Raw genomic sequence first — 70,743 nt, forward strand, 5'->3', positions numbered from 1 at the left:
TAGTATTAGTTCTAAGGCAAAAGGTGAGAGTTTTATTAAAAAAGAAGAAAGAAAGAATTATAGGATTAGGGACATGTCATGCCTTCTTGATAAGCCAGAACCACTGACCAGGTCTTTGTGAGACTGTGTCCATTTTATCATCATTTCCTTTTGTTAAATACTATGAAAGCATACCTGAAAACTGAAAACCTTACTCTTTTCTCTGGCTGTATTTCTTTTGTCTTTTGTTTTACTGTCAATTACTTTAAGCAGAGCCCACCTGACTGACAGAGGAAACTGTTGGTCTCTCTCCCGGCAATTGCTTGTGACCTGAATAAAGTGTCTTTGACTTTAGCCAAAATGCAGTGGAGATTGTTTCTTCCTTGTTTGGGAGCTTGGAAAATCCCATGTAAGAAAGGCAGATGTAAGAGCTATTCCAGTTCATGTTATCTAAAGCTCAGCCTCCTTTCTTCCACTCCTCCCAAAAAACCTCTCTACTTTCTTCCCTCTGGGTGTGCCTTTGTATGTGTGTGTCTGTAAGACAGTTAACACCCTAGTGACAGTTTGGGATGGGTTGTGTTACAGGACTGTGGGTCCCCGAGGAGCGACGGACACCCAGAACCTAGGAGGTCGGGGTCTGAGCCAGCCACTGGGAGCCAAGAAAAGCTGGATTTCAACAGGAATTTGAAAGAAGGTAAGGTCCTCGTCAAGGTCAGAGGTGGGTTTCTCAGGGTTCCCAGAGATAGTGATGGGAGATATCGGCCAAGACTATTTCTCATCTATTCATATCTTTTCAGTTATGCCCACCATTGAGAAGCTTCTGTCCAGTGACTGGAGAGAGAGGCTTCTGGGAAGAAGCACTGTGGAAACCAAAGATGTTAAAGGTGAGAATCTCTGCTTCAGCAGAGAGGACTTGGTAGGCATAGAGATGGTTTTTATGGAAATCAAGCTGAGTGTCGGTGCCATCTTCTTGAGTTTGTTGGCCAGGGAAATGGAAGCAAAATAGTGGGAGGACCTAAATATTTTTGACCCAGCAATAGGAGGAATAATGAGACCTGGGGGAATGTCCAGAGTCATTCAGTCAAATGTTAAAGTGCCTATGATGTCCTAGGCACTGGGGAATACAAAGAAGGATAAAAAATAATTTCTTTTTTTTTTTTAAAAAGGAGCTCACACTCTTAATGGGGGAGACAATTTGCAAATAACTGTATGAACTATATACAGGATATATTAGAAATAACCCACAGAGGGAAGGCTCTAGAATACAGGAGGGTTGGGAAAGATTTTCTGTAGAAGGTGGAATTGGAGCTGGGACTTCATGGGGAAGTCACGAAGGTAGGAGGTAGAGCTGAGGAGTACTAGGATTCTAGGCTTAGCGGGAAGGGGGGAAATTACCAGTGAAATGCCTAGAACTGGGAGATAGAGTGTCTTTTTTGAGGTATAATAAGGAGGGCAGAGTACATGGTTGGCAGAGTACATTTATCACAGTATATAGCAGAAGACGTAAGGTATAAGAAGACTGGAAAGAAGGGTAGATTCTGAAGGGCTTTGAATGCCAAATAGATGATCTTATATTTGCTCTTAGAGGCAATAGGGAGCCACTGGAGTTTATTGTATGGTGGATGACAATCAAATTTGAACTTTAGAAAGATCACTTTGAGAGCTGATGGACGAGAATGAGGAGAGACTCGAGACAAGCAGGGCAATTGGCAGCCTATTGTAATGGCTCAGGCATGAAGTCATAAAGATAATGGTGGTCGTATCAGACGAGAGAAGGAGGCATATGCAAGAGACAAAAGATATTGATAGGCCTTGGCAATAGTTGGGTATTGATGGTGACAGTGAGGATTAGAGGGTGGCACTTAGTTTACTTGTCAAGGTGAATGGGAGGAAGGTGGTACTTTCTATAGTAATTGGGAAATTCAAGAGAGGGGAAGATTTGAGGGAAAAGATAACCGAGTTCAGTTTTTTTTTTTTTTTTAAATTTTAAATCCTTAACTTCTGTGTATTGACTTATAGGTGGAAGAGTGGTAAGGGTAGGCAATGGGGGTCAAGTGACTTGCCCAGGGTCACACAGCTGGGAAGTGTCTGAGGCCGGATTTGAACCTAGGACCTCCTGTCTCTAGGCCTGGCTCTCAATCCACTGAGCTACTCAGCTGCCCCTCCGAGTTCAGTTTTGAACAGGTTAAGTTTAAGATGTCTACAAAAATTCAGGTCAAGATATACAATAGGCAGTTGGAGATGTGAGGCTGACTATTAGCAGATGCAATATGACTAATATGGACATTTGTTTTGCATGGTTTCACATGTATAATTGATGATATTGCTTGCCTTTTTAGTAGATGGGGCCAGGAAAGAACTCGGAGTTCAAAGTTTAAGAGGAAAAGAATGTCAATTGTAATTAAATAATAAATTAAAAAATGTATACACAGAAAGAATGTTAGCAAAGAGGTCAGGATTAGAAAGGTGGATCTGAGCGTCATTAGCAGAGAGGTGCAAAGTGAATCCATGGGAGCTGATGAATCTATCAAAGGAAATAATATAGAGGGGGATGCATATACGGCTAGCTGGCTCAGTGGATTGAGAACTGGGACTAGAAAAGGGAGATCCAGGGTTCAAATCTAGCCTAAGACACTTTTTAGCTGTGTGACCCTGGGTAAGTCACTTAACCCTCATGGCTTAGGCCTTACCACCTTGGAACCAACACTCAGTATTGATTCTAAGACAGAAAGTAAAAGCTTAAAAAATAAATAAAAAAATAAGGGAGGGGGGACAGATGGTTGGCAAGGTGGATAGAGCACTAGATTTGGGAGGCAAATCTGGTTTCGGATACTTCCTAGCTGCGCGCCCTCAGACAAATCACTTAACTATTGGCCTAGACCTTGCAAGTCCTTCTGTCTTACACAAGACAGAAAGTAAGGATTTAAAAAAAAAAAAAGAAGAAAAGTACATAGAAGGAGAAGAGAAGAAGGCCCAGGGCAGAGCGCTGTGGGAACACCGATGGCCAGCAGTCACGACTTGGATGAAGATCTAGTCAAGGAGACCCGAGGAATGGCCAAATAGCTGGGAGGAGAATCGGGAGAGAGCAGTGTTCCAAAAACTTAAGAGAAAAGAAGTTTCAAAAAAAAAAAAAAAAGAATGATGTAGAGCATTAAAGGCTGCATAAAGGTCAAAAAATATGAAGACTGAGTAAAAGTCATTATACTGAGGGATTAAGAAATAATCACTGGTAACTTGGGAGGGAGCAATTTCAGTAGAATGAAGAGGATGGAAGCCAGACTGGAGAGAGTAAGGGAGAGAGCGAGAGCAAAGGAAGTGAAGGTATTTGTTGTTGGGGGGCTTTTGTTGAGGGCTTTCTCAAGGAGTTTAGCTACAAAAGGGAGGATAGATATGCAACAATAGTTAGTGGGGATGGGGCAGCGAGGTAGCACAATAGATAGAGTACCAGGCATCTAGTGGGGAGGATGTGGGTTCAAGTCTGCCCTCAGACACTTCCTAGCTGTATGACCCTGGGCCAGTCACTTAATCCCCATTGCCTAGCCCTTACCTCTCTTCTTCTGCCTTGGAACCAATACACAATATTGCTTCTAAGACAGAAGGTAAGAGTTTAAAACCAACCACAAAAACAATTGCATTATTTATACTAGTCTTCTCACCAATTACAACCCCTTTGGATACAGATGGGCTTAAATCTTTTGAGTTATCTTGCTCTCATGGGGATAAGGCCTGGCAGAGGATTTGCTTGGAGTGTGCTACAGGGAAAGGAGCAATGGATTCTGAGTTTGGAGACCCGAGTTCAAATTCTGAGAACTAACACTCATTACCTTGTATCTTGAACAAGCCATGCAACCTCTATGGGCCACAGTTTCCTCATCTGTAAAACGAGGAGTTGGATTATATGATCTCTATATGGTTCCTTTCAACTGTGGATCTAGGATCCCATTGACTTGTCTTTTGTTTGTTTTTTAATCCTTACCTTCTGTGTCCAGAAGAGTGATAAGGACTAGGCAATGGGGATTAAGTGACTTGCCCAGGGCCACATAGCTAAGAAGTGTCTGAGGCCATATTTGAACCCAGAACTTCCTCTCTTTAGGCCTGGCTCCCTATCCATTGAGCTGCCCTTGTCTCTTGTGTTCTTTATTCCTTTGCCCAGTTCCTGGCACATAGTATGTGCTCAATAACTATTTATTGACCTACTAAAGTAATTCTTTTAACAGATGGGCACAGAACTGTGGAGTCCAAAAAACTGAGTTCTAATGCATCCTTAGTCACTGATTTGCTATGTGATTGCCTCTTCTTTGATTCGGTTTAGTCAACACTTATTAAGTAGTTACCATTTGCAAAGAACTTTGCTATGGACTCAGGATACAAGGTTAGATATAACTTAAGATCCTGGATTTGAAGATGGACTGGACCTTCAAGGTCATCTGGGCTATCCCATTTATTTTACAGATGAAGAAATTAAGGTTTCGAGAAATTAAGTGACTTGTCCAAAGTCACATAAATAATAAGTAGAAGACTTATATGATTTGTTCAAAGTCATATAAATAATAAGAAGAATTGGAGCAAATTCAGCACTCTTCCACCAATTTCTTAAACTCTTGTTTTCAAGGACCTTAACCCTAAAAGGAGGAAAGACAAGAAAACAGTTGGTATATTGTAAGGGAAAGAGAACTAGAGGACGAGGTAAAACAGTGTGCTGCTCATCTTTTTAAATGACTGGGGCTATTGGGCAGTGAAGCTGGGGGGCCTATTTGCCCTGCCTTCCCTGTGGTATTATATTCCATCATAGCTCTCTGATTGCATGTCTTGGGAATGGACCCAAAGAGGCTGAACATGTAGGTCTGGGATGCTGTATTAGGCAAGAGATCCCAAGTACCGAAGGGTTTGCTTTGAAAAGGAGCACAGATCCAAGTCTGGCTTACCATCTGTTTGACTGATGAGGGGTATCTATTGTTTGAGCAGGGACCCAAGAAAGCCTGGCAGAAAAGGAACTTCAACTCCTGGTTATGATCCATCAACTGTCCACTCTGCGGGACCAGCTCCTGACAGCCCACTCGGAGCAGAAGAATATGGCGGCCATGCTGTTTGAGAAGCAGCAGCAACAGATGGAACTAGCCAGGCAGCAGCAAGAGCAGGTAAGACTTATCTCTCCCTCGTCTCTTTGAGGTGTGGGAATTTAGTCTTTGCTAGGTGGGGTGTATTCAGGGGAAGGGATAGAAGCTTGAGGATAAGACCCAGACAACCCAAACCATGAAGGACTTTGCTTAGAGAATGGGGAAAAGTAATTTTAGTATTCTAGATTTCATGTATTGACTTGACTTGTGGGGCAATCATTTGGAGGGAGGTATGTGTGTATGTCAGGGAGGGGATATCCACTCTTTAAGCATATTTTCAAGAACCAGGAATTTCCAGTTAGACCAAGATGAACGCAAATGGATAATGCACAGTAAAATCAAGGGGATAGGTAGGGAGATAGTAAGAGATCTCTTGGTTGGCCCTGAGTTTAAGTTACTACATGACTATACATTGCTGATTTTAGAGAAAAGGAGAGACACTAGAGGTGGGAAGTTGGGCACATAAAAACCTGCTTTTGGAGAGAGACAGACAGATAGTCAGACAAGACAAAAGAAGAGAAGAAAGTAGTGCTTTTGACTTTGATTCATTGAAAAATTCCAGAGCATATTATTAAAAAGATGGTTATTGAATTATCTAGAAGAGGAAATTCTGATCATAGAAAACTTTTTGAAATCAGGCCATGCCAGACCATTTTCATGTTCATACTTGATAGATTTTCTAGTTAAATCAGGCATTGTCATAGATTTAGTTTACCTAAATTTTATTTTTAAATTATATTTAATTTTCTACAATCATCAAAAATCTATCCTTTCTCCCTCCCACCCCAACATACACCCATATGTATGTCTCATTTATCATCAAGTCCTTCGTTTCTATTTCAAGAGTTGGGTCTCATGTCTCATTACTAAGTCATCTAGAATCATGATCAGAATTCCTAAGTCTTTCAAAATTCTTTGTATTTGCAATTTTGCTATAATTGTATAAATTCTTTTCCTGATTCTGCTTACTTCATTCTACATTAGTGTTCCTGGGTTTCTCTAAAATCATTTCTCTTTTTCATTTTTTTATAACATTGTAGTATCCCATCCCATCTATATACCATAACTTGTTTAGCCATTCCCCAAATGAGAGGCCCCATCAGATTTCATTTCTTTGCCACTTCAAAAAGAGCTATAAATATTTTTGTACATCTTTTAGTTAAAGTTTGTTTTGCTCAGGACTAAATTCTCTCTTATTCTATCTTTTTTCCGTCTAATTCCTCCTCCCTTTCTCTTTTCCTTCCTATTTCCTTGTTGAGTGAATTATAATTCTGTACTCAACGAGAGAGAGAGAGAGAGAGAGAGAGAGAGAGAGAGAGAGAGAGAGAGAGAGAGAGAAATGTTTTCTATTGTGACCAGTTTAGATGAAAGTTAGATTGAAGTGACAAGTCTCTCTGGTCCTCGTTTGTATAAAGGCACAGATTATGTGGGATAATTTCCCCATTCCTCCTTTTTTCTTTCCTACCTCAATGCATTCCTCTTTTCTTTTTTCATTCTTCTAAGATTATCAAGGCCTAATAGAACTAATCTAAGGTCTTCTATCTAATTAGACACCCTATGACCCTTGATGATGATTGAGGTCAGAGGGGACACATATATTATCTCTACACATTTCAATTTAAGTGGTTTATCCTTTTTTTTTGTCCCATTCTTTCTGTTTACTTTTTTTAATGTTTGTCTTTTCTCCTGTGATTGAACTAATGAATTTCTTTATAACTGGTCTTTTCAACAGGAATGCATAGAGGTTCTACATTTCATTAAAAATCCCGCCCCCCCCCCCCCAGCATTAAACTCATATTTGCTGAGTCAGTAAGATATCCTTGGCTATAAATCTTTTGCCTCCTAAAATATCATATTCCAAGCTCTCTGCTCTTTAATGGTGCTGGCTGCTAACTCATATATGATCCTGACTATAGCTCCTCAGTTCTTGAATTCTTTTTGTTCTAGCTATTTGCTGCCTTTTTTCTTTGTTCTTAAAACTCAATTTTGGCTATAATATTCATTTTGGGACTTATTTTTAGAGGTAACCAATGGATTTTTTTACTTTACATTTCCTCTTCTAAGAGATTTTGATAGTTGTTTGTTTTTAAATTTTTCTTAATTATGTCTAAGTTCTTTTTTTGTTCATAGTTTTTAAGTAGTTTGAGATTTTTTTCTTCTCAATCTATTTTCTTTGTTGCTTGTTTTTGTTATGAGATATCTTACATTTGCTCCCATTTTTTAAAAAAAGTCTTTTGACTTTCATTGTTCTCTCATGGAGTCTTGTGTTCTATTTTAGCCATTCCTAATTTTAGAGATTTTATTGCTTAGGCAAGATTTTGTACTCTTGTGCCAAGCTATTAATTGCCTTTCTGTTTTTTTTATCTTCTATAGCTCTTAATTCTTTTTCAGCTCTTTCTTCTAGTGCTTTCAGTTCAGTGGCAAAAGCATTTTAAAACTATTTCAAATTATTGCTTCATATCTTCTTAGTTGGATCTTTGTCCAAGTTGTGTTTTTCTTTTGAGTCTGCTTATAGATGTTTTGGAATCATTCTCTTCTTCTGGGTTTTGTTTTTCATATCCCTGTCACCATAATGGCTTTGTATGTGTGCTTTTTATTTTTATTTTTTTGATTGCTCATTCTTCTAGTATGCTTCTTGTTATTAGGGCCCAGCTCTGTGCTGTTCTGGAGGAAAAGTCTGGACTGGTTCTGTTTCTAGTTTCTTGATCAAGAGTGTTGTGTTATTCTAGGATTTCAAGCTGGAGACCTGTAAGCTTTCAACTCTCCAAAAGTAGTCTCATCTAGGGAAAAGTCTTAATTTTTGTTCCTTTGGTCTAAGCTCTCTCTCTATAAGTTTCTGACCTGGGCTTCAGTTTGAGGAACTATTAAATGTTGCTGGACTCAACCACCATCAGCCTACTGGGAAACTGCTGGTTCTGAGTTATAAAGTTTCAGGATATCTTTTCGTTAGGGATTTACCCTGGGTATTCCTTTGAGGGTTTCTTTGAGGACTGAGACTAGAAGCTGAACTGAGATCCAGCTCTTTTTGGTTTGGAACATGGTCCTCTTTCAGTATACTTCCCGGGCCTGCAACTGATCCTAACCTTAGCCTGGAAAGTCATACTTGGTGGCAGTTCCCCTTTTTGGTCTGCCCTGGATCTGTGATCCAGAATTGTGTAGTAGACAGCAAAGAATCTTGGCACTTTTTCCCATACCTTACATGAATTCGGTCCCAGTATGGGCCAGGGACTTCCTCTTGCTCTGGTTCACAACCTCTCCTTGGGCACTAGGTGGTCCTCTCCTGTCAGAACTTGTCCCCCATATCCATAGACCTACACTGGCCTAGGGACTAGTAAAATAGTCTAGAGGTTGGTAGACTAGCTGAAGGGCTGATGGAATAGCCCTGGAATTGATGGAGTAGCCCCAGCTGTGGATCAGGGTTTGTGCATTTATTGAGGAATCTGGGGCTTATCACCTTCCTTTCCAGGGAATTTCCCAGAATAGCCCACTCCTGGGCATTATGGGGTGTTACAAGGAGAAAATATTGGAAAATGTGCTTTGAGAAGGTGGGTAGTCGTGTGGTTTGGGGTCTTGACACCTCAGAGGTGATCTTGAGGATAGCAGAAAGGGAATAAGGAGCCTGTACAGGTTTGGGGGATTCCCCTGGACTGCCAGAGCCCTTAGTGCACATGTCCCAGGTTTCCCCCCATTGTCCCACTTGCCATCATTTATCAATGTAGGAGAGGTCTTGCTACTCTTCTGGAATGCCTTCATCAAAGACGTAGGAACATTGGGAGAATATAGTACAGTAGACAACCACTATAGGCAATTAATAATGCCCAACAGTTCAGAACTAAGGTAAATACAGGACAATACAAGTGATTAATAATACAGAACAGCACAAAGCTGATGTACAGAACAGAAAAGTACAGAACCGGTACAGCTAATTAATAATAAAGAATGGTTAACTGATTAATAATACAGATTTTGCAATTTATGCTTGACTAATGCTGAAGCTAGTGAGAAATACAGGATTTAAGAACATGAGGGTCCCACTTCTATCACTGCCCATTGCCCATCACAATGGAGTCAAGAAGTCAGTCCTGAGTTCAAATCTGGCCTCAGCTACTTATTAGTTGTATGACCTTGGGCAAGTCACTTAAACCTGTTTGCCTCAGTTTTCTCATCTGTAAAATGAACTGGAGAAGGAAATGGCAGGTCATTCCAGTATCTTTACCCAGAAAACCCCCAATGGGGTCAGAAAGAGTCAGATATAATTGAACAATAACACTTTGCTTCTTTCTGCTACTCTTGATTCCTTACCTAGATTTTAATAAATTATTTTTTTATATAATTATTATATTTATATAATTTAATAAATTATATCTCTCATTCTTTTCTTGTGGAAAATATGGCAAGAAGTGGGCTAGTTGATCGTATAGATTCAGAATTTATTGAATAGTAGGATCAAAAAGAATACTCTCTAACAGTTTGGCCTCATGTTGGCCTGAGGTTGCTAGTGAAGGACTTCAGGAGTCCTTGTGCCATTTTAATATTTTTATCATTGCTTTGGATAAAGCCATAGATGGCACACATATCCAATTTGGATGGGATATATTGCTGAGAAGGATAGCTAACACACTGGATGACCAGGTCAGGAGACAAAAAGATTAGACAAGCTAGAATATTGGACTGAATCTAATAAGAAGACATTTAATTGGGTTATACTTGGGTTCAAAAAAAACATTTTCACAGGCACAAGATAGGGAATACGTGGCTAGGTGGCAATGGGGAGGTTAGTGAATGATGGGCTCAACGTGAGTCAGCTAGGTCAAGTGCCAGCCAAAGAAAGTTAATGCAATCTTGGGCAGCCATAAAAAAGGTGTCGTGTCCCAAACTAGGGCATTAATAGTCCTGCTGTATCCTGCTCTGGTCTGACCCCATCTACAATACTATGTCCAGTTTTTGCTGCCACATTTTCAGCTGGCCATTGAAGACTGGCCAAAGCAGGAACATCAAATTGGTCAAGGGACCAGAAATCATTGCTCTGTGAGACTCAGAGATGTTCATTTACCCCTGAGAAGAGATCACTTGAAGGTGGTGGGAATATGATAGTTGCCTTCAAGTATCTGAAGGGCTGCTGTGTAGTAAAGAGTTTAGACTTAGTCTGCTCATCCCCAGAGAGCAGAACCAGATAAATAAAGTGAACAGAAGTGGCAAAAAAAGAAGATTTAGCCTTGGTAGAAGAAAAAAAAATCTCCCTAACCATTAAAAGCTATCTAAAATTGGAATGGGCTGCTTGGGAAAGTAGTGTGTTTCCCCATTTAGCGATCTGGTACATTGCTTAGTTGATTTTTGTTCAGGAGCTGGTAGGAGTAGGGGACCTCTGAGGGCCCTTCCAGGTCTGAGATTCTCTGAGATTCTGTGACCACTTCCAAGCCAACATGTTCCACTTTTTTCATTGCTTCCTCTTTTTCATTTTTCTGGGTGACTCTATCCTTTCAAGGAGAGAGTCAATCCCGAAATTTCGACGACTGCCTCTATTTGCCTCCCTTTTGAAGAGGTTCTACGTGGGATGAGGTTGGCTTGCAGGTTCTGTGGTTTTGCCCCAGCATCAAGGATAGGGCCGGGGTTCAGGGTGGCCATTCTGAAGGGCTGGGACATTCCCACTGGAGAGAGATGTTGGCATGCGAGAGTTAATCGGGCACGGCCCTCTCTTTCCTCCCCACCCCTTCCTGTGACCAGATAGCAAAGCAGCAGCAGCAGCTCATCCAGCAACAGCACAAGATTAACCTCCTACAGCAGCAGATACAGGTAAAGAGAACCAGAGTTGTCAGAGGAGGGGTGGGTTGGGAGTAAGGGAGGCATGGCAGCATGGAATCATGGCCAGCGTCAGGAAGACCAAGGTTCAAACGCTGCCTCTTAAAGGGGCAGCTGGGTGGCACAAGGCTTAGAGCACCAAACTTGGAGTTGGGAGGTACCTGGGTTCAATTTTGGTCTCAGATACTTCTTTTTTTTTTTTTAATTTATCTTTATTCTATTGATTAATTATGAAAATTTTCTCATGGTTACGTGATTCATGTTCTTTCCTTCCCCTTCTCCCACCCCTCTCCCATAGCCAATGTGCAATTCCTTTGGGTTTTACATGTGTTATTGATCAAGACCTATTTCCATATTATTGATATTTACACTAGGGTGATTCAGATACTTCTTAACTTTTGGTCCTGGGCAAGTCACTTACCCCCCATTGACTAGCCCTTACTACTCTTCAGCCTTGGAACAATACACAATATTGATTCTAGGATAGAAGGTAAGGGTTAAAAAATAAAATTCTGCCTCTTACCATAAGGGGGTGATCATGAACAAGGCACACCCTTTCAAGACCTCAGTTTCTTCTTCTGTAAAATGAAAGGATTGTCTTCCAAGGTCTGTAAGATCCCTTCCAGCTCTAAGTCTAAGATCCTCTACATTCATTGTCTATCTCTAGAGACTCTTCCACAGCAAGCTGCTCTGTTAGCCATCTCTCTTCTCCACCTCACTGGGTGGAGAGGAAGCTTCTGAGAGAACCTCTCTCTTAGGGAATGGAACTGGAACAAAGAAGGTGAAATAAGTGAAGTTGGGGTGGTCTGCAGTCAGGATAATAATCAGGGTTGCTAGTGTCCCTGTGTAGTATAATGGAAAGATTAGGTTTGTCCTAAAAACAAATCAAAAAACCTCAGGCCAAATCCCAATTCTGCTCTATAGAAGTCATGTAACCTTTTTGCAAATCACCTAAACTTTTGGACAGGACTTCCTCATCTATGTAACGAGGTGATTGGATTAGGTGATTTCTAAAGTGCCTTTTAGTTCTTAATAATCTCAGATTCGCTTCATCTTCCCTCATTTTCTTCTTTTTCTCTTTCCCTGAGGAGAGGCTTAGAGTAAATGCTTCCCTAAGGCAAGTTGGTACAGTGGGAAAAGCAATGGATTTAGGAGTCAGAGTTTCCCACTTTTGCCAATTCTTGTCTGTTTGACCTTGGAGAAGTAATTTCATCTCTCTAAGCCTCCAGTGGCTTCATCTGTAAAATGGGGGTGGACCAAACGGGGTCTAAGCTTCCTTCTGTCTCTAAATATATGGTCTATAATTTGAATTCCCTAATAAGAGTTAGGTATTCATAGAACTCTAGATATGGAGAAAGTAGCCGTTCCCTTGACCAACTAGAAGTAAAAGCATCACACGCTTTGTCCTCACACCATAGGTAGAGAAGCTTCTTACATGTGTCCTGGAATTGTCACATCTAGGAAACTCACATGGGGGGGTCTCTTTCCCTTCAGCAGGTCAACATGCCTTATGTCATGATCCCTGCGTTCCCTCCCAGCCACCAGCCCATGCCTGTCACCCCTGACTCCCAGCTGGCACTACCTATTCAGCCCATTCCTTGTAAACCAGGTAAGTGAGGGATTCTAACAGGAAGGTTGGGAGTCTCAGAACCAGCCCCGATTCTCTGATCTCTGGAGGGAACACTGGAAATCTGGAGATGTTGGTTCTATTCCTGGAACTACCATGGACTTATGCAGCACTGAACATTCCTTAGCTTCCTGGGTTCTCAGTTTTTTCATCTGTCCAATAAGCAGGAGAAGCATTTCCCTGTGTATTTATTTCACAGTGGGATGGAGCGAACCAAATGAAATCATTCATTCATCCAATGAATATTACTGAGTACCTGCCATGTGATCACTGTCCTAAAGGAGTTGATGGTCTATAATAATATCTACCCAATTTCAATTTAGGTCAGACATTATCCCCATTTTACAAATGAATAAGCAGAGACTGAGACAGGAAGTGACTTGCCCAGGGCTGCATAACCGATGAATAGAAGATCTGGGATTAACATCCCCACTTCTTCTGACTCCAACACTAGTGCCCTTTTGGAAAATGCTGCAGAAAATATATAGGAAGGGTAGCTAGGATAGAGTATCCCGCCTAGAGTTGGGAGAACCTCAGATACTTCCTAGCTGTGTGACTTTGGGCAAGTCACTTAACCTCAGTTTCCTAGCCCTTGCAACTCTTCTGTCTTAGAACTGATATTAAGACAGAAAGTAAGGGTTTTTAAGGAAGGGAGGGAGAGAGGGAAGGAGGAAAGAAGGGAGGAAAAGAGGGATGAAGGAAAAGGAGAGGTGGAAGGAAGGAAGGGAGGGAGGAAGGAAAAGGAGAGGTGGAAGGAAGGAAAAAAGGAGAGAAGGAAGAGGAAAGATGGAAGGAAAGAAAGGGAGGGAGGGAAGGAAAGAAGAAGGAAGAGTGGAAGTGAGGGAGGGAAGAAGGAGAAGGAGAAGTGGAAGGAAGAGATGAAGGAAAGGAAGGAGGAAGGAAAAGAGATGGAAGGAAGGAAGAGGAGAGATAGAAGGAAGGGAAGAAAGAAAAGGAAGGAAGGAAGGAGGGAAGGTAAGGAGAAAGGAAGGGGAAAGAAAACATATAGGAAAGAGTTGGATAAGAAGATTAAGAAGCAGCATAACATAGTGGAAAGAATGTCAGCTCTGTAGTTAAAGGACTTCAGTTCAAATCCTACCTCTGGCACTTCTCTATATGACTATGAGTGAATCATTTAACTTCCCCTAGAGCTCAGATCCATCAGTAAAATGAGGTCCCTTCTATCTTTGGACCTATGGTCTGTTGTCATCATTTGGTTTACATATATAAGGAGCTATTTCTCCCCTGGCTTCTGGGGCCATTAGGGACAACATGAGGATTTGATCCAGTCTGAAATTCTGTCTCTATCTCCAAGCATATCATTTCCTCCTTCTTTCTTGGTTTTAGCTGCTCCACGAGTCATGCCAATCCCTACAACTGCCCCCTGAAGGTCTCTACAGGAATAATACATAAACTTGGTTCCCCAGATCTGCCTTATCCCCTGCCTGCCCCACCTATTATTTTATATTTACATATATATCCCCATCATGGAGATAAAGGAGGAAAGGGAAAGGGAGACAGAGAGAGGGTGGAGAGGAGCTCCTGGTGGAAGGAGAGTGATTTGAGTTCCTGATGGCTCACTGGCTAGTTTCCTTTCAGCCTTGATTGTGGGTCAGCTGGTCAGTGACTGAGGGGAAGCCTTTGCCTCGCCGCCCATGCCTGGCACTTGGGAATGACCTACGGGGAAGGATAGGCTCTGCTTTTTTTTGTTTTAAAAGAAAATTGTTTTGTTATAAAGCTGGCATTGAAATACAACCAGTCAAACCTGCATAGCAACTTTTTACATTGAAATGAATTCATCTCGTCGGAATAAAGCATGGTGGAATGTTTGCCTCCCCTCACTCATAACATCGGGATTCTTTGTCCAGTCATTCCCATTTACTGGACTTCCTGGGGCAGGGAGTGAATGTGTACTACTACCTGTTCTTTTCATTTAGTGCTATTTCATACAACTCTTTCTAGATCTTTGGGTATCCCTCATTCTTGTTGGCCTTAATTGTATTATTCCATTACGTGAAAGTACCACAATTTCTTGAATCAAAGCTCCATTGTTGGACATTTAGGTTGCTTTCAGAGCTTTTGATATTTTGCAATTATGTATATTGCGACTATAAAAATATTTGTAAAGAGCTCTTTAAAAAAAAAAAAACCTTTACCTTCTGCTTTAGAATCAGTACTGTGTATTGATTCCAAGACAGAAGAGCATTAAGGGCTAGACAGTGGGGGTTAAGTGACTTGCCCAGGGTCACACAGCTAGGAAGTATCTGAGGCCATGATTTATCCCAGGACCTCCCATCTCCATACTTGGTGCTCTATCCATTGAGCCACCTACTTGGCCCCCAGACTTTTCAATTTTTAATAAGTTGGGTGTGGTGGCTCGTGCCTATAAGCCTCACCACTGAGCAGCCTTAGGCTGATGGATCATTGAGTTTTGCAGGGGGTCCAGAGCCCGATCTGAGGTTCTTGTGAGTCAGCATGGTGGAAGAGCCATGGCAGCAGAGACTACGAAGCCAATGAAGAAAGGGCAAACCAGCCAGCAGTGGGAGATAGCCCAGGAATGGCTGCCCTCCTTCCAGCCTGGGCAGGACTGGGAGACCTAGTCTCAAAATAAACAAACAAGTACACCTATTTTTTTTTTTCTTTTGGAGGCAAAAAAGGTTAATTGACTTGCTCAGGATCACACAGCTACTAAGTGGCTGAGGCTGAATTTGAACTCATATCTTCCTAACTCTTAAACCCAGAATTCTATCCAGTGTGCCATCTAGCTGCTTTTACCCAAAAAAAAAAAAAATTTTTAAGAGTTATAAAAGAGGGCAGCTAGGTGGCTCAGTGGATAGAAAGCCAGGCCTGGAAGAAGGTCCTGAGTTCAACTGTGGTCTCAGACATTTCTTACCTGTGTGACCCTAGACAAGTCACTTCACCTAAATTGGCTAACCCTTATTGTTCTTCTGCCTTGGAACTGATACTTAGAATTGATTCTAAGATAGAAGGTAAGGGTTTAAAAAAAAAAGAGCTATGAAAGCACCAGCTGTTATTATAGTACTCCTACATATAGCACCCACCCATGAAATATCCCCCCTCCAAGAAAAGAAATAGATTTTTACATGGAGGTTCTCTTGGCAAAGGTGACCAATTATGATATAAGTAACATAATCACCAAGTACTGGGAGTTCACCCCATAAAGGTGAACCTAGCTGGATTAGTCAAAGAAGGATTTCTGGAAGAGGCATGCTTTAAGCTGTTTTAAATGACTATTATAAATTAATATAAAATTAATTATATTTCTATATAATGCATAATTATAAAATTAAATTATAAATTAAGGTTACAATATACAACATAAATACATTTATATTGAATCAATATAATAAAAATATAGAATATTATGTTATATAATGATATATGATATAGTAATATAATTCTATAATAAAAAATTGTTTTACATAAAAGGGACACAGGTTTGCTTGTTGGGATGATTCCACAAGTTTTTCTAGATTCCTAAGTAAAAGAGGGCCCTTAAGCCCCTATTAAATAAACTAATTAATAAATTATTAATAAATCTTTCTTAAAAGTGCAGCACTTATCCTGTCACTCCATGACTCAAAAGTTGACAGTGTCGACTTGTAAAAAATAAATTTTATTTTATTTATTAATTTAATTCATTTATTTATAAAATAAAACCCAAACTCTTTAACTGGATCATTCAATTTAAGGCCCAGAGCTCTTTGCCTCATCCTACCCACCTAGAAACAGAAGTGTTTTGATAAAATATCATCTCTCCAACTCCCTTGTTTTGTAGGGGAAGAAACTGAGGCCAAGGGTGGTAAAGTGACTTTTTTAATTTTAAGGGTGGAAAGTCAGGATTTGAACTCAGATTCTCTGACTCCAGATACCCTGCTTTTTCTACTCAAAACTATCTTTGCCTTTCCTTTACCCCTCTGAATGTATTCCTGCCCTTTTGCTCATGTTGAAGGAAATGTTGGCTGACCCTCATGTCCTACTGTGAGAACTCTATGCATCCTTCAAGGCCCAGCCTAGATGATCCTGTTGTCTTTGCAGCCATCTCAGATCTTCTCAAGCAGCAGTCACAGCCCTGGGATTGAGGACCAGAAGGGACCTTAGAGTTGTCTTTTGTAATTTCAATCCTGGCTGTTCAACCGCTCTGAGTTTTCATCTCTTTTTGGCACCCGCTGTTTGCTGCTTTGTGTTATTGTTTAGGTCTTGTCTGTCTCTCCAAGTAGACTGTAAGCTCCTTGAGGGCAGGGACTGGGTCTTATTTTCTCTTTGTATCCCTTTCGATGCCGTGTACACTCAAAAAGTGTTTGTTGTAATGAATGAATGAATGTATCAGCTCTGATGAGGCTTAGATGTTTCGAACGTTGCCTAGAGCTCTTGGGTGTTTGTCGTGACTGTGTGTGTGTGTGTGTGTGTGTCCTGGTCCTGATCCTGATCAGGGGCCCTGGTCGGTCAGTGGGTAGCCCTGGCTTACTTCTCAGCCCCTGGGTGGGAGAACTGCTCAAGGCCAACTGGAGACAAGAGCCCGGACCCTCCGTCTGTCCATCTGTGTTGGCCACTGATAGTCCTCGTCAAGCAGGGTCTCTGCTGTTCTATGCTCATCCAGGACTTTTCTCCTTGCTGCCTTTTCCACAGTGGAGTACCCGCTGCAGCTGCTGCACAGCCCCCCTACCCCTGCTGTGAAGAGGCCTGGGGCTGTCTCTGCCCACCACCCGCTCCAGGTACTATGGACCTTCCCCCCAAAAAACCACCAACAAAAAACCCCTGGGATTGGGGAAGGGACAAGCTGGGAGAGAGGTTCAGTCTGCCTACTCCAGCCACCACCCTCCATGACTGGTGGGTCCAGAGAGAGTGACCATGGCCAGGGAGGGAAGCTGGCCTGGATCCTGGGCATTTTCTGGTGCTCCCTGGGAAGGAACCAGGGATGGAGACATCTACTCATCTCATCTCCTGCTCCTGGTTGTTCTTGCTCTCTCTTTGGGTGGGTGGGTGTGTAGGAGGTAATGCAAAGTGCTAAGAGAGAGAAATAACAAAATTGGGAAGACTCAGTTATATTCATTTACTTAGGCTCAAATCTTTTTATTTTATTTTATTTTATTCCTCCCCTCAATTATATGTAAAACCAATTCCTAACATTTTAAAAAAATGTTGAATCCTGAATTCTTTCCTTCTTTCCCTTTCCTCTCTCCTCTCCCAAATCTCTTATCCTTATTGTCTATACTCTTCGGACATCCCACCATTAGGCACATTCCCTTTCTCTCCCGTGTGCTGTCCATCTGTGGTTCTGTGTAATTTGATGCCCATCTCACTTACTGTCTTTCTGTCTAGGTATTTGAATCTGTCCTTCTACTGATCCCTGGGTATTTCCTTCTAGACAGATCTCTGTCTCCAGTTCATTCACCCCCTTCCTCTCTGTTTCTGTCTTGGTTTCCCCCAGGAGTCTTCACAGCCTCTGAACTTGACAGCCAAGCCCAAAGGTCCGGAGCTGCCCAACACTTCCAGCTCCCCCAACCTGAAGATAAGCACCTGTGGTCCCCTCCCCTCCAATCATGGGGCTCCTACCCGGGACCTCCAAGCCAGCCCGCCCAGCCTGCCTCTAGGTATGCCTTCTGCCTACACACCTCTTCATTCATCCCACTTGTCCTCCCACCTTCTCCACCCTCCATTTTCCAGGGGAGCACAATAGGATCAAATGTAAGATGAGGCATGAGAGGAAGTACACTGGCTTGGCAGGCTTGACTGCTAGGACTGATGTCTAGCTCCAAAGCTGCCAATTATTACGAGGATTAAATGATAATAAACATGTGTAAAATGATTTGCAATCTTAAAACCACTATATAAATGTTAGCTATTATTGGCTATCAGTATCTATTATATATGTAATATATTTTATATGTAATCAATTATATATCCACATATCTAGTTTATTTTTATTAGATATTTAATAATATTTATTGTTTATATTTAATGATTAATGATTGTAATTTTGTAATCTTGACCAAATAATTTCCTTTTTCTGGATCTCAATTTTTTCACCTGCAAAATTGGCTCGATATTGAATAAGTCCATGTCTCTTCAAGATCACCCTCTCCATAGGATACCCCTTCCCCATGCTGGAAGTCCCTGATGCCCCTATAACCCATGGAAAAGGCCATGGGGAGAATGTGGTAAAAGCAGAAGAAGGAGGCTTATTTTTTCTCTGAGGGAAGGATTCTATGTTTGCTGATTTTGGCTTTGCTCTCCCTTCTCTTCTCCCATACTCAAGGCTTCCTGGGTGAGGGGGATGCCATCACCAAAGCTATCCAGGATGCCCGGCAGCTGCTGCATGGCCACAGTGGACCCATTGAGAGTTCTCCTAATGCCTCTTACAGGAAGGTAAGGATGGGAAGGTGGGTAAGGACTTCTGGCCCCCAAGGTGCATAGAATAGGGCAGGGATCAATCGGTCACAGGTACTTGACTATTCTGATTTGAGGATTAAAGGATAATCAGGAGGAAAAACAGTGTGATGTAGTGGGTATAGAGTGGGGAAGTCCTGAGTTCAAGTTCTACTTATTACATTTGTTGGAGGTGTGACCTTGGATGAGTTATAATAATTTCTCTTTGCCTCAGGCATTCTCTTAGCCATTTTAGTTGCAGAGAGATTGCCAACTAAGGTCAAAGTAGTTTGGTTTCCTCTTCTGGGAGTGCTCTATACCAAGATGGTCACCAGTCTAGTCCCTATTATTCATAGGAGGAAGTGAGAAGAAAATAAAGGTTAGGGAATGAATGAGACTATTTTAAGGTTTGGAAGAAGTGGGTGGTTGCTAAAGCAACGGACATTATCCCTAGTGTTCCCTCTCCGTCTTCCTAGGACCTCATCAACCTGGAGTCATCCCCAGCCAAGGATCGGCTGGAAGAGAGCTGTGGGCACCAGCTAGATGAGACCATGCTGAGCTGTGACATGGATGGTACGGTCCCCCAGGTTACCAGGGGATCAGGGAGTTCTCATTCCCAGTCATTTCCTAGTGGAGTCCCCACATGAGACCTGGGATGGAAAGGCAGCAGAGGGTGGGTTTGGGATTGGACCCGTCTCTGTATCTCTGCTGTCTCTGTTGCCTCTGTCCATCTGCGGCCAGTTTCTTTGTTTTTCTCCTTTTCTGTGGTTTCAGTGTGTTCCCCTCTGGCTCTGCTGTCTGTAGGTCTTAACAATATCTGTGTGTGCGTCCTCCTCATCCCTATCACTTTTCATTCACTCATTCTCCTTCTCTTCACCCTCTCCTTTCTATACTGCCAGGCTCAGGACTCTTACAGACCCAAATCTCAAGAGTCCTTTGAGTTCTGATGGATCTTGCCTATGGCCAGAGAACTGGTCCTGGGGGAAATGGAGCAAAGGGGGGTGCCTGATTCCCTCAGATCGCTTAGTGAAAAGGAAGGGGTGAGGTACCACTTTAGAAATAGGCACTTTCAGGGTCGGAAGAGACCTCAGGGGTTGGATCAACCTCTCCTGAATGGGAATATGCCCTCTACGATATCTGTGACAAGTCATCCTCTCATCTCTAAGCTAATATCCTCCATTGCCTCCTCAAGCAACCCATTGCCCTTCCTCCCACCCACCCCTCTCTCTCCACTCCCTTTCTGGGTGTATGAAGGTAGACCAACTCTTGTTTCTCTCCCACCCCACCCCTACCAGGCTCCCGACACTTCCCCGAGTCCCGGAACAACAATCACATTAAGAGACCCATGAATGCCTTCATGGTGTGGGCCAAGGATGAACGGCGGAAGATCCTCCAGGCCTGTCCCGACATGCATAACTCCAGTATCAGCAAGATTCTTGGTGAGCGATCCCCAAGGGGTCAATGTCAGTGAGGGGATGAGGAGCGCCTGGTAGAGGGGGGTTGGCTTCCTTTGGCTTCTTGTCTGATCGACCTTCCTATGCATTGTTTTGTTTGCTCGGTGCACCTCGTACAGACACACCTCCTATTACCTCTACTCAGGTGCCCATAGAGATGCCAGTCTGACCCGGGGAAGTCCACCCCTGGGCTAGACCCAACCTGCAGGGTGTGGGGGTAGGGAGGGCAGAGCCAGGGTTGGGCTTGGACCGGGCCGATGGGAGCTGGGCACTGACACCGGGATCTGGCTGCTAGGCTCCCGCTGGAAGTCCATGACAAACCAGGAGAAGCAACCCTACTACGAGGAACAGGCACGGCTGAGCCGGCAGCACCTGGAGAAGTATCCCGACTACAAATATAAGCCTCGGCCCAAACGCACGTGCATCGTGGAGGGCAAGCGACTACGAGTGGGAGAGTACAAGGCCCTGATGAGAAACCGGCGCCAGGATGCGAGGCAGAATTACGTGATCCCGTGAGCCTCCTGTCCCTCTTCCCCCTGCCTCCTTCCCTACTTGGGCCAGTTGAGCCACCCAGGAAAGAGGAGAATGGAATTCTCAGTTCTACCATGTTTGAGCGGGCGTAAAGGGGATGGGGAGGTTGAGAAATTCTCTTGTTGCACCCAAGACTTTGAGCTAGAAGGATCACCCATCATTGGCACCCTCAGTGAAAGGAAACTGCAATTATCTAAGCCCATTACCCTAATTTGGCAGTTGTGTAAACTGAGACACAAAAGGGGTCTCAAGATCACACAAGTTATAAGTGGAAGAATCAAGATTCAAATCCAGGCCCTCTTACTCCAGAGCCAGGAAACTGGGTTTCTGTTTCTTCCCTTGTAAAATGAGGGAATTGGACTAGGTCCCTTTCCACCTCTTTTGCCACTGTGTCATGCTATGTGTGATTATGTCCAGTGGTATGTTGGCAAATGTTTAATAATACCAGACTCTCCCAACAAAAAGTATACATGATTTAAAGTTTCATCTATGTGAATAATTTCTCCATGACTTCCATGCCCCGATTAGCAGAGTTTGCTGATTTCTGAGGTGTAAATGATCATGCTGAAAATTTAACAATCAGGACATCAAGGTGGCTCAGTGGAATAGAGATCCAGGCCTCCTGGCTTCAAGTCTGACTTTAGATACTTCCTACCTTTGTGACCCTGGACAAGTCACTTAACCCCCATTTCCTTGCCTTTTCTGCTCTTCTGCCTTGGAACCAATACATGGTATTAATTCTAAGATGAAAGCAAAGAATTTTATTTAAAAAAAAAAAAAAAAAAGAAAGATCACTGCTTTTGAAGTTAGAGAACCTGGCTTTCAATCCTGCCTTTAATGCTTCCTACCCATATAACTTTGGGCAAGTTATTGAGTTTCCTTGGACTCAGTTTCCTCATTGGAACTGAAGAGGTTGGACTAGATAACCTCCAAGGGCCATTTCAGACCTAGATTTCTGATACTCTGGAGTATGTGTATGTGTGTGGTTGGGAGTGGGGAATGGAGGGAGAACTCAAAATATGTACATTCACATCTACCTTTGCCTAGGTCCCATTTCCCCCATCTCAATGAGCAACATGGAATATTGGAGGGATGCATTGCTCCAGTATTCCTGGCTCTCTCAGATTGATAGGATCTGAGAATGACTTACTGTAGGATTGGGCCTGGGATTGAGGTTAGGGAGACCAGTGGGTACCTCTCCAGTTTGGGAGAACCAACCACTAATACCTCAACTTTTCCTCCTGCTCCCCAGCCCACCAGGCAATCAGATGCAGATGAGTTCCCCCGATGTCCTGTACCCCAGGGCACCCGGAATGCCCCTGGCACAGCCCCTTCTGGAGCACTATGTGCCCCGGAGCCTGGACCCCAGCATGCCTATCATTGTCAACACCCGAAGCCTTAAGGAGGAGAATGAGGGAGCTGAGGATGGGCACTCCGTAGCTGACGGGGAGATGTTCCGGTACAGCGAAGAAGAAGATTCAGAAGTCGAGGAGAAGAGTGATGGAGAGTTGGTAGTGCTCACAGACTGAGCTAGGCTCAGGGGCTCATGCCCTCTGGCTTCCCCCAGGCAGATTTTGAAAGGGGGAGAGAGAAGCCTAATGAGGGCTTGTCCCCTGACCCTATCAGGCACTCCCAGCTGACCTGGACTGTGTAGGTACCTTGACGGGGATGTGTCCGGGAGATGGGCACAGCTGTGCATATGTACATACATCTATGCAGGGGAAGTGGGATCAGGAAAGGTTGTTTCCTACCCTAGGTTGTTTGGCCTCAAAGAAGGCATCCTGTCTGGGGGGGGCTTCAGAGCCACGGGGTTCATGCGGACTTTAGGAAAACACGGGGGGCACCTGAGTTCCTGTAAAAGGGGAGCTTTGTAGACGGGCCCAGCTTCCCATCATTGACCAAGTAATGCCACAAGTCCCCTGATCTTCACACCTAGGAAGTTATTGTATGACTAGCACCCTCTACTCCCTCCCTGTTTGGGATCCTGGTCACTTGAGCCCCCTCCCCATCCCCTCTTTTCTCATCTCCCTTGCTCTGCTGAAAGGGTGGGGTCTCCTCTGAGTGACCATTTTATCCATCGCTCCCCACCCTCCACTCTCTCCGTGCCCCATGTCTGGGATGGCGTACCTCCTATCATTCTGCGTCCACTTCCCACAGGGCTTTCCCTCCCCTCATAGGTCTTTTTCCAGGGTCTGTATTTGCTTGATGTGAGTGAGCCCAAGGCTGTGTGTGTGTGTGTGTGTGTGTGTGTGTGTGTGTGTGTGTGTGTGTGTGTGTCTCCCCCGGATTTCCTCATTCTCTCATTCCTTTCTACTGGACCGGCTCGGTCTTGGTGTGTCCAGCCTCTGTGTGTATCTGTGGGCCTGTTGGGTGTGTGTGCGTGTGAATGTGTGTGAGTGTGCACGCACATGCGTGTGTGCACTTGTGGCCCATGTGTCCCCATTCTGGGGGATTCCTGTGTGTCTCAGGATTCCTGGGGGGAGGTTTCTTTCTGGGCCTCCCCAGCTTCTCTAAATCTCTGGATATCTCTGCCAGTGAGCATCATCAGCCTCTTTGCCTTTTTGTAGCTCTCTGTGGGTCTCAGGTTCTCTTCCTTTTTTTGTGTTGGGTTTCTGTTTCCTTATCGATTTGCTTCTCCCTGGCAGGATGCCCCCACCCTTCTGGAGCCACCCTCTATGTCTGGACATCTCTGTGTGTCTTTGGGTCTCGGTGTTTGGAACTGTCGGCCACCCTGACCTCCTCTCTCTCCTGTTCACTGACTGCCAGTCAATTCCCACGGAGCCATTTTTAGCTCTGAGACGCATGAGAATGAGCTGCAGCCTCTCCAAGGGGCTACCCAGCCCCCCAGCCGGAGGCTGCCCAACTCAGGCCCTGGTTCCCAGCCAGGGGGGAAGGGAAACGGGACCTTCTCCAGTGTCCTGGAAGCTGGGATCTGGGGAGACTGGCTGAGGCCAGAAAGGCAGGTGATAGGAGACCCTGGCTACCTGCGTCATCTGCTCCTGGCCCTGCCTGATAGACAAGGTCAGTTTGAACAAGGCTGGAATGATGGGCATCAAAGATTGCCCGAGGTGGCCGAGGCTGCTTCCAGAACTGGCCGGCCCTGCTGGCCTGGGAAGGGAAGGCTATGTATGTGTGAGTCACTTTGTTTATTTGGGGGGGGAGATGAGGAGCCTCAGTTGCCCTTTCCCTCCCCTTCTTTCCCTTGGCTACAGTCCTTCCCTATTCCTTTCTCCACACTCACCCTCCACCCCCTTGCCGTTGACCCCACCCCTTGGCTGGGGGACTTGACTTTGCCCATGATCAGTCTCTCATTTTATTTATTTATTTCCACCCCCAAGAAAGTCACATCCCATTGGAGAGGAATGCTGAGGGGGCAGGGAGAACTCTGGGGGCCGGAGGAGGGGACTCAATCCAGCTGGGACAGATGTGGAAACCAAGCCTACCCTTTGTCCCACCCACCCTCCCCTTCCCCACCTCAGCCCCATTCCTTAGCCCCCATCTCTCTCCAGGGTTATTCCTTTTTTATGACTGTAAACATAGATAGGGCTTTATTTTGTTAATAAGATGATGATGAGTAATTTAACCTGTATATTTCTCCTGACCTGTTTACAATCTGGGGATTTTTTTTTCCGGTTGGCACAATAAAGAGAGAACATTTTGGATCCTTGCCCTGGCACAGAGATGGAATGGGAGGAATGAGGGTCACCCCTATGTTTCTCAGCTAACCACCCATAGCAAAAACCAAACCCAGGCACCACGGGTCACCTGTTGACATCTAACCAGAATCTGAAGATTTAACCAGGGGAAGAGAGCCTTCAGAGTATTAGCATAGCAAAACCAATTCCTGTAAAGAAAAAGCAAATATTCCCACCCTGGAAAAACTACCACCACCAGAGTTCACTCTGGGAGTCTTGCTGACCAGGAGCAAGTTGTATGTAAATAGAAAAGCTGAGAGTTAGGACACCTGGGTTCTGTTCCTTGCCTTGCCACTCCTACTCACTAGTTGTATGACCGTGGCCAAGTCAATGATCTGAATCTCGGGTTCCTAATCTGTAAAATGAATTGAGGGTCCACCATCTATCTATGAAATCTTTCTCAAGCCTAAAGTTGAAGACCCTAGGAGTTTGAAGGTCTCTTCCTGCTGTTATTTTTTGATGTTCTGGTATAGACCTGAGGAACTATATACCCCCCGAGTCTCGTGGGAATGGAAATCTTGGAGGTGGAGGGTGCTGGATGGATGGGTTGATTTAGAGCTAGTCGGAACAACTGCATAGCATGAATTAATGGATCAACGACAGCTTGGAGGGACGTCTCTAGTGGTGTACCAGTGTTCTACACTCCAATCCTTCCTGGGACAAAATTATTATCACCACCTTGGATGAAAGCACATATGGCAAATTGATCACATTTTCAGATGACCTGAGCTGGGAGAGATCACTCATAACTGTGTAGGAAAATCGGTATTAAAAAAAAAAAAAGATATCGATAGTTTAGAAGAATGGTTCTAACACAGGAAAATATTTCTATAGCATCTTAAGGTTTACAAAACACTTTCCTCCTGTCCACTCAGTTAGGTAATATAAGCACCATCACCCATTTTACAGATGAGTAAAGGGGTTAAAAGGCAATGATGACTTCTCCATAGTCATAAGCAGCATTTGAACTGAAGTCTCTTTGAGACATGAAGGACCGTTTGGTATAGAATGGGGTGCTAGACTTGGAATCAGCAAGACCCAGGTTCAAATCTCCTAGCTGTATGACTCTCAACAAGCTACTCAGTCTCTCTGGGCTTGTTTCCTCACAGTTTGGACTCGGTGGCTCCTAAGGTTTCTTCTCACTTTAATCCATGAGCCTCTGATTCCAGGGCCATCTTACAACACAGGGTTTTTAAAAAGACAATTAACTGTGCCAATACAGGGTGGGTGGGGTATAATTGGCTTAGCCATGTGAACAAGACCTGAGGAATTAATTGATAAGCAAACTGAATAGGAGCCAAGAGTAGGATGTGGCAGCCAGCACAATTCATGTGATCTTAGGCTTCATTAAGAAGGAACAGGTCCAGAACTGGGGAAGCAATCATCTCATTGTACTGTGTATTCATTCTGAGCATCTTATCTGGAGAGACACTGAGGAGCTAGCGCATCCCAGGCGAGGGGACTTAAAGAAGTGGAAGCATCTGGAAACCATATTAGAGAAACCATTACTATTTAGAGGAATTAGGGAAGGAAAACAGAAGACTCGGGTGGCATGAGTGCCCATCTCCAAATGGGAAGCGGTGGGATTTATCCTGTGAGACTCCAGAGAGAACCAGCAGCAGGGGGGTAGAAGTTACAGGGAGAGAGGTTTCATGTCAATGGAAGGAACATCTAATAGCTTTTTTTGGTAGTGGAATCTTGAGTTACAGTAGGGAGTGAGCTCTCCATCACTGAAACTATTCCAATAGTGACTATATCGGTCAGGAAGATAAAGGGCAAGAACCTCTTCTAAGGGAGAGGCCAGACTAGCTGACCTATAAATTCTCTTCTAGGATTTAAAATTATGCCACTAAGAAATTGGTTCCTGGCTTAGGGAGTTGGGGAGTATGGGTGGAAAAAAAAAGTGAGAAACCTGGTTTTGAGGCCCAGCCACTGTGTGGTCTCTGGCAGCCTATTTCTCCCTCCAAGGCAGTTCCTTTTTGTAAAATGAGGGGGTTGGACTTATCTGTTCTTGGAGGTCTTGACCGCCATTTCAAATTGGGGTTGCCTGGTATGAGGGAGGAGATGGCTGAAGTCTGTCTTTAATGCCCCTGGTTTGGCCAGCTAGCCCTCTGGATCCCTGCTTGGCTTGTCCTCTGGGTGGCCTGAGCCTGGGCAATCCGAAGAGAGGAAGTCCGCCTCATGAACAAGGAAAATGGGAAGAGAATGGACAGCTGTGATTCCTGCCCTCTGGCGTCCTAATGAGAAAGTGCTGCCGGGCACTGGCTCTAGGCATCCCCCATTCATCTGGCTGCTGGCTCTGGTCTCTGACTCAAAGAGGATCCCTACCTCCAAAGGCCCTGCTCCCATCCATTCCCACCCAGCACCCCAGATTGTCCCTGATGCCTGCCCTGTGCCTACCTTGGCTCGGTTTGCCACTGGGTCTCTTAATCACTCTCATTCCTTTAGAGGAGCTCTTGGGGTAAGCAGCTCCAGTTCATATGTCGCACTTTTTTAATAATCTTTACTCAAAGACAGAAAGGCAAGGGCTAGGCAAACAGGATTAAGGGACTTGCCCAGGGTCATACAGCTAAGAAGTATCTTGAGACCACATTTGAATCCAATCCTAGAATTGGGTGTTCTTTCTATCCACTGTGCCACCTAGCTGTCTCCTGCCTCGCCTTTCTATAGCCATGTCCTGTCTCCATACTCTTAACCTCCCTTAAAGACAGGGGAATGAATTTCAGGCAAAGAGAACCTGTTCCTTTCAACCTGTGAGAGGTAGCAGGCTGGGTACTACAGGGCTCATTATCTAAAGTGAAACCCCCCTCTCCCCCTTTTTTTTTGGCCTCTCCTTGTTGAGGAGTGAGGACTCTGCTGAGAGGGCTGCTGGAATTCACCTTGACCCCACAGCCTTAAGTAGGAGTTTGTACAAATGGGGCCATAACTGCTAGCAGAGGATGCTATTAAAATGTAACTCGTGGGAGGGAGCGCTTTTAACTTGGTCCCAGGTATGCCCCTAAATGCTCAGTACAATTCCTACTTGACTTCCTTCTTGGGGGAGCCTTTCCCTGACCCCATAGGTTACCTGAATGAGGGGGGAGGTAGGAGATGGACATCTGGAATTCAACATTGGTTCCCAGCCAAAGATAGTAGCAATTACTGACTCATCCTGTTCTCCTTGGATTCCTCCTAAATTTGGGTTATAACCAGAACTGGACCTGGGTAGCTAAGTGAGTGGACCAGTCAGATCCACAGTGGTGAACCTATGGCACCCACCCCTCTAAAAGGGTCACCCTCCCTGAGCTAGGCAGTGCATTGGAGTGGGGACCCATAGTCAGGAAGACCTGAGTTCACATTCAGTTCCAGACCACTGACCTATTTGATGCTAGGCAAGTCTCTTAACTTCAGATTGCCTCAGTTTTCTCTCCTGTAAAATGGGGATAATAATAATAGCACTTACCTCCTGGAGTGGTTGTGATGATATCTGTCTAGTCTTCAAGACCCATGCAAATGCTATTATTCCTGGATGTGGTTATTTTAGGAGGAAGAAACAGGGGTCCAGGAAGAGATAAAGTAAAAGAGGATAAGCAACCTAAGACTAGTTGGGTGAGAGACATTTTGTCTCCACTGGATGCCCTCCTGGGCTGAATCTAGAAATGTTTGTTTTTTTTTTCCTTCAAAGGAGAGAGTGGAATGGTGCCCAGCAGGTTACATAAAGGGTTAACTCCTTCGCTGCTGGGAATGGTAGGTGTTTGGCTTTTGATGGGTGATCCCAGGGAACCTTGCCTTAGCTGCTACCATAAACCTTTGCTCTGATTTTTCTTGGAAACAAATGCTGGTCCCTTGGGAATCGGGAAGAGTAGCTGCTGAAGGTGGGTGGTGGGAGGCTGGGGGTGGGAGGAGAGATAGCAGAAAAGGGACGTCCAAGGGCCACTCCAGTAATGGGCCCTTGGCAGCCCCTCTCTGACTGATGGAGTCTAAGGCAGGCCCAGGCTACGTAAGGTACTGGGAGAGTTTCTGGCACCACCTCAGTGGCACCACCTCAACTCAATCCTGGATGCACCCAAAAGCATCCATTTGACCTTGGCGCTGGGGCTTGTACCAGGAAATGCTGCCTTTTGGGAACTAGAGTCCTGCTGCTCCCCAATCGCCATGACCTTTAAGAAGGCCCCAGCTGCCGGGTGACGTCACCAGCGGTTGCCATGGTGCTCCTGGTATTTTTACACGAAGAAGCCAAATAATCAAGAGTCCACTAGACAGGTGGCTGCTGCTGGCTGGGGAGGGGGGGAAGGGGGAGAGGAGGCACCTTCCTGGTCCCCTGGAAGCAGCTACTCTTGCCTGGGAGGCCAGCATCAGTGGAGGTGGGTCCGGAGAAGTGGTCAGGAAGGGAGCCATCCAGAGACAATTCCTCCCTGCCCCCTGCTTCAGCTTGCAAGTTGCTACTCTTAAGACTCCTGGCCTCAGGGAGGAGGAGCTGGGTACTGGAAGGAGTGATGGCTGGGCTCCAGTGCCAGAAGGGCCATCCAGAGGTCATCTGTCCATTCCCCCTGTCACCAGGCAGAAATAACTAGGAGGAGCCAAGGCACTTCCAAGAAAGAGCCATCCCCCTTTTCCCCCCCCATTACCCATCCCTCTGCCAGGGGGACAGAGCCACCAGATGTTTCACCTCTATTTTGACCCTTTACCGCTCTTCTACCCTGGAACAATATTGATTCTAAGACAGAAGGTGAAGGTTTAAAAAAACAACAGTCAGGGGAGTTAAGGATTTTGAGATCCTGCCCTATCTACGAGCATCAAACAAAGGAACCAAGGATAGGGCCCAGGACACAATGATCATCTTTGCTTGCAGAGCTGTTCTGTCAGAGAAGGATCAGACTTGTCCTTCTTGGCTTCAGAAGACAGAATGGGTACAATGAGGTGTGCAGAAGCAGAATTTTACTCCATGTAAGGAAGAAACTTCCAAACTCACAAGTTTGAAATACTCTCTTGGGCAGCCCAACAACAGAAGTGGCTGCCTCAAAAGGCAGCAACTTTCTTCCCAGCACAAGAAGTCCCTGGGAAAAGGCTGAGTGCCCACTTGCTGGCAGTGCCACAGAGATTGCTCCTTACCTATGAATTAGATGACATTAATGGTGCTCACTCTTTTTTGTTCCCTGCACAAGTAGTTGTTGTTTTGTGTTTTGTTTTTTTAACCCATCCCTTCCATCTTAGAATCAATACTAAGTATTGGTTCTAAGGCAGAAGAGCAGTAAGGGCTAAGCACTGAGGATGAAGTGATTTGCCCAGGGTCACCCAGCTAGGAAGTGTCTGAGATCAAATTTGAACCCAGGACCAGTCCAGTTAAGTTTTTGCTGTAAGGAACTAGCATGTGCATGCAATTTTGGACACACCTAAGGAAAAGCAAGAGCACACTATCACCTAAGCCCTCCCATCCTTTGAGAACTACTGGATTAGAGGGTCTCTTGAGGTTCTTTCCAGCATTTTGAGATTGTTTTCACCATGCATGTAGATCTTGGCACCAAATCTGGCTTCCCCCACCCAACATTAAAGATTTAACCAAATTCCCATGAAGTACTGATTGATGGCAGCCAGTCTGGTCAAGCTGAGGTTCTGTGACTCAGCACTGTAGAGTCAGGTAAACCATTCTGCCAGCCACGTATGCCCACTGAGGCAGACTGGTAGAAGGCTTGACTTGATCCTGATGGCTGAGCTTGGCATGAAAGATGGACGAAATGATATTTTGTTGATATGGTAAGCCATGACCTACCTGTATGAGCACCCCCAATTCCCTCAATGCTTCCCTCCCTCCCAGTGGGCAGGTGGCAGCCCAACTAGTCAGGAGCCATGATGCTCCTGCGATGACCCAAACTAACCCTACCAACAGAATGACCCCTCAGACCAAGAGTGAGCAGCACCAGAAACCCAAGCGGCCATTTTAATGGAGAACAAAGCCACGATCATTCAAATCTCAAAGATTGTTTTATGTGCCAGAGCTGAGAAGGGTCCCCCAAGGAGCCCTGGGGCCAGGAAGGAGGCTGGGGAGAGATCTATTTGCTGTCTAAGGGGAAGTGGTGGTTGGTGAAGGAACTCAGGAGGTCAGGACATCCCCTACCTAGGTCCAGGCCAGATCCTAACCAGGGGGGGCCCACCAATTCCCTGGCTCTCCTGGGACCTCTCCTTCTTGGGATATGTCCCTTCTCTCCCTGTTGCCCAGGACTGACCCCCAAAGTGGGAGGGTCCTCTAATTCACGTCCAGTGTATGCGAGAAATACAAGGTCAGGTAGGCATCTTGGAAGGGGGGAAATTGTGGGTGGGAGGATCAAGGCAAGTGAGATACTGACCTAGACTTTGGCTAACAGCACCCCATAATTCCCCCAGACAATCCCAAGTGTGATGGCAGCTTGGGAGCGAGGTATCCAACACTAGTCACTAGGCCTTCACAAGGGGGTAGAGAACGTAGACCCCAGGACCTGAGTGAGGAAATTGTGAAACTGGGTTGGAGGTGGGGTGAGATTGGGAGCCAGTAATTGGGTCTGCATTAAGTAAAAGAGTGGAAGTAGTGCCAGAGAATCAGATAAGGCTGCTGATGGGGGGCCGTTCCCAACCTGGGCTCCCCTCATCCAAGATATGTACACCTAACATATGGGATGTTGGTGTGTTGCTAGTTGTAGGTAATGGAGCTCATCACTGTCTGCTTGGGAAAAGTAGAGGAGTAGGGGAATGGGTTGAGTTGGAGAATCTATGGGTGTTGGAGGTGGAAAGGAGCCCTTTCTCCCCTCTATCCAAGCTGAGCAGGGTCCAGTACACAAATAAGGCACCCCTGATGGTTAAGAGGGATGAGGGTCGGGTAATGGAGGATTCTTGGGTTTCCCACTGGTTCCCATTGGTTGTCTTGGTCCCTGTCCTAGAAGGTTGGTCATCCCTGGTACTCTACAGGCACTCCCCTACCCCCATCAAAGTTTGGGAAAGGGAGGGTGAAGGAGAAGGGTACCCTGAGCTGGTCCCATCAGCCTCAGAGGCTGAAGCCAGACAGGGGGGAGCGAGGTCTACGACGGCATTAATTTGGGGCCAGCAGTGTGGGCTTCTTGACTGCCCCACTGGAGAGACCCCACCTGCATCCCTCTCTTTCTCTGCCCCTTTAGGCTTGAGCCCCAGAGCCAAGCAGGGGCCCTGAGGAGAGCAGGTCTGGCTGGGCGGACAGGGCAGGAGGCCGGTCACTTTGGCATCTCCAAGGCCGACACCTGAGGCTTCACCTTGAAGTATTGGTTGAATCTGATCACCGCATATCTGCCAGGAGACAGGGAGCAGGGGCTGGTGTTAGGGAGGAAGACAAGGATTCCAGAATCCTGGGCCCTAACGTTGCCATGCACATTCCTCCATCATCAGAGGCTTGATTATAACAGCATCGTCTACCACATCGCCAACCAAAGTACTCCAATCTATGGCTTAGCATCGTAAGGTGGGGTGAGCCTGGGGAGGGTGTGGGGAACTTGGCACCATCCTACAAGCCTGGGCCTTGGAATGAGTAGGAATGAGGGTTCAAATCCCAACTCTGACATTTATCAGCTAGTTAAAGCATTTATTAAATGCTTATTATGTGGCAGGCACTGTCTAAGTTCTGGGGATATAAATTCTTGAGCAAATCATTTCATCTGATCCTCAGTTTCCTCATCTGTAAAATGGAAACAAGAATATGTGTACTAGCTTCCTCCTGATGTCGTGAAGAAAGAACTTTTATAAATCTTAAAACACATGATTCCCCAGGTTCATTGGAGGAAGCCCTGAATGGGTGAGGAGGGCAGGAAAACAGTAAAAACATCTCACGGGAGCTCCTAGTTTCCCCTTCTCAGTGCCCCTTTCAGGGAAGCCCTAGAAACACTAGAATGAGAAGCTCTGGGTTTGGGGTCAGAGGCTCTGGGTTCAAATCCTGCCTCTGCTACAGGTTTCCTGAGAAACTCTTAAGTCATCTGCCAGCTCCTTATCTACAAAAATGAGAGGGGTAGTTTTCCTTCTGACTCTTGATGTTAAGGCCAGTGGACCAGAGACTGACTAAGGTTTGAAAATGGCGCCCCCTCGTGTGTGCTGCCCAAAGGATGCTCGGAGCTATCACCAACACATAACTAGACTTCACTAACATACAACTTGACGTATCTGAGAACATACATCTATGGGACACTGAGAGCAAAATTTTCAAGTGTTAAAATCGTGAGATCTCTAGAGTGACCTAGATGTGGAGGTATTGAAGGACACACGCCTATGTGGACACATGTGTAAGTATATATGTCTAGAAGTTCTATTAAAAAAAAATTCCCACAACTCACCTAGAGGACTGACTGTTCCCTTGGGGGGGATGTCTATCCTGCCTACCCACACTCCTCCTCTCCTCACTCAGCCCCTACATTGCAAGCCAAGGATGGGCAGAGTTGGAGAGGACAAAGGAAAACCTGTCTCTGAACCTCAACTGGAAATATTCTTCACCACAGGGCAGAGGATGGAGGCTGATAGGAGTGCTGGGCTATAATCATGGTATTAACTTGGGAGTTAGTTACGTAGAATTATCATATGTGCTATATGATTCAGGATATCCTAATTTATAAGTCATCATAATTATACATCACATCTGTGTTATATGTGATGACATTATATATAATGATGTCAGTCTAATAATTAGCTTATGTGATTATTCTCAGATGGAATCCAGGAATGACAGAACAAGAAAGGACTTTTAGAGATCATCTAAGTCCATCCCTCTTTATTTTACAAAGTGGGGAACTGAGGCTTGATACAAGGAAAGAATAGCGACTGTAGTCAGAGGACTGGGTTCAAATATTCTCTCACCTCTGCTTGCTACCTATGTGACCCTGGGCAAGTCACAACCTCCTTGAGCCTCAGCTTGTCTGTAAAATAATGAGTTCCTTTTTAGCTCTAGATCTTGGAGCTTATGGCATGACTAAGCCAAGGTCACAAAGCTGATCAATGACAGCGCTGGGATCCTATTACCCTCCACTCCAAAGCAGAAATGACCTCCTGCAGCAGCGACTAGAGTTTTGAGGACTAAGGTTGGAGGTCACACAGTCTCATCACAAGGAAGCATTGTCAGGCAATGGGAAGAGAACATTGGCCAGAGTTTCAGGACAGCTGGGATAAATCCTGAGATTGAATTAGACCACCATGAATGGTTTCCTTTTGCTTTTTCAAAAAACTCTTACTTTCTGTCTATGAATTCTAAGACAGAAAAGCAGCACGGACTAGGTAATTGGGGGGTAAAATGACTTGCCCAGGGTCACACAGCTAGGAAGTGTCTGAAGTCAAATTTGAACCCCAGACCTCCTATCTCCAGGCCTGGCTCTCTATCCACTGAGCCACCTAGCTGCCCTCATGGATAGTTTCTGAAGAAACAACATGGAAATGTACTGGATGAGAAGTCAAAGAACTTGGTTTGAATCTTGACTCTGTTAATTACTAATGATGTGGTCTTGGACAAGTAATTTCCCATCTCTCAGGGTCTCTTTCCTCAGGTTCTTTCATAACCAGCCAAGCTCCCTCTAGTTCTGAAATGCTGCCATGTTAGGATTCTGTTCACTGGCTTGGGAGCTGGCCAGTGAACTCTCTGCCAGTGTTAGGTTCTTCTTACAAAGAAGAGGGGGCCGGAGAGCAGGAGGAAGCAGGGGGTTTTAAGGGAGGGCAGTCTTGTTCCAGCTCTATTGGCTCTTTCTCCTAAAGGCTTCCCAGAGCTCAGAAGGGCACCCTTATTCTACAAATGGGGAAAGGGGCCAAAACCTTGGATGGGGAAGGATCAAGATGGGGAGTAGGGAGTAGGTGACCCATTCATTAGGTCCCCTCTCCCTGGATGGATGCCTCTTGGCTCACCCTCTTGGGCCAGGGGATTTTCCTTCCTCCAGTACCTTCCCTTCTCATCTTTCTCCTTCCCCACCTCTTTTTGTCCCTTGCCCACTCACCTGAGGAAGTCAAAGTCGATGGTAGAAAACTGGTTCTGGATGAGAGCCCAGAATGCCCAGAAGAAGTGAGAGGCCTGGGAAAGAAGCACAAAAGGTCAGGGTGTTCATCTCCCTTTCCCCCCCTAGCACCCACCCTTTAGAACATAAGACAAACACAAAAGGTTGGCTCAGAGTCAAACTGGGAGAAGCAAACAGTTCGGTCTCCAGGGTCTTTCTAGTGCTGGCATAGGTAGGACTGTGTGATGGAAAGATTAGTGAATTTAGGGTTGGAGAACCTAGATGCGAATTCTGGCTCTTCTCTTTATTTGAGAGGTCATTTTAGTTTGCCTAGTCAGAAGTTCTCTCATTTATAAAATAATGAAGGGTCACACTATATGATTTCAAAGCCCCTTTCCAGGGCTAAATCCCATGATCCCATGGGGACAGCATGTCCAGCCCGGGCCAGTCTAGGCTCCTTCCCCTGACACAGTACAAATAGAGCGGGTCCCTCCTGGCCATAGCCCTCAGGGGAATGTCCCCTGCTCAGCTCTGTTGGCCCTCCAGTCTGATACTCATGCCCCCACCATTTCTACGCATTTTGTCCTCTATGGATCATATGCTATTTCTGGTTGGTCAAAAGCCTCCCTAAACACAAGAGTCAAGAAGGTTTGTAGGGGAATCTCCTTCCCTGGAAGACTTTCTCAAGGAATGAGACAACCTAACTTCTTGGAGGTGAAGTGGGAAAGGTGTTGCCCAAAGGCAGAGGCATAGACCTGATGCCCCTTTCCAGAACTGGAGCAGCTACAAATTGTCCATATGGTGATGAGCTTAGCCAGGGTTTAGGGAGTTCACGGTCTCCCATCCAATTACTTTTCTTTTTTTTTTATATCATTACTTTCTGTCTTAGATCAATACTGTGTATTGGTTCCAAGGCAGAAGAGCAACAAGGTCCAGGCAACTGGGGTTAAGTGACTCACCGGAGAGACACACAGCTAGGAAGAATCTGAGTCCAGATTTGAACCCAGGACCTCCAAAAGCCTGGTTCTCTATCTGTGCTACCTGGCTGCCCCTCATCCAATTTCTTTTAGGCTTGTTTCCTCAAAACTACCTCCCACACCACCACCCAACTTCAGGTTTCCATTCTTGCTACTATGCCACCAAAGGCAATCTAAGATAACCAGTGCTTCCTATCTTCTAGCCAGGGTGTAGACTCTCACCAGCGCAAATTTGTTGACTTGTACGTAGAGCTTCTCTACCTCCCTGGGGGTCACAGCAGTCCCACCCCAGCCTTCCTTGCAGAGTTGCTTGTGGGCCTGCAGGTAGTGATTCAGCCAGCGCAGTTGAGTCTCTCGGCTGGGGTACAGGCTATAGTCCACCTCATTCACACCTAGGAGACAGAGGCCCTGGCTCAGTGGAGGATGCTTAGGAGAAGTGACCCATATTCTTGAGCCTTCCTGAGCAGGATGGGATTGCTGTTCTTGTCCCATTATTGCCTCAGCCTCCTTTGGCTTAGGAAATATAACCTCAGTCAAAGACCATGCCCATAATTATTCAGGCCTTAAGCAAGACAGTATTCTCTGGGCTTTTCTTCCTTATCTGGTACTTTACACTAGCTCCCTTCCATCAGCCCACAAAAACAATGTCTCCAACTGCATTATGCCCCAAAACTAAGGGCATTGTTTTTCTTTTCTTTTTCAACCCTTGCCTTCTATCTTCGTATTACTACTTTTTTTTTTTAAAACCCTTACCTTCTGTCTTAGAATCAATAATGTGTATTGGTTCCAAGCAGAAATGGAGTAAGGGGCTAGGCAAGAGAAGTTAAGTGACTTGATCAAGGTCATACAGCTAAGAAGTGTCTGAGCCTAGATTTGAACCCAGGACCTCTGATCTCCAGGTCTGGCTCTCTATCCATTGATCCACCTAGCTGCACTTCTGCCTTCTAAGATGGAAGTTAAGGAGAAAGAAAGAAAGAAGGAAAGAGAGAAAGAAAGAAAGAGAGAAAGAAAGAAAAAGAGAGAGAGAAATAAAGAAAGAAAAAGAAAAAGGAAGGAAAAGAAAAAGAGAAAGAAAGAGAATAAGAGAGAAAGGGAAAGAGAAAAAGACAGAGACAGAGACAGAGACAAAGAAAAGAAACTCCAGAGTGTGAAGAATCTATACTAACCATGCCCATTTCCCCATTTTCTACCCCTTTCCCTCCTCTCTTCCCCTCTACTGCTTCCACTTATAGCCCTTATGATGGTCACTGGACTCTGAGTACATGATGGGAATGGGAAAAACACAAAGATTTCCTGGCTCCACAAAGAGACAACACAGAGAAGTGAGAAGAACATCTAACTTTGGAGTAGGGGACCTTGCATTACCAAGTTCAAATATTAGCTCTACTCTTTCTCTATATAACCTTGGACAAGTCACTTTCAGGGCTGTAGAATCTTCATCTATAAAATAAGAGGGTTGGATTAGACTTCTGGATTCCCTTTGAGTTCTAGATCAAGGTTCCTATATGCAGGAAACTCAATACATCAGACTAGAGGGACTGTTGTAGTGGTTTGGTCATTTCAGTAGTGTCTGACCCTTTGTGACCCCATTTGGAGTTTTCTTGTCAAAGATACTGGACTGGTTTGCCATTTCCTTCCTCAGCTCATTTGATAGGTAAGGAAATGGCGGCAAACAAGGTTGAGTGACTTACCTAGGGTGACACAAATAGTAATTGTCTGAGGCTGGATTTGAACTCCTAAAGATGTCTTCCTGATTCCAGGTCTGGCACTCTCTCCACTGCACCATCTAGGGACTGGGACTCCCTTTCTTTTAGACCTGCTGCCTGATATCTAATAGAGCCAAGGCAATGAGGCTAATAATCAGTCAAAAAATATTCATTAAGTACCTATTATGTGCCAGGCACTGAATTAAGTACCGGAAACCCAAAGAAAGGCAAAAGACAGTTCCTGGCTCTCAGAGGAAGACAATACATAAAAAAAGGCTGAAAAGCTGGGGTAGGGAGAGGGGTAGAAAGGAAGGAAGGAGGAGGAGGGTACCCTTATTGTCCAGGTGGGTTTAGGGATGCTCTCCCTTTTCAACTCTCAAAATCCAGTTTCAGGGACTTCAGTGACCAGAATCACAGTTTCTATGATGTCTCCAGAATAGTAGAGGATGCTAGGGGTAGGTAAGTAGTGCAGCAGATAGAGTGGTGGACCTGGAGTGAGGAAGACTCATTTTGCTAAGTTCAAATCTAGATTCAGATGCTTATTAGTTGTGTGACCCTGGATAAATGACTTAACCCTATCTATCTCAGTTCCCTCATCTGTAAAATGAGGAAGAAAATGACAAACCACTCCAGTGTCTTTGCCAAGAAAACCCCAAATGAATTCATGAAGAGTCACAACTTAACAACAAAAGAACTAAAAGCGACCTTGGGGCTCTGTTTCGTCTAATCTTGATCTTACAGATGTCCTAGGGAAGGCAAGTGAGTGAAATGATCTTCCCAAGACTGTATTTACTCATTGATGGCAAAATTGGTGTCCGAACCCAGCTTTTGGATCCAGAACTCAAACCTTCAAATTGTACCATGCTAAGAACTTCAGCTGCTCTGCCCAGCACTCATCCCTCTCTCCAACACTGCAGTCCCTGGGCTTCTCTCTCCACAGTCTCCCTTACCCTCCATGCCAAAGCTAGGATCAGGACACAACTCAAATCACTTGCCCCCTTTGGGTAAATTCCAAGTGAACTTTGCTCATACAGTGGATGAGAAAATGAATTAAAATGCTTTGGGAATTATCCTTCCCCTTCCTACCCCAGGCAAGTCTTTCTAGGTGGCAGCTGAGTGCTTGGCAGGGCATGGTGCCACCACTGGTGCCAGGCTGGACACTAAGGATCTCTTGCATCCTTCCCTCCACCTGATCAGCTGGTATCTACTAGCCCAGGGAAGCAAGGGAAGCTCTGTGGCTCCCGTACTGGCCCCATTTCTTTGTGAGCTGTCTCAGAAGGGATTATTGATGAGCAAATGGCTGGCTAGTCCCCCGGGGAATGGCAGCCTTCACTCAGATGTAATTGCTACTTCCCTCTCTTCTCTTGCCCCCCACCCCCACCCCACATAAACAATGGTGCCTAGATTCAGACAGAAAACAGGAGAGCTAAGTAGCATTAGAAGAATTCAGTTGGTTGAGCTGACCTTTCTTTTCTTTCTTTTTTTTTTTTTTTAAAAACTTTCACCTTCCATCTTAGAATATTGTGTATCCATTCTAAGGCAGAAAAGTGTTAAGGGCTAGGGAATGGGAGTTAAAGGACTTGCCCAGGGTCACAGAGCTAGGAAGTATCTGAGACCAGATTTGAACCCAAGCGGGCAAGCTTTTCTATGCACTTTGCCTTCTCTTTTCCTCAGTATGGATCATCCTCTTGGAGTCTTCTATAATTCAGAATGGCAGAAGGATAAAATACCTTAGAGATCACCTCATCTTGATCCCAGTTCACCTGTGAAATCAGATCTCCACTCCCATGCCTTGGTTCTACTAATCTCATAAATGTAGAGCTGGAAGGGACCTCAGGTCATCTAGTCCAAAACCCTGTATTTGCAAGATGAAGTAGCTCAGGCCCAGGGAGTAGGGATTTGTCTAAAGTCACAGATGTACAAAGCATCGAAGGTAGAATATGAACCCAGGTTATTTGATTCCAGAGTCAGGGCTTTTCCTCTCATAACAGTCTGCCTCCCTAGTAGGCAATATCAGCCAATTGGCCTCCAAAATAGATATCATCTTTACTCTAAGTAGCTGGAGAAAGAGATGGCCACCCACTCAAGTATCTTTGCCAAGAAAACCCCAAATAGGGTCATGAAGAGTTGGACATAAACTGAAACATCTGAACAACAACAATACTCGAGTGTCCCAAGACAGGTGAGTGATTTGCCAATTCCTTCTCCAGCTCATTTTATAGATGAGGAAACTGAGGTAAACAGGGTTAAGTGACTTATCCAGGGTCATGTAATTAGTAAGTATCTGAGGCTAGATTTGAACTCAAGAAGATGAGTCTTCCTGACTCCAGGTCTGGCCCTCTAACTGCTGCATCCCCCTGGCTGTCCCCAAAGACAGATGAGGGAACCTACATTTCAGTATGCATTTCAAGGTCCTGTCACAGAATCATATTTGTGGAGTTTAAATGGACCTTGGAAGTCATCTAGTCAAAACTCTCCTCATTTTACAGATAAGGAAATGAAGGCACAGAGAAGTAAGAGAACTCTCCCAGGATTCCACAGTGAGTAAGTGAAAGAGGTGAGATTTGAATCAAGGTCCTTGCACTGTTACATGCTTCATCTTTACATTCTCATCTTCTTGTCCTTCACTCCTATGACAACTCTCTGCTTTGGCCAAAAAACTTACTATTTGTTTCTTATGAACATGTTGCCCTTTCTCGCCTTGGCTATCCCTCTGACCTATGAAAAACCTCACCCTCCTCCACAATCCTAAACCATTTCCCTAGACTCCTTCCATCCTGGCTCCAGACTCTCCTTCTATTCAATGGAATTCAACAAAGACATATTAAATGACTGCTCTCTGTTGGTACTAGAAATATAAAGAAGGGAGGGGGGAGAAAGAAACAGTTCCTGTCCTCAAGGACCATATTTTTGCTGTTGTAAGGACATAACATGGACACAGACAAGTAAACACAAGAGAATTTAAGGAGGTGGGAGGACTAATGATGGGAAGAATCAAAAAAAGCTTCTATTAAGAAGTAAAGCCTGAGTTGAACCTTGAAGGAAACCAAAGATTCTAAGGAATAAGATAAAGGAGAGAAATTCTGGGCATGGAAGACAGTTTGGGAAAAAGCAAAGAATCTGGAGGTGGAATATTTACTTTGAGGAACAGCTTGTTTATGGCAATGTGTCTGTAATGAAAAGTTTGTGAAAGGGTAATATCTATTGTTTGGAACAGTAGGTGGAGCCTGCTTTATTGGGGAGGGTTTAAGCAGTTTGTCTTTTATTTTATTTTAATTTTTTTAAACCCTTACCTTCCACCTTAGATACTTCCCTAGCTATGTGACTCTTGGCAAGTCATTTACCCCCAATTGCCTAGCCCTTCTGCCTTGGAACCAATGCTTAGCATCCATTTTAAGACAGAAGGTAAAACTTGGCAACTGACTAGCCTGAGGATGAGGATAGTGAGGAAGAAATATCAAGGATGACTCTAGAGATGTAAACCTGAATGAGCAGGAGGATAGGTGGTACCTTCAACATCAACAGGAAAACCTGGAGAAGAGGGGAAGATAATGAGTTCCATTTTAGATATACTGAGTCAGAGATTCTTATGGGACATCCAAGCTGAGACTACCAGAAGGCAACTGGTGGTATGAATCAGAAGTTCAAGAAGGAGATGATGGCCAGATCCATAGAGTTAAGGATAATCTGGAGAGTGATGACAACAGGCTCCATTGTAGCTGCTGAGAACACTAAAAGAAATAAAGAACACAGATAGAGAGGGAGCCCCAGGACGGAGCCTTCTTAGATATGGTCACTTAAGGGATTCAAGAGGGATTATGATTCAGCAAAAGAGACTGAGAATAGTTCAGAAAGGTTGGGGAAAGCCAGGAGAAAGCAATGGCACCAGGCCTAGAGATGGGAGATCCCAGGTTCAGATCTTACCCTGGGGAAACCATTTAACCCCAACACCTAGACCTTATTGATCTTCTGGAACCAATATTCAGTGTCCATTCTAAGACAGAAGGGAAGGGTTCCAAAAAGAATTAGTTCTAGAAGTCCTAACCCTCAGAGGGAACCAAGAACTATTAAGAAGGTTTGTTTGTTTTTAAAACGATAATGGGGAAAAGAGGAGAACCAAAGGCATAGGAGCCTTGCTTGGAGCGTGTGGGTCAACGAGACCTGACAAAGCAGGAAAGAATGAGTTGCTCCATCCTTATTCTGCTCCTGTTTTCTCTGTCAAGAATGATTTTTGGACTAGACAGGCCAGAAAAACAAAAACAAAAACATCCTTAGCAGAGAGTTGATACTGAGATAAGAGAGTAGATAGAGCAAGAGGGAACATAGCTGTCCTTGAGGAATTCTCAGTGTCCAGCCTGAGTGAATTCTATGGGCAGGTCCTAAAAGCACTGGTGGATGATGGCCGAGTCACTACCAATAATATATAGAAAACTGTAGAAAATGGAAAAGAGGAGTATGCCAATTCTGTCCATGGACTATGATTTTGATTCCTGGGGATATTCTGGAATGGATCATTAAAGAGATGGTAAGAGGCAACCAGTTGGCTCAGTGGATAGAGAGCCAGGGCTAGAGACATGAGGTTCTGGGTTCAAATCTGACCTCAGGCACTTCTTAGCTGTGTGACCCTGGGAAAGTTACTTAACCCTTATTGCCTAGCCCTTACTGCTCTTCTGCCTTGGAACCACTATTTAGTATTAGTTCTAAAATAGAAGGTAAGGATTAAAAAGAAAGAGAGAGAAATAGTAGGTGAATGTCTAGAAAAGGAAGGAGTGATTATAAAGTGCTGGCTTGGATTCTGAGATAACAGGTCATAGCAGGCTGATCTAGCACTTAGCACAGTGCCCAGTACATAGAAGACGCTTAATAAATGTTTATTGATTGATGAATCTCTTTGTCCTTTTTTCACAGAGCCACTGTACTCGTAGATTGGGGAGTGATGTAGTTTACTTTGATGTTGTTCAGTCATTTCAGTTATATCTGACTCTCAGTGTCGCCATTTGGGTTTTTCTTGGCTGAGATACTGGAGTGCTGTGCCATTTCCTTCTCCAGCTTATTTTACAGATGAGGAAACTGAGGCAAACAGGATTAAGTGACTTGTCCAGGGTGCCATAGCTAGTATCTGAGGCTGGATTTTAATTCAGGTTTTTCTGACTCTAAGCCTGGTGCTCAATCCACTAAGCCACTTAGGTTTACTTAGATTTTAGCAAAGCATGTGATAAAGAATTTCATACTATTCTCATGGAAAAGTTAGAGAATTAGGAGATAATACAGGCAAGCTGATGCTGAATTGTTTGAATGGCTGGACCCAAGGAATTTCAATGGTTCAATTTCGACTTGGCAAGAGGTCTATAAGAGGGGAAGCCAAAAATTGTGCTTGACCTTATACTATGAAACCTGGAAATGGGGCAGCTAGGTAGCACAGTGGATAGAAGGCCAGGGTCAGAATCTGGAAGTCCTGGGTTCAAATCTGACCTTAGACACTTCCTAGCTATGTGACCCTGGGCAAATCACTTAATCCTGATTGCTTAGCCTTTGTCGCTCTTCTCTCTTGAAATTGATACTAAGACAGCAGATAAGGGTTTGAAAAAACAAAAATAAAATAACTTAGATAAAGAGAAAGATATTATATTCTTTGCAAATGTCAAAAAGCTGGAAGGGATAGTTAGTTAGCACTGGTTGACAAAACTGGAATTCAAAAGATCTTGATAGGATAGAACATTGGGTTAAATCTATTAAGATGGAAGTCAACAGGGATAAATGTAAAAACTTATACTGGGGTTCGAAAAATCAACTTTCTAAGCAAAGGATGAGAGAGACTTGGTTTATTTTTAAAATATCTGGAATTGGGGGTAGTTAAGTGGCTCAATGGAGGGAGAGCCAGGCCTGGAGATGGAGGTCCTGGGTTCAGAAACTTCCTAGCTGTGTGATCCTGGGCAAGTCACTTAACCCCCATTGCTTAGCTCTTATTGGTCTTCTGCCTTAGAACTCAGAATTTAGTATTGATTCTAAAATGGAAAATAAGGGTTTTAAAAAATATATCTGGGGATTTAGTGGACTTCTACTTCAATGAGTCAGCCATGTAATATGGAAGTTAAAAAAAAAAAGGCAACGAATGTGATCTTGGTCTATATTAAGAGAAGAAGAGCTTTCAGGAATTGGGAGGTGATAGTCCTGTTTCTGTCCTGGTTAGATCTATCCTGGTTTACTATAGGGGTAACTGGTGGCCTGATGGATAGAGCTCTAGTCTTAGAATCAGGAAGCCCCATGTTGAAATCTAGCCTCAGATACTAGCTGTGTATGATCCTGGGCAAGTCACCAAATCTTTATTTGCCTCAGTTTCCTCAACTGTTAAGTGGGGATAATAAGAACATCTACCTCGAAGGGTTGTTTGGAAGACCAAATGAGACATTTAAAAAAAATGTTTAATCCACAATACGCAACACAGAAATTCTCATTTCCTTCTTTCCCCCTCATTATATTCAGCTCCAAGTGTCCTGGTTTTGAAGTGGATGTTACTAAACTGGAGAGTGACCTGAGTAGGGTAACCAGGATGACAAAAAGGTCTTGAAGCCACATCATTTGTGGCTTAGTTGAAAGAACTGAAGATGTTTCGTCAGGACAATAGAAGACTGGTGATAAGGGCAGAGGGATTGTAACTGTTTTTGAGTATTTGAAAGTCTATCCTGTGAAACAGGGCTTAGACTTGCTATGATCTAACCAGGACAGAAACAGGACTATCACCTCCCAATTCCTGAAAGCTCTGCTTCTCTTAATATAGACCAGGATCACATTCGTTGCCTTTTTTTTTAACTTCCATATTACATGGCTGACTCATTGAAGTTGAAGTCCACTAAATCCCCAGATATATTTTTTAAACCCTTATCTTCCATTTTAGAATCAATAAATTCTGAGAACAGAAACAGAACTAGAGAACAGAACCAGTAATACCACTACTGGGTCTGTATCCTGAAAAGATCAAAGATGGAGGGAAAGGACCTACTTGTTCAAAGATATTTATGGCAGCTGTTTTGTGGTGGCAAAGAACTGGAAAGTGAAGGGATGCCCATCAGTTGGGGAATGGCCAAACAAGCTTTGGCATGTGATTGTAACAGAATACTATTATTGTATCTTAAGAAATGACGGAAAGATCAATCATGAAAAATTTAAAAATCAAACAAATCTGGAAAGATTTATAGAAAGTGATGCAAAGTGAAGTGAGCACAGACAGGAAGGTAGCTCAGTGGATAGAGAAGGGAGATCCTGGGTTCAAAACTGGCCTCAGACACCTCCTAGCTGCATGACCCTGGGAAAGTCACTTAATCCCAATTGCCTCACCCTCACCGCTCTTCTGTCTTAGAACCAATTCTTAGTATTGAAAGTAATTAGTTCCAAAACAAAAATGAAGTGAGCAGAACCAGGAGAATGTTGTCCATAATAGTACAATGAATGAGTTAACTGTTAGCATCAATGTATGGATCCAAGACTATTCCAAGAAACTCGTGATGGTAAAAGCTATCCACCACCATAGAAAGAACTGATTGAGCCTGAATGAATGAAACAGACCACTTTTCACCTTATCTCCTTCATGAGTTTTTTCCTTATATAAGTGATATGTCTTCTTTCACAACATGACACTCATGGAAATATGTATTGCGTCATAGTACATAGAACCTCTATCATATTTCCTGCTTTCTCAGGGAGGGGGGGAAAGAGAGGGTAGGGAAGGAGAGAATATGGATTGCAAAATGTCAGAAAACAATTATGAAAAATTATACTGACACATCATCTGGAAAAATATGATAAATATATAATATTTTATTTAAACATTTTTTCTATGGTTACTCCTTCCCCTCTTTTCCCAGAGCTGACAAGCAATATCACTGGGTTATACATATATTATCACTCAAATCCTATTTCCTTCTTTCCCTCTTATTATATTCAGCTCCAAGTGTCTTAGTTTTGAGGTGGATGTTACTAAACTGGAAGTGTCCCGAGTAGGGTAACCAGGATGACAAAAGGTCTCGAAGCCATATCATTTGTGGCTTAGTTGAAAGAACTGAGGATCTTTTGTCAGGACAAGAAAAGACTGTATTGTGTAATTCATATAATTTTTTTTTTTTAAGAAAAGAAAAAGTGTCCCTCCTAGCCCTCCATGTAGAGCTGCACCCTAGGCAGCTGCGTAGGTCACCAACCCTTAGTCCTGACTCTGACAGAGTCTCTGTTGGTTGGCTGCTCACTTACCTGCAAACTCATTGAAGTGGTTGCCAATGTCAAAGGCTTGGTAGTTGTAGCCGGCATATTCATAATCTATGAATCTGACGTGACCTGCAAAGCGGTGTAACACAGGAGGAGTGATAAAGATCAGGAAGGAGCAGGGAGATCTTTCCAAAATGCTCAGAGTAGGTGCCGCACCCACACACACTGGGCCCCAGCACAGGGGCCACAGAGTTCACATACTGATTCAACTCTTGCCCTATACGCCATCTTCCCTATCCCTTCATTGGCCCCTCCAGCAAAGTGCTCCAGGGCCATTTCTTAATTTCTCTCGAGTGTGTGATTTCTCCTTCCATGTGGAGGAAGGTCTTCTGAGTGCAAATCCTGCCTCTATTGCTTACTGACTTTGTGCAAGTCACTGACCTCCCCTGTGCCTCAGTTTCCTCATCCATAAAAAGAGAAGGTTGGATTTAATGGCCTCTGAGGTTCCTTCCAGCTCTAGATTTATGATTCTATGATCCCCTTAACATTTCTCCACTTTAAAAACAAGCACTCAGCATGACTAAGATTAGAAATAATCTCCATCCTTACCAGGGGGGTTTGTTATTAGGAAAAGGAAGGATTCTTTCTCTGGAGGTCTTAAAATATATGCCTGGAGGCAGGGGGATGGATAAGATGGACCTCAGCATCAGAAGGGACTTCAGGAGACATCTGCTCCAACCCATATTCCTAAGATCCTTTGTGGACAAAGAGGTAGAGGGAGGAGGAGGGGAGGAAAGGAAGGGGAGAGGAGAGGATGTATTGAGACATAGAATGGAAGGAAACACAGACAGGATGCCTTCCTCCAACCGCCCTGAGCACCAGGCTGAGAGCTCCTGCTTTCATTCCTGTGCTTGGCCAACCTTTCTGAAGGTCTCTGCTACCAAGACGCTGCTGCCTCCCCCCATGGACCCTCCCCAGCCCCAAAGCAAGAGGCCAGAAGGATGCCCACCTTTCTTTTCATTATAGATGATGTTCTTGCAAAGCAGGTCGTTATGGCAAAATACTATGGGAGAATCCAGCTGCGAAAGGTGCTCCTTCAGCCAGGCCATTTCCTGCTCGAGGACCTCCACACTGGGTATACTCTGGGAAAGTCTAATTCGATAGGATGTGAGGTCAGTTATGAGGAAGGATTAGGAGAGTAGAGGAAGGACAAAGGTGGGTGGTTCAGTGGATAGAGAGAGCCGGGCCTGGAGCTGGGAGGACCCGGGTTCAAATGCAACCTCAGACACTTCCTGGCTTTTTCAGGACTTAGCCTTTGACCTTCCATCTTAGCATTGCTACTAAGTCAGAAAGAGTTTGAAAAAATCAAAACAAAAACAACAGAGTAGAATAATAGAAGGCAATAGCACTCAACGGAGTCCCAAGAGACCTGGACTCCAGTTCCATCCTTTCTAGTCACTAGTTATATGTCTTTGGGCCAATTGCTTCCCTCTCCTGGCCTCAGTTTCCTGATCTGTAAAATGGGTATAATAATAACTCCCTTGCCCTTCTTAAAGGGCTAATTCGAGGATCAAATGAGATAATAAATACATAAGTGCTTTGAATATTATGAAGGGTTCTACATATCTAATTTGTTGTATTATTTAAGAGAGGACAGGCAGTGAGATCTTCTGGGAAAGAATTAGAAATGAAAGGTCAGGGGACCAGTGCAAGGCCTGGAGTTGGGAGGACCTGGGTTTAAGTCTGGCCTCAGATAACTTTCCAGCTGATCTTGGGTCAGTCACCGAACCCCAATTGTCTAGCCCTTTACCACTCTTCTGCCTTGGCATCTGTGATTCTGAGACAGAAGGTAAGGGTCTTAGGAAAAAAAGAAAAGAAATGAAAGTCAAGCCCTCTTCCAAACCCCAACCAAGAACAGAATAACTATAGTGAAAAGGCAGAAAACAAAAGAGTTTCTCAATAAACTAAGAAGAGTTAGCCAATTTATAATGATTCACTTTTTTCTGCTAATGAAAAAGATACCCTGGTCTAGGCTAGTGCTAAATGGACATGCCATGAAGGGAGAGGAGCCTGCTTCTTAGTGTAACTTAATCTCTCTCTTCCTTAATGGCTCAGTTGAGATACCAACTCATCTAAGATATGTTCCTTCTTTCTCCCAAATAAAAGTGTTTTCTCTCACCTCAATTTTACCTTGAGCATTTTGGATTTCTCTTTTGCCAAATTATATGTTCTCATCTGAGCAGCTAGGTGGCACAACGGATAGAGTACCAGACCTGCAGTCAGAAAGATCTAAGTTCAAATACGGCCTCAAATTAAAAATAGCTGGGTGACTTTGGACAAGTCACTTAACCTTGTTTGCCTCAGTTTCCTCATCTGTCAAATGACCTGGAGAAGGAAATGGTGAACCACTCCAGTATCTTTGCCAAGAAAACCCAAATGGAGTCAGGAAAAGTTGGGATATGACTGAAAAAAATGACTGAATAACAAAATATACTTATCTGTGCATTTACCATATCCCTCCCAAGTAGAATATAAGCTCCTTGAGGTCAGAGATAATCTCACCTTTTATCTTTTTATGCCCAATGCTTGTCACAGTGCTTTGTAGATGGTTGATTAATAAATGAATTTGGTGACTGTTCAATCATGCTCGAATTGAAAGGAACCTTAGATGTCATCTAGTCCAATTCCCTTATTTTACAGACAACAGAAGCCCAGTTGAACACTTCTTGCAATATAGGGACAAAGTGATGTCAATTAGGTTCCCTTTGGTCTAGAGGATTTGATGGGTCAGTTTCAGAATAATCTAGAATAGCTTCTTCCTGTTTGTCTAAAATCATTTAGAAATTAGGTTGGGTTTGAATGGGTTGGATGACCTGGACTCTGGCTCCTAGAAAAGCACATTGGTTTGTGTACAGTGTAAAGCCAAATACCTGACCCGGTCCCAGTAAAGTTCAGAGTGAACCAATCAGTGAAGGGGAGGAGGCTTGAGTGAGCATAACTAAACGTGGTCTTTCTTTGATTCATAGATCTGTTTGTTTGTGTTTTAGCTTCCAAGGCAGTTGAGCACAAGAGGAAAGGGGGGAGGATTGATTTTCTGGATCCCCTCCAGTGTATGTACAGTGGGTGACCTCTTGAGGATGGCATATCCCCAGGAGGCCAAGCCACTGGACCAAGTATCCAGGGATATTAGGTCACTTGTCCCTTGACTCCCACAAAGCTTTGGACACATGGTTTTTAGAGACTTACTAGATAGCGACTTTGGGATCACAGCCTTCCATCACCCAAACCAACACACACAAGCACATAAATCCACATACACTAGGAGGAAGGAAGGTTGGAGGAGGAAATGGAAACCTAAAAAAGGCTCAAAGTGATTTGCTTAGCTGTTCAGCCAGTCACACTGCACTCTGAAGGACCTGACCTTGCCTCTTCTCCATTGAGCATTTGGAAACACTGGGTCAAGTGTCTACCATCTTCCACTTTGACCTTCTCATATCTATTTGAGGGTTGTAGGTTTGGCAACTTTAGTATCCATCACCACCACAATAACACACTGAGTGGAAAAGTATTACTCTTGCAGCCAGGGAAAGGGTTGAGAGGAGCAGGAAAGGGGATACAAAAAGTGATAAAAAAAAAAAAAACCCTTGGCACTCATCCGACACAAAGAACTGGAGCTATTCCAAGAGGAACCTCAAGATAAAGAGAACTGTTTTCACCTTTGAACCCAAGGAAGCTAAGTGAAGGTACCTCCAAAGCAGGAAGAAACAGAAAAGAGTGGCTTCTGTCCCTACAGTTGGATGGAGTCTTCTCTGAGGATGAGCTCATGCCTGCCTGTATGCCTCCTGTCAAAAGTCAGACTTTACTACCTTCCCAGGCTGGGGCCTCCCCCTGAATTCTTAGGTTTAATCAACAGAATCGCTATTCTTCCTAGTCACCACAGTTCAAAAATTCAAATCTCCTCTTTGCTTTCCCCAACCAGTAGCTACACTGTGTTTATTCTAGCTCTGAGAATTTTCTCAAATCAGTCCCTTCCTGCCCATATCATTGTCACCACTCTAGTTCAATTTCTGCTGGCTCTCTGCCTGGCCTTCCCCTTTGCCCTTGTCTTGATCTCTCCTCCCCCACATAGTTATTTGTGTCCTTGCCTCTCTTCCCCCCACTAGCTGCTCAAGACGGGGGCCTATATCATCTACTGCTCTATCTTATAGGGCATCTCATTCAATGCTTTAATCCTAGAAGGAACTTAATTAATGCTTGTTGAATTGAATTGCACTCAGACTTATGATACCTATTCTGAGAGATTGTTATAGCCTCTTGGCTAGTTTTCCTCCCTTCAGTCCCTACTTCCAATCTGTCCCCACCGGCAAGACCAGATTAGTCTTCCTTTATCACCATTTCGATCAAAGGGTTCCTCACTGCATCCCGAATACAATTGAAGCTCCTTATTTTATGGTATGTTATGTTATTTTTATTTCAACCTTTCTGGATTTCACTCTACAACTTCAGGAGGACCTAGAAAGGTGCACTAAATGATCTGCATGTTCTCTTTCAACACTATATTCTATGTTTTCAAGAATAAAATAAAAGCTCTTCGAAAATGTTTAAGCACAACTTTGATTATTTGCTATTATTCTTATTCTTTTCTAGTCATTCCCTCAGCACTCACTCTATTAACAGGCTGAAAGCATTTGAAATAGGAGACATACAAGGACAAGGGAAGAGAGAGGCTAGGATTGTTCCAACAGTGACATTTCAAGGCCACTCAAGACCAAATGTCCTTAAATCAGTGCTTGTTAATGATTAAGTGGGATGATCTGGATAAAGTCACCCATGGTTGAAGGCTGGGACAAAGTCACAGTGGGGATGGCATTAATGATTCTTTCTCCAATTCGCATATTCCTTCCTCCCCCATCTCTCTCTTGTGCCTTTGGGTCAAAGGGCCTGATTGGACAGGGAGCTATCTATGAGAGGGAATGGAGTAAAGAGGGGAAAAAGAGCCGGACCTAGAGAGATTCACTTGAGACTTCTCATTGAGAATCTAGCCTCCATCATTTGCAAGCTGCGACCATGGGCTGTCAAGGTCCTTCATTTTTTTGGATCTCTATTTCCTCATTTGTAAAATGGAGATAATAATAAAATTGTACTACCCAATTAACAGAGTTGTTATAAGGAAAGTGCTTTGCAAACACAACTATTTAAATGTGGGAAGAGATAAAGGAGGAGACTGCTGTCTGGGAGGAAAAGGGAGCCTCTTTCTTCCTTCCTCTCCCTGTGATGGTGATGCAGGAATGGGGAGGACAGGGTTTTGAGAGATTAGTAGGAACCTTAGGATTATAGATTAGGAAAGGATTTTAGAAGCTGGAGGACCCTCAAGACTTGGTGGGATATGACAGATGGATAGTGGTACTTCCTTCCCTAGAGAGGGGAGAGGACAAGAGAGAATTACTAGTCTGCCTGAGATGGGTAGGGTCTAGAGCCTGGAGATAGGATGGACAATTAGCCTGTGCAGGTAGACAGAAGTTTTTTTTTTTTTGTTTGTTTGTTTTTAAGCCTTACCTTCCATCTTTAATTCCAAGACAGAAGAGCTCTAAGGACTAGGCAATGGAGGTTAAGTGATTTGCCTAGGGTCACAGAGTTAGGAAGTGTGTGAAGTCAGATTTGAACTCAAGCACGAAGAAATTCAAAAGGGAAGGGAAGAGACTTGCTGGTTGGAGGATCCCATTCCTGCTTCATCCCCATTCTCCTGTCATAGGATTTTATCTAGGTGATCAGTGTAGGGGAAAGCCCATCAGAAGACCTGGGTTCAATCATTGTCTCATTGTGTGTGATTGGACAAGTCTCTTAGCCAAATTCTCTTGACCTCTCTTCTTCTTGGGTAAAATAAGAGACCTTGCTCAGAAGGCCTGAACCAGATGGCATTTCACCAGCCAGAGATGAAAAACCTTGAAAAGGAGAAGTCTTTTAAAATCAAAAAAGATTTAGGTTGTCATTCAGTCAAGACCCTGACTTGAACATGGTCTCTCCAACCAGAGTTCACCCCTAGCAAAAGACAAGCAAACAGTTTGCCTCTGGATTCAAATGAGAGGTGTGGAAAATAGCTGAAAATCAGCATTAGCCTGCTCTGAAGCCTTACTACCTACCTCTATGAACTGAAGAAAATGACTTAACTTCTCTGGGTCTACCAGCTTTGGTCCTGGAACTCTCTTGGGTCTGAGGCTCTAATTTCCCAAACCCATTCCAGGTGAGGAGCTTAGGTTGAATTTTACCCAGAAATATTTACCCAGCAATAATGTGGGCAGGGGAGGACAGGGGTGTCCGAATATGGCTCCTTTATTTACCTGGAGTTGAAAGAATCCTTGACAAGAGTGAAATAGCTGTACATTTTGGACCACAGGCCAGGTTTGGGCAGGCAGCCGTTGGCATGGATGGCATGGATTTTTGCCATCTCCCGGGCAATCAGCCTATGGTAAAGAACAAATATGAAGGTCACTGTAAGGTAGCTCACACCCTGATATTCCCATTGCCTCCCATGTCAGAAAGAGAAAAGGGCAAAGTGGGGAGGCAATCATTTGCTGTTTGGGGAAGGAGGACCCTGAACTTCTTTAAGTCAGGAGAATAAAATGGAACCATTAGGCTTAAGGCTCCCATCCCATTTCCAAAACTGGAAGCAGAAAAGAGGAAGAACTCCTTAAACTTATAAACTAATGGCAAGTTGATTGGCTTTTTGAGGCCTTAGTTTTCTCAGCCATAAAATGCAGGGGCTGCTGGAATGATCTCTAAGGTCTCCTTCAGCTCTAACACCAGGAATCAAGGGACCAGACCTTTCAGTGCGGTCGTTATTTTGTTTCTGTAATTCATTCCTACTCAATCCTTCAATCTGTCACAGTCCCTTCCCTACTACTTTCCCCTCCCATGGATTCTTGGCAGCCTAGTCACTGGACCAGAAAACCATTGGATTTAGACTCATAAAACCAGAATTACATGTTATCTTAATCACTTACATGTTATCTTTTTTTTTTTTTTTAACCCTTACCTTCTGTCTTAGAATCAATACTAAATAAGTATTGGTTCCAAGGCAAAAGAGTGGTAAGGAATAGGCAGCGAGGGTTGACTTGCCCAAGGTCACATAACTAAATAAGTATCTGAGGTCAGATTTGAACTCAAGACCGCCTGGCTCTCTATCCACTGAACCACCTTGCTGCCCCTACTTACAATTTATCTTAAGGTTTACAAAATTTGTTTTTCACAACCACCCTGGGAAGTTGGTATTTTAGTCATCATTAATGCCATTTTACATATGGAAAAATTAATTTTATTAATTTTAATTGAAATTAAAATTAATTTAAATTAATTGGGCAAGGCTAAATGACTTGCCCAGTGCCACAAAGCAGGCAGCTAGGTGGTACAGTGGATAGATTGCCTGACCTGAGTTTCAATCTAGCCTCAAACATTTACTAGCTATGTGATCTTGGGCAGGTCACTTATTCTCTGCCTCGGTTTCCTCATTTGTAAAGTGAGGATAATAATAGCCCCTACCTTTCAAGGAGATTGTGAAAATCAAAAAATATTTGTAAAATACTTAGCATAGTTCCTGGCCCAACTGTTGTGGTGTAGTCATTTTCAGTCACATCTGACTTTTTGTGTCCCCATTTGGGATTTTTTTTTAGTAAAGACACTAGAGTGGTTTGTCATTTTCATCTCCAGCTCATTTGACAGATGAAGAAAGGGAGGAAAATGGAGCAAAGTGGCTTATCCAACGTCACACAGCTACCAGCTGAGGCCAGATTTTTAACTCAGGCACCAAGTAAGCAATTATTATTATTATTATTATTATTATTATTATTATTATTATTATTCAGTAAAAGGAACCCTGGATTTCAGGATCACAGACCTAGATCCAAGTCCTAGGTAACATATTTAATAGCTAGGAGCCCCTTTTGTCACTTTCTCTCTCTGAGTCTCAGTTTCCTCTTCTGTAAAACGGTGAAAATAGTAAGCAGTGGACACTGCCCGTATGGTCAGGACTCAGCAAGACTGCCCGGTATAGTGTAAGCTCTAGATGTGAAGGCAGGAGATGTGGCCTGGAGCCTTTGTTCCTCATTTGTACGTAATAATGCCAGCCACATATTTGCCCATGGGCTTCTGGTGAGATAACATGTAAACGTATATGTACATATCTATATCGATAGGTGTGATGCGTTAGAGGTATCACACAAATATTAATATGATTATTAGTAGAACGACTATCTGTTCAGCCTCACACAGGAACAGAGGGGGCAGTAAGTGAGGGGAGGGGACCTGCCACGCAGGGAGGGTATCCTTCTACCTCTTCTCTTCAGGGCTGGCCCCATGCAGGATGCTCCAGTCCAAGGGAGGGATACCAGGCAGGAAGTACCCAGCTCTTATCAGGCTGGCCGAGGCAGGGAGGTAGGCCCAAGGCAGCCTCTCCTCGGCCAAGGGGAGTTGATATGGGCATCAGGGTGCCAAGGACACACAACAAACCCACGTTCTTATTTCAGGCTCTACTGTGGACTCAGTCCAAGGTCCTGGGAGGGAGAGGGTTGTAGGGAACAGAGGCAGAGGGGAAAGCCAAGCTGGGAAGAGCCGGAGGGGAGTGAAGGGGAGAGACTTCCCACCCTAAACCCCAGGGCTACGCCACACAGTTGGGATCCCTTTGGGTACCACCGAGCTCTCCCTGCAGCTTCTGTCTTCCTCTGTCGTCTCTCTCCTTCCCTCCCACCCCCCCAAGCCTCCAACATTCTCCTTCTCTGCCTTTGCCTGTTGCTTGGATAATAATCACGGGCTGAGCACAACAAAGGCATTTGCTGTTTGAAACCTTGTTACCATGTTGTTCTCCCCCCACCCCCCACCCTGCACCCCCTCCTGGCTTCAGGAAGAGGCAGGGCTGACAGTGCCCTCCAGAGGCAAAGGGGCAACCCCAGGCCTTCGGAAGGGACGACCACCACCCCGCTGCCCCCCTCCCCCATCCATCTCTCCTAGTGTACAGTGGAAAAGGTTGGGGGCGGGAAGGGTGGCCATGGAGGGTTGGAGAGATCAAGGCCAGCTTCAGAGGTTGAGAAGGAGGCCTCAGGGTGGGAGGAGAAAAGCTGGAACAGGGCTTCACTCCCACAGGGCCAGAGGAACAGACCTGAAAACACAGATCTTTCCCATCTCCCTTCCCAGAGGAAGATTCTACACAGAGCGTTTCCTTGAATATCAATAGAGCTCTTGTCTGGAATAGCAATGAGCGAGACATCTACACTCAGCATTTTTTGGAGCTGCAAAGCCTAGGCAGGCAGAGAAAGAGGTCTCCCCAGGTGACCAGGGCTTCTGGGGGTCATGCTCTTTCTTTTCCTGCCTCTAGGCAGGTGGACTCACCCTCACCTAGACAGGTGTCCCTGGGGAAAGATCCTGGGCCACGGAGCCCTAGTTAGCCCTGACTGCCGTTGGCCCACCTGTCCGGGTATGATTTTCTGCCTCTCTCCAACAGGGAAGTTCTTCCTGCTCTGTAACTGAAATCTCTTCTCTTGCCTTTCTGACAACTGAAATCTCTCCTATCAGGGATGACAGGTGGAAATCATCTTCTCAGGTAGGGGTGGGAGTGGTAGGTTTCTGCAGTGTTTGAGTTCCTGATACAGAGTTGGGAGGGATGTAAGAAAGGGCTCCAGGCAGCTTTCTACCATCCTGCCTGTCCCCAGCACAACTGACTCCTGTCCTCAATTTTAAGGCAAGGGTGGGGTTGAAAGAGTAAAAACAACTTTTATCTCATGGACAGTTTTTTTTTAAACCCTTAACTTCTGTGTATTGGCTCCTAGGTGGAAGAGTGGTAAGGGTAGGCAATGGGGGGGTCAAGTGACTTGCCCAGAGTCACACAGCTGGGAAGTGTCTGAGGCTGGATTTGAACCTAGGACCTCCTGTCTCTAGGCCCAACTCTCAATCCACTGAGTTACCCAGCTGCCCCAACATGGACAGTTTTCTAAAGAAATCCTCTGTACACATTTGCAAATCCCCAGTGCCCTACAACTTAGGGTTCCCTGTGATCAGTTCTCCTCACCTTGATGTCCTATCTAAAGGAGAAGGGGTAGGGAAAGTCCCTTCTGTGGTTCTGAGAAGCCCATTCAGAAGTTCACCTGGATAACTGGTGGAGAAAGACTTATACTTGTGTGCAGAAGCCCTTCTCTTGAGGCTATCCCTTAAGGTGGCCAGGTAAGGGAGAAACAGAGCTTAGAACACTTTGTCTCTAACCAGCAGGGACCTTCTACCGATCTACTCCCACTTAAGGCCCTAAGAACCCCACTAGCTCCCAGGATTAGCTCTGCAGACTATAGATTTTGTTACATCCCTCAGTGGGTCTAGGGGTAACAGTTAGCCTTTAGAGCCTGAAGGAACCTTGGAGATGAATATCTTCATTTTACTAAGAAAACTGAGTGCCAGTGAGGGAAAGGGATTGCCCAGCCTCATAGAAAGGACAAGGCAGTAGAAGGAGGAATTTGCCACAGTGGGAGTATAAAGTAATAAGGTGCAAAGCTGGAATTAGAACCCAGATCTTCAGATTCTAAAATCTTACTTAAGACTTCTTAGCAGCACCTGATTGCTTAATTAAGTTCTATTCTCCCTGGCTGTTTGGGTGAGGGTCAGCTGAGTGTGTATTTGGGAGAACCTGAGGTTCTGCCTTTGCCACCAGTGCTGGGGTCAGTGGAATAGTGGGAAGAAACCTGCTTAAGAGGATCTACAAAGACCCTTTTCCATCAGGCCCTTAGACCCATAGTATCTCACACCTGGGTTTGAAACAATTAAGTAAAGGCATCTGGGTTTTATGGAGAAAAGCCCAGCCCTCAGAATCCCTAAGCCTAGGGATCCAGAAGGAAGCCCAGCTTGGGAGGAGCTGTGTCACCCTTCACAGGAGGAGCTCAGGTGCAGTACATACTAGTTCTAGAATGGGTCCTAATTTTATTCCATTCCTGAGCTAGTGACAAGGCAAAGGGAAAGGAAAGAAACCCCAACAGCTCCAAGAATTTGGATAGAGTGGCTAGCACATAGCAGGCACCCAGTAAAGTATTTGCTAAAAGAAATGTTGAATGAGGAACATTTCCAAAGTTGGAGAGGGATGTGGATGAGTCTAGAGGTTGCAGTTGAGATGCAGCCTTTCTTCCCTTGAACTCCTTGCTCTTTGCAGCAACTCAAACAAAACATAGTCAAGAACCCAGGGTCCTTGTGTTTAATGTCTACTTCATTCTGCTCTCCCCTCCTCCATATGCCCAAACCTGCCTTGTTGGCCAAGAAAGATCCTTAAGAGCTTAAAACTCCAGTGGCCTAAGATGAGTTCAGACAGAAGCACATCATTAACACACAACCTCGGAGCCCAGTGGTTCCCCACCACCAATACAAATTGTTCCCAACCTCCTCCTGGACTCCCAAGCCCACCTCACCTGTAGAGCCGGGGTTCCAGAATATGCTCAGGCCCCAAAGCCATGCCTGGGAGAAACTCATAGCACAGGCCATTTTGGAAGGTACAATAGAGTTTGGGTGCACAGCCATGGGCCCGCAGGAGCTGGAAGTTCCTGACCTCATTCTCTCGGTCCACCAGAAGCTCTGTCCGCTCCCCATAGACACGGACCAGCACTGCATCCCTCATGTCATCCTCTACAAAGCAGGCCACCAGCTTGTTGGTGATCCCATCAGTGAAGCGCTAGACAATGAAGGAAAGGGGGGAGAGGAGCTGAGGGGGATGAGAGGAGAAGTGTACTGAACTTCTCAATCCTATCATCCTCACTCAAGAGGTTCATTGAAGTCAATTTTATTTTGTGTGCTAAAAGGAATAAAGTCTACATAGACATTGCTACTTCAAATTTTCCAAAAGATCCGGGATTTGGTCTATGCAGGTATTCCCTCCATTGATATAAATTGCATACCCTTCTTGCCTTAGTAGTTGTTGAATTTTTTGTTTGAGGTGCTGTGGACAAATTGATCCATTCCCTGGTGGCCAAAGTTTTAACCATTGACTCTTTCTTTGCTTAGTTAGGACAGACATCAGAAAATAGCCCCAGTCCTTGGTGGGGCTCATACTTAGAAGCCTTCTCACCTTGGGAGGACCTGCCAGAGCTTGTTTTCAGTTGTCATAGTCTTTGAGAACCCAGAGTCACCTTCAGGTCATGATGAGGCATCAGAATAAGATTTTTATGAACACTAATATACATAATTCTTCCAGTTGTGCCAAAAATTCACTAGGTATTTCCTTCCCATCCGTGCCGCCTCAACTTTCTTCCAACCCAATCAACACCTCCTTGTTCTTTCTCCCAGCACCTCAGCTGAGCTAGGCAGTTATAGCTGAGGTATAAAAATGGCAGACTGGCCATTTTATCCTCAGCCTTGGCTTTTCTTCATAGCATGGGCCTCAAGATGGAGAGTTTCTGGGTTCTGGAGAGATTAGTCTATTTCTACTCTCCCCTCATTTTAATTGCTTCCTTCAAAGTGGTTCAAATACAAATAGGACCAGCAGAAGGAGGCAAGCAAGAGACCCTTCAGACAGAGGCTTTTCTCAGTCAGGGCTAAAAGAATGCTAGCCTTGAACTTAGAATTTCTCTGTTCAAATCCCAGCCCTGATACTTATTGGCTAGAAAAACTTAACCTGAGTACTGCACGTTTCTTCATCTGTAAAAGGGAGAAAATATTTGTACTACCTACCTCACAAAGTTCCTTAAAGTGCTATAGAATATTATTATTGCCCTTTACTCAGCTGGTTGTCTTAAGTCAGAGAGCAATGTCCTCAGAATATCAATGAGACACCTGCATGTTGTCTTGGGTGGAGAGAAGGCAATTATTCCCAAGGTTGCACAGATGGCCCTCAGGGATCAGTGATGAAGGGGGGAAGTAAGGAACCCAGAATTTAGGCACTTCATTGAATAAGAATATTTAGAGCTAGGAGAAACCTAAGGGATCAAGCTAACTTACTCATTTCATAGAAGAGGTAGCTGAGTCTCAGAGCCATGACTATTGATCTTAGGCTACAAAAGCTACTTAATGGTAGAGTCAGGGCTAGAAGAACCCAGTCAGGTCTTTTAACCCTGAGGTCAGTGTTCTTTCCACTACATACACCTATTTCCTCTCAGTGAGCCCTACCTACCACAGATCAAACAGGCAGGATCTGTACACAGGGAGAGAGAGGCTCTCCTCACTCTGCAGTGTCACTTTCCACACTCTACCCTGGACCTTCATAGTAGCTTCCTTTCCTTGGTCAATGTTCCAGCATGACCACTGGCACAGAGTGTCCTGTCATTCTATGAAACAAGTCAGAGGGACTCAGCCTTTAACATTCCTTCTGGGGAAGACGGGATGTTCTCCTCTCAAGGAGCAGGCCCTGGGGTGGAATGGGGTGTGGGCACACAGGTGATGTCTTTTTCTTAAGAAAAGATGTGTCAGCTGGAGAATCAGTCTGACTCTCCAGGGGTAGAAGACATCCTATGCTCTACTGGGCTCTGGGGCTGACTCTCCCCCACCCACCTTCCACTTTTCTTCTTGTATGTGGCTTTGCCTGAAAGTCAGGAGGCTGGTGAAATAAGGCTAATCCTAGGGAGGCTGTCTCTTGCTGAGGGAGGCCAAGCTTGGAGTCTTTACTACTGGTTTCTGGGAGTATCCAGTTAGGATAATGCAAGAACCTTCGGACTATGGTCTTTGGATGGAAAAGATGTATTGCTGTGGAGAGTGCAACTGGGGTTCTCAGAAAAAAAGTTAGCCCTCTGTTTGGATTTCAGGATTTGCAGATCACAGGGAGGGAGATACTCGGTATATACGAATGGGATACCAGGTATGAGTGAGCATGGGTGGCATCCCCAAGCAGTGGAACACTCTCTCCAAGCATGGCAGAAACAAGCAAGAGGGGGCGTGGTGTGTGTGTATGTGTGTGTATGTGTGTGTGTGTGTGTGTGTGTGTGTGTATGTGTGACTGAGAGAGAGGGAGAGAGGAGGAGGGAGGGAGGAAAGGATGAGGGGATCGGGGAGTTTCCACCACTAAGATGGAGCGAACCCTATATTTCAATGGACAACCCCCCCAACCGACCAAAATGGGGAAAAAAAATCAGCCATTTCCCCTCACCCCGTGCCTCCTGCAGAGAAGCTCCGGAGTAGCTCCGACACACTCTGAGGAATAGCAGCATCCCCGCCTCCTCTCCGGATCAGCCCCCAGTCCCCTCTTCAGCCTCCTCATCCCCAGAAACGTGTTGCTTCTTCTCCCTCCCCCGTCCCGCCCCGGGAGGCGAGTGCGAAGGAAGGAGCGGGGTGGGGTGTGTTGGGGGGGGTCTCCCCCTGGCTCGGATCCGCCAAGTCTCTGCACCGCCCAGCCCGCACCTTCCCTCGCCCGCTTACCTTGGTCTTAACGTGCTCGGGCTTCCAGTGCGGGCGCAGCTCCTGGATGAGCCGGAGGGCTCCGGGAAGGATGTGATTTTGGTCCACTGCAGTATTGAAGTACTGGACCGCAGATATCCTCCGGGGGCCTGGCAGCTCCCAGCTGCCCCCGCTGGCCCCCGACTGCGCCGCCGTCTTCTCCTCCATGCCCCATGTGCACTGTGGGCAAGATCTTTGCCTCTTCAGGTAAAATAGAGAGCCGGGCAGAGGAGGAGAAGAGCGAACAGCCATTCCCAGCAGCCCCACCCCCTCGGAGCCTGAGGAGCGAACGCTAGCCCTTGTGGGGGGGGCCAGCGAGGGAGTGGGAGTGGTAGAGGAGGAGCCAGGAGAAGTCCATGACTCACAAGCGAGCTCCCCCCGAGCAATCCCCTTTTTCCCAGCCGGACAACTGGGAGCCGAGACTGGAAGGCTCGGTCCGGGAGGGATTGTGACATCACGAGCCGGAGGAATGGGCCCGGGGCCAGGGGGCAAGGGGCAGGGGATGGGAAGCCGTGGAAGCGCCCGCCCCCGCTGCCAGAAGAAAGCCGCCGTGATGGTGGATGGTCTCGCTGGGTTTGCAGCGGGCTTCCAACAGCAGTAACCTGGAGCTCGCGATGGAGGAGCGAGCCCCCCCCCCTCCCCCGACTCCCCGCCCACCCCTAGGGAAGGCTGGTCAGGTTGGGGGAGGGGCATGTAGTGTCCGGCCTTCTCCGCCCCACCCCACCGCCCCGCTCCACCTCCTCTCTCCTCTCCCCGCCCCTCCCTTGCGGGGGGTCCCCTGATTCCAAGAATTCTCCGGTCTTGCTTGGACTCCCAGCCCACTTTCCCTTTGGCCCCGAGGGGGGAAAGTTACTTCTCTGCTCCGGGTGGACTGGCTCCAGCTCCGTCCGTTTACATCCCTGGCAGCTTCAGCATCTAGCTGCTGGGGCCCGTGTAGAGAAGAGAGCGAAGCCGGGAGACTCCTGGGCCAGGGCCGGAGAACGAGCTTCCGGCTAGCCGCCAGGTCAGCTTGAACTAACCCAGCAAAGTTTCCCCTGGAGGAAGGCCCTTCGGTAGGGGAAACTCCACTCTGAACTTCTTGGACACAACAAGAGTAGCCCGGGCCCAACCTCCCTTCCCCCCTCCCCCCGGCTCCCTTTTCACTTTTTCTAGCCCACCTGGGAGTTATCGCACCTCCATAGCCAAACCTACAGCTCCCTGCCCTAGAGACAAGCCATTGCCACTCCACATCCTGGCTAAAGTGGTGGAAGGTAGAGGCGGGGAGAAGAATATTTACAAACAAAAGAAAAACAAAAACATAGCAAAACAGAAAAACCTGGCTCAGCTTTGCAGCCCCCAGAGATGGAGGGAGGGGGCCATTTCATTTTCTCTTTGGGAGTGACTGGTGATCTGGAGATAATCTCACTAATCGCTTCCTGGGAGGGGCCTATGCCAGGCTGACTTCTAGTGGGGCTGGCTGTGGGCTGTGGAGGACCTTGGAGATGCTGCTGCTTCTCTGGGGCTGGGGAGCTCCAGAGCTGATGGGTGGAAGCACAGTCAAGCAGAGTTATCTTCTCTGGCCTGACTGTCTTCCCTGAAACCACCTGATCACTGTGAAGGATGGGAGGAGACCATAGGAACTTGGCATCTTCTCTGGTCTTTGTGTTTTAAGTCATTTTAAGCAATTTAAATCTAATCCAAATCTCCAGCCCTGACCTTTGCTCCAGCCCTGCATGTTGAGCTACTTTCAGAAGGACATGGCCATCTCCACCTCTACCAGCACCTTCACTTCAATCATTCAACAAATATTTATGAGGTGCTGAGTATATTGCTAGGCACAGGGAAGACAGAGGTGAAACAAACCAAAACAAGAAACCATAGATGAAGAGCAAACAGTCCCTACCCTCAAGGACCTTATATTCTGTTGAGGAAGTAGGATAACAAGGATGATTAATTATTCCATCTCAACATACCCAAAGTCAAACATATTATTGTCCTTTCTTCCCCTCCCCCAAAGCTATTTGTCCTTCTGACATGATTATTTCTATTTAAAAGATTGTGATTATTTTCTACTGGAATTTTTGGTCAGTTAAACCAGGTCCTGTCCATTCAACTTCCAAAGTCTTCTCAAATGAGCAAAATCATTCAAAACAAACATATTGAAAAATCTGACAATATAAGTCATGTTCCACTATGGATTTGATAGCTCTAAAAAAGAAGGATTCTGGGTTGAGGATTTCTTTTCATATTTCTTCTTTGGGGTCAAACTTGTTCTTTATAAAATTTCTCAATATTCATTTTCTTTTTAAAAATACATTTTATTGATTCCTTTTGTTTTTTATAGCATCAGAATTTCTCCCAGGATCTCTCCTCCTTTCCCTCTCAGGGAGACAGCCTATATAACAAGTAATATTTAACATCTTTGTTGAGCTTTCAAACTGGTGCCCACCAAGCCTTCCAGACATGTCCTTTGAACTATCATTCTTCCACCTCCACCCCTTTGTTCAAGCTTGCTTTATTCCTGAGAAGCCCCCTCTTTTCTTCCCTCCTTCTCAGGTAGAACTCTAAGTAGAAAGTCTGGAACTTAACAAAGCAATTAATTTTTAATCTCAATTATATTATGTTGTTTTTGGTAGTTTTCTGTGTTTGGGTCTGTTTCCCCTGTTAGGCTATAAGCTTCCTAAGTGAGGAAAATATATTTTCATTTTCTTTTATTTTTCAAAAAACTCTTACCTTCTGTCTTAGAATCAATACTAAATATCACTTTCAAGGCAAAGTGGTAAAGGCTAGGCAAAAGGGGTTAAGTGATTTGCCTAGGGTCATACCTCGAGGAAGAATTTGAGGTCATATTTGAACCCAGATCCTTCTGACTATACCTGGCTCTCTCATTGTGCTACCTGGCTACCTGAGGAATATATTTTCTAAACTTTTTATTACCACTCCGCTCCTGCCCCCCATCCCCCAGTGTGCAGCACATCTTTGATCAAGCAGATACATAATCAATATTTACTGAAAGATTGTTAAATGGATTTTATTTTTTTTTTGAAATCCTTATCTTCTGTCTTAAAATCGATACTAAGAATCTGTTACATGGCAGAAAAGCAGTGTGGGATAGGCAACTGGGGTTGTCACATAACTCTGAAGTATCTGAGACCAGATTTGAACACATGATTTCCCATCTATAGGCCTGGATCCCTATCTACTGAGCTACCTAGCTGTTCCCTGTTAAATGAATTTTACAAATAATTATTATTAAACTTTCCTATGTTTGAAGTACTCCACTTACTTTCTCATTCTGGGATTCCCCCTCTCTTTCCAGATAGGTAGCCAGCTCTTTATAAGAGAAAGGGAAAGGATGGTTACCAAAATACTTAACTTCCTTCTGATTCTCTTCCATTTATTTGTCTTAGAATTGATACTAAATATCTGTTACAAGGCAGAAAAATGGTAAAGGCTAGGCAGACCTAATGAGGACAGTAGTCCCAGCTCTGTGTGTGTGAAAGAGAGAGAGACAAGGTGGGGGGCAGGACTAGAGAAGAGATTATCATCAGGATAGATCTGTTCTAGTATCTCCTAGAGATGACTGCTCCCTATGTTATTGGGCTAATATCTATTCATCTGTGTACTTCTCTGACCACACCGGCTTCAAAGTAAGAAGAATAGGCAGCCACTTTTCCTATGTCTAATCCAAGTAGCTCTCATGCCCCATTTATATTCATGCAATGTCAAATGAATGAGAAAAAGGCTCCCAGCACATTAGGCAGAACCCCTGCAGTGGATTTATTGGAGGGCATAACCAGTAGTGCAAGTATGGATGGTCTCTATGCCATGCATCATTAGAGGGAGCATCCACGTCAATGAGAAAGTGACTGATCCTCTGGGGTATTGCATTCTGGGCCCAGTCACAGATAGGACGCAACATGCAACAGCTTGATAGATTTCTCAATATCATATTTTGTGATTGTACAGAATGCCAATGCCTGGAAATTCAGTCTATGGCCAAAAGATGTGTTTCTCTGTGATGTCGTTTAAGCCACACATATTACAGGAAAGGCTCAAGCCCCCTTGAGGACAGTAACACAGAGGTACAATTCTTCAATCCTATTTAGGACCCACAAAAGCCTTCTCCAGTGTCCCTGTGGATGTTTGGTTCTTGGCACATGGTTTTGTACATATAGCCAGCTCATCGATAAGGCAGATGCACAACTAAGGTGAGGCCACAAGGCTTTGTCTCAGAAACTAAATTTGGAAGGTACTGACAGTACTTGTATTCCTTTCAACTACAAGTCTAAGAAAAAATAGAATCTAGCTCCTACTGAGCAAAATTAATTCTTTTAAAGTAAACTCAAACTGATGGTGCTTCAGGGAAAGCTTCTACCCTGCCCACCTGTCCTCTTCCTCTGTAGCAGCCTCTCCAGCCTTAGCTTCACATTATTATGGGGCAGTCTTCCCTTTCCCTCTGCCTCAACTGTGGGCACCTATTCCGTGTTGTTTGTTCCCAGTGCAGTTTGTGTATTTGCTCAGGGTAGAGGGGATTCCTTATAGCCACCAGGTTGAGCTAGATAATTTCTGAAGACTCTGGAAATTCAGTGAGTGTGTTTGAGCAAAGTATCACCCCTACATGTTGGCAATTGTCCTATGTTTGGTGGGTCATGAATGCACGTGGGTACATTGTACATCCTGTGACATTCATGTGTACTTTGCATCAGTATATGCTTGTCTCTGGTTCTGTGTGCATGTACAGGTGTACATCCACACATCGATGGGTGAGTATTTTCATACATCTGTAAGCGTCTGGGCTTGATCAGCTCAGTTGGTGAAGGCTCTGTTTTAAGGAGCCTCAAGGTCACGGATAATCCCTGGATGAGCCAATGAGCTTTTTGCTGCTGGGCAGCCCAATCGCTGGTTATACCCTTTGCTTGGACCAGCTGGTTTGCAAATACTTGCCCTTGGTTGCAAGGAGAGTTAAGTTAGAGCTTGGCAACAAACAGGGTCTGCTTTCCAAAGCCTGAGTCTAGGTAAGGGTGGGGAAGCTCAGTCACCACTAGGCTGCCCATTTGTTGGCCTTGACAGCTCCTGAAACCAAGAAAATATCTCCTCATTGCTGGAAAAATCAACTCAAATGGCACATTGTACAGAGGGGGAAGGGACAGCGCTGCAATTAAGCTATTGTGGGTGAGGAATGTGGAAACGTGGATTGCATGACAGCACTGGTATGACCTCTATGAGACTCTTTACTGCCTTGGGAGGGAGAGAATGTGAATCACGAAATGATGGATAATCATCTTCAAGAATTGTTTCTACATTTAATTGAAAACAAAATTTTAAGTTAAAAAAAAAAAAAGGAAGAAGAAGCTATTGTAGGGAGGCTTGGTGGCCAGGCCTGGAGATGGGAAGTCCTGGGTTCAAATTTGGCTTGAGACACATTTTAGCCGTGTGACCTTGGGCAACTCACTTATCCCCATTTGCTCAGCCCTTGCCACTCTTCTGTCTTAGAATTGATACTTAGTATTGATTCTCAGACAGAAGGTAAGGGTTTAAAAGAAGAAGATATTGCAATTTTATAACAAAGGGTGATACATATGTCCATTATTACATCAGAGTTTATGAGCCTGTATGGATTTGTCTAAGAGCATATAGCAGGATCATTGTCTTTTACATTCTGAAGAGACCTTGTGCTGCTTCTCCCAGTTCCTGTTACACCCCATTCTCATCTAAAAGACAGATCCAGATTTGAGCAATAAAACTTTATTCTATTCTCAGTTAAGGCAGAAGATTAACAGTGGTCTGCAGGATTAGAGAGCTTGATGGAGGGACTTGCCCCAGGCCCAAGGGATGAAGCACAACAGGGAGAAAGCAGGATCCAACAGGGATGTGAGCAGAGATGGGTCAAGCTGCCAAGGCAAAACCAATGCGATTGTCATGCCGGTCAAATTCCGTGTAGAACTTTTGGATGAAGGTTGCTCCCAGCACCCACACAGGTCCTATTGGTTTAGCTACATCCTTGCCATGGAAGGCCACCAGGCACATCGGATCGCTGCTGTTCTTGTTCTACAAGGAGAGACTAGTTTGGACTGATGCCCTTTAACAAACCTGCCTGGTTCTTCACCCCCTTCTTCCTCTGATCCCAGCTTTTAGCAAATACTCAATTTAGCTCCTGGTTATGATAAACATCACAGAATCTTGGCACTGGAAGGAAGAGGATGACAAGATCTCAGAGGCTCAGTTAGAAGGAAGCTTAGAAGGCATCTAGTCCAACCTGAAGGAGAACTCCTAATGCGATATGCTTGACAAATGTCATCCTGCCTTATGCCAAAAGCAATCTAGAAGAGAGGAACCCATTTGCTTCCTGAGTCAGCCCATTCCACCATGCATTAGCTATTAGCATCAGGAGATGGTTCTTTATATCAGTCCTGTAGTTATAAGCTTTTTTCAACCTCTTTAACCTTCTACCCATCTTTCCTAGCTCTTCTCTCTGGAGTCAAGCAGAAACATACCAATTCTTCTTCCTCCAGTTAGCCCTTCAAGTACATAAAGGTAATGATCACTTCCACCACCACCACTCCATCACCAGCTCTCCCCCCAAACTCTTCTCTAGGCCAGACATCCCTAGTATCCTAAACTGATCTTTTGTACCACCCTGTTTGTCCTCCTCTGCAAAATCTCTAGCTTATCAATGTTCTTCCACAAATGTGGCACCCAAGACTAAATGTAGTGCCTCTGATAGTCTGATCAGGACAGAATGCAGCAGAGCTTGTATCTGCCTTCACACTATAGCCTAAAATGGAATCAGCATTTTTCCCCTGCTCTATCACCCTCTTGACTGATTTTGAGTGTACAGGTCACTGAATGTCTCTGATTTTTTTTTTTTTTTGTCAAACTGCCTTCTATCTACATCTCCCCATTCTTGCACTTGGGAAGTTACTTTTTGGAACCTGTGTGAAAGACTTCATATTTATCTATTATTGCCTGACCCTCGAGATTATCCATTCCAGATGTGCCAAACTCACTGCTGTGGACAACATATAAAGATCCCAATGCTACCTGAACTAGATTAAAACATAATTAGGAGGAAGCTAGGTGGCTCATGGATAAAGAGCCGATTCTGGAGATGAGAAGCCCTGGGTTCAAATTTGACCTCAGACACTTCCTAGCTGTGTGACCCTGGGCTAATCATTTAACACCCATTGCCCGTCTCTTATCACTCTTCTGCCCTGGAACGAGTACAGAATATTGATTCTAAGGAAGAGGGTAAAGTTTTTTTTTTTTTTTTTTAATTAGGTGACTAAAAGGATAGGGAGCCAAGTGTGGAGATGGGAGGTCCTGAGTTCATGACACTTCCTAGCTGAATGACCCTGGCCAATTTGCTTACTCCCCTTTGCCTAGCCCTTACCACTCTTCTGCCTGGGGAGCAATACACAATTTTGATTCTAAGATGGAAGGTAAAATTTTTGGATAGAATGTATATTTTAACCCAGGTGCTCTCAATTTCAGCCTTGGTGTTCTATCCTTTGTGCTATCTAGGTATCCCCTGCTGTCCCTTTCTGATGATCGATCTCCCACCCCTAACCTCACTCCATACCCCACTGATGGTCCCCTTTTAGGGGGTAGCTTCCAGGAAAATTCCCAGCCTAAAGCTATCTCAACAAATGAGAATAAATGTTAAGTGCTTTATAACTCTTAAAGTGACATATAAGTTTTATTATTTCCTATCACTTTCCTCAGGATGTGAAATACAAATCCTCTCCAGAAATACATCTGACTTTCTTCTAGTTTGGATGGGAAATTGTAAGAACACTAAGGTCCAGAGGAAAAAGAACCTAGGGTGACTGACCCTGTCATGAAGCAGATCACCTCCACACTCTTAACCAAGGACATCTTTGGGTAGTTCTGCTTTCCTGAACAGGTCTCCTCCTACCTTCTCCTTCGCCCCACTTCCACAATTCTTTGGTACTTAGGTTACCCTAAGAGCTGGAGACAGCTTAGTCTATTTTTAATTGAGCCATTGACATTTCAGAAGAAGTTCTTGAAGTGGTTCCATGGTGAAGCTCTCAATAATAATAATAATCAATACAAATATAATAAATGCCTAATATTATGAAATGTAAGTACCAAGTACAGTTCCAAAGTACTTCAAGGCTCAGATATGCTCTGAGGTAGCTAATGAAAACATTATTTTCATCATTTTATATTATGAGGAAACCAGGGGAGTTTGAGAAGTTAAAGAACTTGCCTAAAATCAAAGAACAACAATCTACCACACCATGGTCGTGGTTCTCTTGCCTGCCTTATGGATAGCCTTAATCTCTGGGGAAAAGAGCTATTTAAAGGAATCTTTTTTAAATTTTAAATTCTTACCTTCTGTCTTAGTATGAATTCTAAGACAAGATAGAAGAGTGGGAAAACCTGGGCACTTGGGGTTGTGATTTGCCCAGGGAGACACAGCTAGGAAGGGTTTGAGGTTAAATTTGAACCCAAGACCTCTTTACCCCAGGCCTGGCTCTCTGTCTACTGGCTGCCCATATTTAGTAGAATCTTAGAGTTGGAAACATTTTGAGATATAATACAGGCCAACTGTCTTATTTTACAGGAAAGAAATGAATTATTACATTTTACAGGTAAGCAGGGAAATGAATTGTCAGCTGACTAGTGACAGAGCAGCCCCTAGAATCCAGGTTTCTTAATTCAATTCATTTCAACAAACTTGAAGAATATACAATTGCTGCACTCTGCTATAGGTGCTGGCTATACAAAGACAAACAATAACCAGAACTGCCCACAAGGAGCCCCCATTTTGGTATTTTTTTTTAACCCTTACCTTCTATGGATTGGTTCCAAGGGAGGAGAGTGGTAAGGGCTAGGCAATGAGGGTTAAGTAACTTATCCAGGGTCACCCAGCTAGGAAGTGTCTGAGATCAGATTTGAACCTAGGACTCCCTGTCTCTAGGCCTGATTCTCCATTCACTGAGCTACCCAGCTGCCTCCCACCCTCACCCCAAGACTCTCCATTCTACTGGAGATGACATAATACACACCTGGATGAACAGATGTAAGATAATTTGAGAAGAGAACACTGACAAATGGAGAGGAGAAGAAAAGGTTCCCTTTGGAAGTTATACTTGAGTTGAGCTTTAAATGAAGGCAAGAAGTCTAAAAGGTGGAATTGGAAAGGTAGGACTTCTAGTCATGGAAGACCGAGTCTACAAAGGCACGAGATGGAGTTTGGAGTTTACTGTTTGGCTGAGCCATAGAGTTGGAACAAGAGTGAACTATGGACTAAGATTGGAAAACATAGGTGTGAGTCAAACTGAGAAGCCTGCATTTTAGCAGAGATGGAATATGGTAGGCTATCAGGTTTATATAAGGCATGATAAATGCTAATATCCTAGAAGAAGTAGGGAGCTATTGGCGATTTTTGTGCAAAAGCATGGCTGAGTCAGAGCTGTGCCTTAGGAATATAATTTCAGTAGTGGTGAATAACATATTGGAGAAGGATGAGACTAGAAACAAAGAGACCAATTAAGAGGCTTTTGCAGAACAAATATTAAAAACCAGAGAGGGAAATAAATTGGAAAAAACCCCATACAACAATGATAAAAAAACTAAAAGCTGAAGACAAATAAAATTGATAAATCCTTAGCCAATCTGATTAAAAAGAGGGTAGAAAATCAAATCAATAAGGTAACAAATAAGCAAGGTGAAATCAGAGCAAAATCAGTAGAAATAAAAAGAATAACCAGAATACAATGTGTACAGTTGTATGTTAACAAAACTGAGGACACAAAAGAAATAGAGGAATACTTTCAAAAATATAAAATATCCCCACCTTCAGAAGACCTTATAGAGACTTTACATAATTCCATCTCAGAAAAGGAAATAAATTTATCTATAAATGAACTACAAAAGGAGAAAAAACCTGCTGGTCCTGATGAATTCATAGTAGAATTCCATAAAACTTTTTTTTAACACCTACCTTTAATCTTAGAATTGATACTAAGTACCAGTTTCAAGACAGAAGAACCTTAAGGACTAGGCAACTGGGGATAAGTGACTTGTCCAGGTTCACTTAGTATGAAGTGTCTGAGGTCAGATTTGAACTCAGTTATTCCCAACTCCAGATATGACATTCTATCCACTGAACCACCTAGCTGTTCTGAACTCTCTAAAACTTTTGAAGAATATTTAATACCCAAAATTTACAAATTATCTCCAGTAATTGAGAAAGGGAACACCCTACCAGAATCCTTTTGTGAGACAAATAAGAGTCTTAATACCTAAACCAGGGAAAGGTAAAACACAAAAAATCACAGGTCAATATCATTAATAAACATTGACTTAAAAATATTAAACAAAATTCATTTGAGTGATTTATCAAAGAAATCCTTCATTATGATCAAGTGGTGTTTATACCAGGGATGGAAGGTTAGTCCAATATTAGAAAAATAATCACATAATTAGTAATAATGATGATGATTGCTAACATTTATATATTGTTTATTATATGTCAGGTACTATACTAAGCACTTGACATCTCACAACAGCCCTGGGAGGGAGGAGCTATTATTATCCCTATTTTATGGATGAGGAAACTTGGGCAAACAGAAATAAATGAGTTGCCTAAGACCAAATAGCTAGAAAGGATCAGAGGTAGGATCTGACCTCAGATCTTCAAGACTATCAACCATCATTGTATCCACTGTGCCATCTAGCAACCTAGGTTATTAAAAATCCAGGTATCCCAAACCCCCATGTTTGTCTCAAGAGATGCAGAGAAAAGCCTTTAACAAAGTATAATATTTTTATTCTTAAAATGCTGCAAAGTATGGGCATAGATGGAGACCTTTTCTTTAATTCAAAAAGCATCTATTTAAAACCAAAAGATCATCATCATATGCAATGGGGATGCACTAGAATTGGTTTCAATAAATACAAAAGAGATGCAAGGATGCTCCCTCTCCCCACTATAATTTGATATA

General features: G+C 44.5%; 3 protein-coding genes across 6 annotated transcripts in view; 1 reads left to right on the forward strand and 2 right to left on the reverse strand.

Moving 5' to 3' along the window:
• SOX13 (SRY-box transcription factor 13) overlaps positions 1-23,142 on the forward strand; it is a 78,006-nt gene extending 54,864 nt beyond the window's left edge. The window contains exons 3-14 of one of the 2 annotated variants that reach the window (XM_044675762.1): positions 565-673; positions 777-863; positions 4,945-5,117; positions 10,821-10,889; positions 12,390-12,504; positions 17,173-17,258; positions 17,975-18,137; positions 18,803-18,912; positions 19,389-19,485; positions 20,208-20,351; positions 20,662-20,878; positions 22,150-23,142. In XM_044675762.1, coding sequence (XP_044531697.1) covers positions 565-673; positions 777-863; positions 4,945-5,117; positions 10,821-10,889; positions 12,390-12,504; positions 17,173-17,258; positions 17,975-18,137; positions 18,803-18,912; positions 19,389-19,485; positions 20,208-20,351; positions 20,662-20,878; positions 22,150-22,426 — 1,647 coding nt within the window. In that variant the 3' untranslated portion in view covers positions 22,427-23,142. The remainder of the gene's footprint in view (positions 1-564; positions 674-776; positions 864-4,944; positions 5,118-10,820; positions 10,890-12,389; positions 12,505-17,172; positions 17,259-17,974; positions 18,138-18,802; positions 18,913-19,388; positions 19,486-20,207; positions 20,352-20,661; positions 20,879-22,149) is intronic. The other variant, XM_044675763.1, reaches the window with a different exon arrangement.
• A 7,337-nt stretch (positions 23,143-30,479) lies between these two features.
• On the reverse strand, positions 30,480-60,122 carry ETNK2 (ethanolamine kinase 2). Of its 3 annotated transcripts, none has more exons than XM_044673176.1 (8): positions 59,771-60,122; positions 56,839-57,098; positions 51,748-51,870; positions 46,419-46,561; positions 45,455-45,538; positions 35,730-35,899; positions 34,534-34,607; positions 30,480-31,861 (listed from the first exon to the last, which is right to left on the reverse strand). In XM_044673176.1, exons 1-8 carry the CDS (start codon positions 60,038-60,040, stop codon positions 31,789-31,791), a joined length of 1,197 nt encoding a protein of 398 aa, XP_044529111.1. In that variant the 5' UTR covers positions 60,041-60,122; the 3' UTR covers positions 30,480-31,788. The 3 variants fall into 3 exon arrangements, with proteins under 3 accessions (XP_044529111.1, XP_044529113.1, XP_044529112.1); XM_044673177.1 differs by lacking the exon at positions 30,480-31,861 and adding an exon at positions 32,203-32,246; XM_044673178.1 differs by lacking the exon at positions 51,748-51,870.
• A 5,534-nt stretch (positions 60,123-65,656) lies between these two features.
• LOC123245961 (renin-like) overlaps positions 65,657-70,743 on the reverse strand; it is a 41,778-nt gene continuing 36,691 nt past the window's right edge. The window contains exon 7 of the mRNA XM_044674929.1: positions 65,657-65,818. Coding sequence (XP_044530864.1) covers positions 65,657-65,818 — 162 coding nt within the window. The remainder of the gene's footprint in view (positions 65,819-70,743) is intronic.

This window comes from Gracilinanus agilis, chromosome 4 (assembly GCF_016433145.1).
Source record: "Gracilinanus agilis isolate LMUSP501 chromosome 4, AgileGrace, whole genome shotgun sequence".
NCBI classification, from domain to species: domain Eukaryota; kingdom Metazoa; phylum Chordata; class Mammalia; order Didelphimorphia; family Didelphidae; genus Gracilinanus; species Gracilinanus agilis.

Bases quoted from the DNA above. Each gene is read 5' to 3' on its own strand.
- ETNK2 (XM_044673176.1), bottom strand. From the start codon at position 60,040: ATGGCTGTTCGCTCTTCTCCTCCTCTGCCCGGCTCTCTATTTTACCTG. The intron at 35,900-45,454 runs GTAAGTGAGCAG...TCTGTCTCCTAG, and splicing joins CCACTTCAATGAGTTTGCAG to GTGTGAATGAGGTGGACTAT. The intron at 34,608-35,729 runs GTGAGAGTCTAC...CTTCTTTCCCAG, and splicing joins AAGTCAACAAATTTGCGCTG to GCCTCTCACTTCTTCTGGGC.